The sequence below is a fragment of the Capsicum annuum genome, chromosome 5 (assembly GCF_002878395.1).
Source record: "Capsicum annuum cultivar UCD-10X-F1 chromosome 5, UCD10Xv1.1, whole genome shotgun sequence".
Lineage (NCBI taxonomy): Eukaryota > Viridiplantae > Streptophyta > Magnoliopsida > Solanales > Solanaceae > Capsicum > Capsicum annuum.
Window position 1 is genome coordinate 7,735,792 of NC_061115.1, and position 72,089 is coordinate 7,807,880.

Sequence of the window (72,089 nt, forward strand, 5' to 3'; positions counted from 1 at the left end):
AAAATAAAAATAGATATGGAAAAATTGGAAGAGAATTATTGCGTTTGATTTCTATAAGTGAATAGATTTTGATTGATTATTGCCTCTTTTACTTCTGCTAAGAAAAAAATTATTACTCTTAAATATAAATGAAAAGTTGGGTTGCTACTATTTTGGCCTATATCAATGGTCCTTACGTAATTATTTTACGATGAAGGGTTTTTTTCTAAATTTTCTATCCACGTAATACACATATACAAAGTATATGTGGTCACTATTGTTTCCACTTGTTTACTTACTTAGCCTTTTATTAGTTACCAAAACAAAAATATCTACCCTCTCTTGTTCTTAAAAAAGAAAAGAAAATACCTGTGAAAAATTTGGAAGAGAAAACGTGTGAAAATGGGGTTTTCATTAATTTTAGCTTCTTCAACTTCTGGTAAGTTATTTCTTCTTCATTTCTATTAGTGAATTCTTCTGACCTTCTCTTTTTCCTAACAAATATAAAAATAGTTGTGGAGAAATTGGAAGAGAATTGTTGTGTTTGATTTCTATTAGTGAATAAATTTTGATTGATTTTTACCTCCTTTACTTCTGCTAAGAAAAAATTATTACTCTTATATGTAAGTGAAAAGTTGGGTTACTACTATTTTGTCATATATCAATGGTCCTTACGTAATTACTCTTATAATGAAGGATTTTTTTCGGAGTTTGCTATCCACGTAATACACAGATACAAAGTATATGTGGTCACTATTGTTTCCACCTGTTTACTGACTTAGTCTTTTATTAGTTATCAAAGCAAAAAAACCTACTCTCTCTTGTTCTTAAAAGAGAAAAGAAAATACCTGTGAAAAAATTGAAAGAGAAGACCTGCGAAATTGGAGTTTTCATTGATTTTAGCTTCTTCAACTTTTGGTAGGTTATTTCTTCTTCATTTCTATTAGTGAATTCTTCTGACCTTCTCTTTTTCATAATAAAAGATAAAAATAACTGTGAAAAAATTTGAAGAGAATTGTTGCGTTTGATTTCTATCAGTGAATAGATTTTGATTGATTTTTGCCTCCTTTACTTCTGCTAAGAAAAAAATTATTACACTTTTATATAAGTGAAAAGTTGGGTTACTACTATTTTGTCCTATATCAATGGTCCTCACGTAATTACTCTTACAATGAAGGATTTTTTCCCTAAGTTTGCTATCCATGTAATACACATCTACAAAGTATATGTGGTCACTATTGTTTCCACCTATTTACTGACTTAACCTTTTATTAGTTACCAAAGCAAAAAATTTACTCTCTCTTGTTCTTAAAAATGAAAAGAAAGTACATGTGAAAAAATTGAAAGAAAAGACATGCGAAATTGGGTTTTCATTGATTTTAGCTTCTTCAACTTCTGATAAGTTATTTCTTTTTCATTTCTATTAGTGAATTATTTCGACCTTTTCTTTTTCCTAACAAATGATAAAAATAATTGTGAAAAAATTGAAAGAGAATTGTTGCGTTTGATTTCTATTAGTAAATAGATTTTGATTGATTTTTGCCTCCTTTACTTCTGCTAAGAAAAAAATTATTACTCTTATATATAAGTGAAAAGTTGGGTTACTACTATTTTGTCCTATATCAATGGTCCTTACGTAATTATTCTTACAATGAAGGATTTGTTCCTGTGTTTGTTGTCCACGTAATACACATATACAAAGTATATGTGGTCACTATTGTTTTCACCTATTTTCTGACTTAGCCTTTTATTAGTTACAAAAGCAAAATAATCTACTCTCTCTTGTTCTTAAAAATGAAAATAAAATACCTGTGAAAAATTTGGAAAAGAAGACCTACGAAATTAGGGTTTTCATTGATTTTAGCTTTTTCAACTTCTGGTAAGTTATTTCCTCTTCATTTCTATTAGTGAATTCTTCTGACCTTCTCTTTTTCCTAACATAAGATAACAATGGTTGTGGAAAAATTGGAAGAGAATTATTTTGTTTGATTTCTATTTGTGAATAAATTTTGATTGATTTTTGCCTTCTTTACTTCTGCTAAGGAAAAAATTATTACTCTTATATATAAGTGAAAAGTTGGGTAATTACTATTTTGTCCTTTATCAATGGTCCTTAAGTAATTACTCTTACAATGAATGATTTTTTCCTAAGTTTGTTATCCACATAATACACATATACAAAGTATATGTGGTCACTATTATTTCCACCATTTTACCGACTTAGCCTTTTATTAATTATCAAAGCAAAAAAAATCTACTTTCTCTTATTCTTAAAAAAGAAAAGAAAATACCTGTGAAAATTTTGAAAGAAAAGACCTGCGAAATTGGGATTTTCATTTATTTTAGCTTCTTCAACTTCTGATAAGTTATTTCTTTTTCATTTTTATTAGTGAATTCTTTTGACCTTCTTTTTTTCCTAACAAAAGATAAAAATAATTGTGGAAAAATTAGAAGAGAATTGTTGCATTTGATTTCTATTAATGAATAGATTTTGATTGATTTTTGTCTCCTTTACTTCTGCTAAGGAAAAAATTATTACTTTTATATATAAGTGAAAATCAATGGTCCTTGCGGAACTACTCTTACAATGAAGGATTTTTCCCTAAGTTTGCTCGCTACGTAATACACATATACAAAGTATATAAGATCACTATTGTTTCCACCTGTTTACTGACTTAGCCTTTGTTAGTTACCAAAGAAAAAAAATCTACTTTTTCTTGTTCTTAAAAAAGAAAAAATTGGGGATTTTGATTGATTTTTACTTTCTTTAACTTGTGATTAGTAAATTTATAGCTTAGCATGTGTGGACTGTTTGTTAGACCTGTGATACATAGTTCTGTTGCCAGATCTATGTTTAAGAGTATGATTTATTGTTTTTGCTTTTGCTCTGAATACTGGATTGAATTTCATATTATGTTGGTGGCTGTTGCAGTTGCAAAGTATTGGGGTGAACTCACAGTTCATCACATTCACAAATGTTACCATGGAATCGGATAAATATATATGTGTAAGAGAGACGGCCCCTCAGAATAATCTGGTGATTATTGATATGAACATTGCCAATGCAACCTTTGAGGCATCCAATTACGACCGACTTTGCGCTTATGAATCCTAATTCTAGAATTTTGGCTCTAAAAGGTATGAAATATTTGCTGCAAGTGTTATGGATGGTTTTTGTTTTGGTTCAAGAACGTTTGTGTGATAAAGAGAGATAGTAAAACAACTTTGAAACTAGATAGAAAAAAGAGATAGCAATGGTAGTTCAAACTGCACATATGAAGCTTTTAGCAAGATAAGTAATAATAATTATGACATGGATTAAGGAGTTTGGTTAGGTTTGACTTTACTATGTGTCGTGATCTCCTCCTTGTGGTTGACACACTATTTGATTGGAGTGAGAGAAACATTAGGAGCTAAATGGTCTCCATTCTTAATTTTACAAAGGAAGTTGGCTATTGAAGAAGTTATCAGATGTTGCATTTTAGTTCCATTTTCTCATGACACTTTTTTTTAATCGAGTGTTGTTAACCTGATGCTAATGGTTGATGCAAGTTTTAGCTTATCTAGGACGTGTAGTTTCTACTATCTTCATTATATTTTCACAATAGTGGAACTTATCAGTGTCGCTACTACATGTCACCTATTATATTGCTTGCTGAATTCTCCCTCCCACTGACATCCTAGTCACCCTTCTCAACTTTCTCTTTCTTTTTCACTCTTAATGATCTTTAGTTCTTAGCCATTGCTAAAACCAACAGATGACCCTTCTGCCATTCAAACTAAGTAAAAAGGGCAGCCCGGTGCACTAAAGCTCCCACTATGCACAGGGTTCGGAGAAGGGCCCGACCACAAGAATCTATTGTACGGAGCCTTACCGTTCAAACTAAGTGATTTTTTTTGTTAACCATGTGAATGTTACCATTAAGAAACAAACACCAGTACGCCTAAAGAGCGCCTCATCCCACAGCCTATTCGTGCTATGAGCAAGAGGCCTCTAACTGACAGCAACTACATACAATCAATGAGCAATAATTTGATCTAAGTGATAAGTAATCTACACAATAAAGGTTTTACTTCTACGTGCCTTCTTTGTAGCCCTTCGATTCTATATATACCCTCCCTCTTTATCTGTACAGCTACCTCTACTGCCTGTAGTATAGATCCTCTAAACAGTCTCCAATTTCTGGCTCTCCATATATGATAGATCATAGCACCCCAAGCTAGGTGAATCTTGTCATTACATAATTTGATGATTTAATTTGGTAATGCAATGACTGTGTTTGTGTTCTTGTACATTTTGTTAAGAAGCCTTAGGGAATGGATTAATAGTTCAAAGTCTATACCAATCAGCCAAAGAAGTGAAATTTCTCCAAATGAACCTTGTTGCTACTCAATTTTATAATTTGTAATGCAATGATGTTACTAACAAGTTCTTTAGTACATATGATACCGCGATTAATGTTTTGTCAAATACCATTTCAGTTGTGTGTTCCATATTTTTATATTGTGTGCAGTTGATGAGATTGTTTGTTGGAGAGCCGATGTGGACACCTTACAATCGACCACAAGAAGATCATCCTGTAGGGAAGGAGTACATCAAGAGTGTTACTGAAAGAGTAGGCAGAGTGCCTCTTGCAGCACGCTGAGACGCGTATTTCTTGTTAAATAGAGCTCCACAAGCCTGTATAAGGCAAAATTTTTAGAACGTAGGAATAGAGGTTGGTTCCTACTCCACGTGTACATTGTGATTATTCTTCTATTAATTTGTACCTTTTTTTATATTTTTTTGTAAAATTATCCCACAAAATTTGATAAAAAACTTTGTTATTGACAGGGTTAACTAGGCTGTGGAATCAGGTATAATAGTTCCTTTATTATTCTCTCTCTCAAAGTGTTTCTTAATTTTGGTTGGGTTTCTCTTTAATTTTCCTTCTTAATTTCACTTTGTTGCTGGTGATTAGAATTTGATAATCTTAACTTTCTCAAAGTTTGCCCATTTCATTCCAGACTCCACTTTGTGGGAATACACTAGGTATGTTGTTGTTGTTGTTGACTATTTGTGTCTCTTTGTTTTGGCAAGTTATTTGGTGCAAGCTTTGTTTGTTAAACTCTTTGTTGGCGATCAAAACCACAACAATGACAGACAAAGAGGATTATTTACCGGAAGTGGGTTACAGTGCCAAAGGTGTTAATCTTTCCTAGATTTTGACAAGAAAAATAATTTTGAACCAAGCTATGAACCTATGGGATTTGATGATATAACCTGCTTATTCCACAAGACACTTTTATTTGAGTAGTATTCTGAGGTTAACGAAGTACTAAAATGTTTCACTACTTATATTACACTCTCTTTCATTCTTGTTAAATATATTTGCAGGTTGGCCAAATTTCCTTTTGCAGTTACTTTTGAGTTTTGTGGAACAAAGGAGTTTGTGAATTTTGTGAAATATTGTTCTTCCTTGTTTGCACCACTGTTGTAATACCCATGCTTATTCCTAGCAAGAAATCATCTCAAGTATGTTAGTACATGCTTTGAAATATAAATCTATTTTTGTACCCATGGTATTTTTGAGATTTCTACTTTCTATCACGTGGGAAATTGAGTTAGCTTTCTAACGATACCAATTTTGTCTAAATCCGACACCAGACGAGGACGTTATGGATGTTTTACTCAGAACTGACCGAAATACCCAGGTGCGACATCCAAGTTGACAGACCGCCAAACAAGTGACTGTCCGCCACTTTGACCGTCACAACCAAGGTAGTAGGGCCACGTTCTAGATAAGGATTGACGGACGAGTGGACAAATCATCAAATTTTTGACAGACTGTCATCCAGGCCGTCAACTCTTATCCAGTGAACCCCATTTCTGGTCCACGTATGACGGTCAAAATGGCGGACCGTCAGTCGGGTCATCACACGCCACGTTCAGTTTATTTCCAGGCCGTTTTAACAGGGGTATTTTTGTCACTTACCACTCGCCTATATATACCCAGATAAGTCCGAATTCAGTCATTTTGCTCATTATTATTTCACAAATAAAAAAAAAACTAAGGTTTCTCTCTAAATTTAATCTCCAAGAACAAGACCCAATCTTCTTCCAAAAAATCAAAGGATTTCAAATCCTTCAAGTTCAAAAACATCAAGAACCTTGAGTCAGGTATGCATAGTGTTTATCTATGGATCCATTTCATTCATAGAGCTCAAGAACCATGTTTTAAATATTATTTTATGACTGTCTTGTTGTGATATGAGCATGTACATGTTGATGATTGTTGTTTAAGTTTCAAGATGATATCTAAAGGTGTTTTCATGAAGTATATATGTTTGTTAGTTGAAACCCATGATCTTTATGTGGCTTAATATGGTGAAATACATGAACACACTTAAGCTAAAAGAATGCATGCAAAGTGTTTGATAATATGCCTAGGATGATAGAATTCATGTCCCATGATTTAATAGTGCTTAAATGACAAGTCCATGCTCTATGCTTTACGATTTCCCGTGAATTCTATGTGAGTGATATGCGTTGTTGTTGTGATATGGATTGACCATAATATTGAAGCTATGCAAGTATATACATATTGTATGAATTTCCCTTCCATGTATAGATTGTTGAGTACTATGCTTAGTGTGAAATCCCCTACTCATTATATTGTAAATTATGGATTCTACTCTTACGATCAAGTCAGTCATGTGTGTCAGTTTCCTTCCATCGAGTCCTGGGGGTTCTTGTACCCGAAAAATATAGTTGTGTGCCTAGATCCATGTCATGTTATCACGATAATCTCAGTCAAGCCATGATCTATAGAACTCAGTCGGTCATGTGACTTAGGAAACCTCAGAAATCTCATGATCTCAGTTAATTCTCAGATAGTAGTATTATTCCGTCAGTCAACGGAAGTCATTTACTCAGTCCATGTACCGTTAGTTAAATCACATTCAGTCTCCTTAGATGGGAGTAGAAGTTAGCACCGAGTGAACCCAAGGATGGGAACTCACCTGACAGTTTAGGGTGTGATTCTTAGTAATCATCCTTGTGTTCCAGAACTACGTAGCCAGCGTAGGTTGAGACATATTAACCTGTCAGATTAGGGTTGATGAGGTAGCTTAATCTATTAGTTTAGGGTTTCCACCGTTCTCATTTTGGGTACCTGCCAGCTAAGGGTCACTCACAGCTGTCCTTACCAGTGGCGCGGTATTGACACCCTTCCAGTCGCGGTAGAGATTGGACCTCAACTTAGCTATATGCATTATTGGGGCATGTCGGTCAAACAACTACCTCCCACAATTTCAGTCCCAGTCTCAGCAAAAGAACTCAGGTAGTTCTTCATATTTCAATATTTCAGGACAGTCAGATACAGTTAATTTAGTTATAGTATGAAACTCAGCTAGTTCCATCAGATTCATGACTATCAGACATAGCCACTTATGTTACCATGATTCCAGTGTTATTCATGTTAGATATCAGTAAACCATTATTAGCGTACAAATCTAATTATCACGTATTCACGATTCCAGTTGCTATGTATGCATGTTTGCACTCTTATGTTCATATCAGTCAGTCAGTTAGCATCGTTCATGCATGTAAACCCTTTCACATTTAGCCTACCTCACTCGTATACTCAGTACTCCTAATTGTACTGACGCATTTGCGCTATGGTGCTTTCTTTCACGTTATAGCATAGGTTCACAGACACGAGCTCCAGATCAGCAGTAGCAGTAGCATTTCAGTCGCAGGGTTACAGTGAGTCCTCATCCATTCGAGGAAGATATTATTTTATTTCATTTATTATTTCAGTTTAGTTTTGCTGCGCAGAGTTAGTTGGAGACATGTTCCTTCAACTCCTTATTCAAACAGTATTCAGAGGCCTTCAGATTTAGTTCAGATTTGATTTAGATTTCAGTTGTTTTGGGTATCCGTTACCCCATACGGATGTTATGATTTGTCAGATATTTTATTCAGTTGAACCTTATGGCCTATTGTTCATGTTTTCTGCATTATTATGTCATATATTATAGTATACAGGTATAGATATCAGTCATGGGTTAGCTTGTGGTCTGTCGGGATCATGGGCACTGTATAGCGATTCGGTTCAGAAAACTGGGGCGTTATAAACTTGGTATCAGAGCCTAAGGTTCAATAGAGTCCTAGGAAGTCTGAAAGTCACATCTAGTAGAGTCTTTGCATGGGTATGTTGCACGCCACATTTATGTGCAAGAGTTTTTTAGGAACAGTTTTCCTTCTTTCGGTATTCATATCGTGCTAGTGAGCATAATCTTAAGTTAAACTCTCAGTCTAATTTGTTCTTCTCTTATTTCAGAATATGCCTCCAAAGAGAAGAAACCAGCCAGCTCCTCAGCCCGAAGATCTTTTGGGCGAACATGTTTCTCATGCGGAGTTTAGGGCCGCATTCACCACACTTGCTTAGTCTGTGGCTGCCCAAAATAAACGGCCACCAGTTATTCCGGCCAATCCAGTGGCCAACTCAGCTGCAGCTAAGATTCGGGACTTCACCCGAATAAACCCTCCATCTTTCTTTGGGTCTAAGTCTGATGAAGACCCTCAGGAATTCATTGACCAAGTCCAGAAGGTCATAGACATCATGGGAGTTACTTCTTGTCAGAGTTCCGAGTTAGCCGCCTACCAGTTACAGGATGTTGCTCACACTTGGTACAAATAGTGGAAGTCCGAGAGGTAAGAGGATGCAGGTCCTATAGAGTGGGAGGAATTTGTCATGACTTTCTTAGACAGATTATTTCCCCAAGAGCTGAGGGAGACAAAAGTTCTGGATTTTATCAACCTCAGGCAGGGAAATATGACGGTTAAGGAGTATTATCTCAGATTTACTCAGCTAGCCAGATATGCCCCTCATGTGGTTGCAGACAACAGGGCTAAGATGAGCAAGTTCATGTTAGGGGTGAATGATAGCGTGGTAAATGAGTGTAGGTCTGCGATGTTGAATAGTGATATGAATTTAGCCAGGCTCATGACTCATGCTCAACAAATAGAGGAGCAGAATATTAGGACTAGGAAGAGCCAGAATAAGAGAGCAAGGTCAGTCAGTTTCAGTTTTGCTCAACCAAAATCAGAAGGAAGAAACCGTTCGCAGTTTCGTCCTAAGCCAGCAATTCCAGCTTCTTCCTCCGCCAGTGCCCCAGTGCCAAAATTCAGAGATGGTAATAGAGATCGAGCACCAGGCACTAAGTCTCAGGGTAGTGTCAGCAGTGCCCGAACTAATCCCCTATGTCAGACTTGTGGTAAGAACCACAAGGGTACCTATAGAGCTGGTAGCGATGTTTGTTTCGGTTGTGGCAAGCCAGGCCACAGGATTAGAGAGTGTCCGCAGTCAGGTCTGCAGGGTCAGCAGAATTGCTCCACAGCCCATTTCGGTTGCCCAAATCAGCAGAGTGCCGCTTCCATTGCTACTAGTGGGCAACGCCCAAACAGACTCTATGCTCTTCAGACTCGACAGGATCAGGAAAATTCTCTTGATGTCGTTACTGGTACATTACAGATTTTCCATGTTCATGTTTATATTTTGTTATATCCAGGTGCATCCTTGTCTTTTGTTACTCCTTATATAGCAGGCGATTTCGGAATCAGTCCCAAAATTTTAGCAGAGCCATTTTCAGTCTATACCCCAGTGGGTAAAACCATCATAGCTTGGCGGGTATACAAGAACTGCCCGATTATGATATTTCAGAAAGCCATGTCAGCAGATTTAGTCGAGTTATAGATGACTGATTTTGATATCATTCTCGGCATGGATTGGCTTTATTCCTTCTATACCATAGTCGACTGCATAACCAGGGTAGTTCAGTTTCAGTTCCCGAGTGAGCCCGTCCTAGAATGAAAGAGTAGTTCTTCATCTTTTAGGGGCCAGCTTGTATCCTACCTTTGGGCAAGGAAAATGATTTCTAAGGTGTGTGTGTATCATCTCGTGCATGTTAAAGATTCTAGTTCTGAATCTCCTAGTTTTGAATTAATCCCAATTGTAAATGAGTATTCAGACGTGTTTCCCGAAGATCTTCCAAGCATTCCTCCCAAAAGGGAAATAGACTTCAGCATTGATCTTCTTCCAGATACTCAACCTATTTTTATCACGCAATACAGAATGACACCAACAGAACTAAAAAAACTGACAGATTAGTTGAAGGATCTCTTAGATAAGGGATTCATCAGTCCCAGTGTATCCTCATGGGGTGCACCAGTCTTATTCATGCGCAAGAAAGACGATTCTCTCAGGATGTCTATTGATTACCATCAGCTCAACAAAGTTACTGTCAAGAACAAGTATCCTCTTCCCAGAATAGATGACTTGTTTGACCAACTTCAGGGTGCCAGTTATTTCTCCAAGATAGACCTCAGATCAGGCTACCATCAGCTCAGAGTTAGAGAATGTGACATCCCAAAGACAGCTTTTCATACTCGGTATAGTCACTTCGAGTTTCTAGTTATGTCCTTTGGTCTTACCAAAGCCCCAGCCGCTTTTATGGACTTGATGAATCGGGTGTTCAAGCAGTACTTGGACATGTTCGTCATAGTCTTCATAGATGATATCCTGGTCTATTCCCGCACAGAGCGTGATTATTCAGACCATCTCAGGATTGTTCTTCAGACTCTCAGATATCACCAGCTATTTGCCAAATTCACTAAGTGCAAGTTTTGGCTAAGATCAGTAGCATTCCTTGGCCATGTTATTTCCGGTGATGACATTAGAGTAGATCCTCAGAAGACCGAAGTGGTAAGAAACTGGCCTTGCCCTATCTCTCCATCAGATGTCAGGAGTTTCTTGGGATTGGCTGGCTATTACAGATGGTTTGTTGAGGGATTTTCTTCTATTTCATCCCCTATATCCAGATTAACTCAGAAGAAGGTCAAGTTTCAGTGGTCAGATTCTTGCGAGAAGAGTTTTCAGGATTTGAAGACTCGACTCACCTCAGCTCTAGTTCTAGCTCTTCCAGATGGTTAAGATAGTTTCATAGTCTATTGTGATGCATCCAGAGTGGGTCTAGGTTGTGTCCTCATGCAGCATGGTAAGGTCATAGCCTACACCTCCAGACAGTTAAAGCCCCATGAGAAGGTATTATCCTACTCATGATCTTGAGTTAGCATCCGTGGTATTTGCCTTGAAGATTTGGAGGCATTATCAATATGGAGTTCATGTAGATGTCTTCACAGATCATAAGAGTCTCTAGTAGGTCTTTTCTCAGAAAGATCTCAATCTTCGTTAGAGAATGTGGTTAGAGCTTTTGAAAGATTATGACATTAGTGTCCTTTATCATCCGGACAAGGACAACGTTGTGGCCGATGCTCTCAGTAGACTCTTCATGGGTAGTGTTTCTCACGTTGAAGATAGCAAAAAGAAGATAGCTCAGGAAATCCATCAGCTCGCCAGACTAGGTGTTCGCTTAGTCGATTCTTCGGAGGGTGGTGTATGTATTCAGAGTAGTTCAAAGTCATTTCTATTTTTTGAGGTAAAATAAAAGCAAGACAGGGATCCTAGCCTTGCCAAGCTAAAAGAGTCAGTTCAGAATCAGAGAGTAGAGGTTTTCTCCCAAGGGGGAGATGGGGTTCTTCATTGTCAGGGTCGTCTGTGCGTTCCAGGTGTAGATGACTTAAAGCAGCAGATTCTTGCAGAAGCGCATGGTGCGTGATACTCTATTCATCCAGGGGCCACTAAGATGTACCGCGACCTACGGGAAATCTATTGGTGGAGTGGTATGAAGAGAGATGTTGCAGAGTTTATGGCTAAGTGCTCTACATATCAGCAAGTTAAGATAAAGCATCAGAAGCCTAGTGGACCTATGCAGGAGTTCACTATTCCTACTTGGAAGTGGGAAGAAGTAAACATGGACTTCGTGACGGGTTTGCCTCGAACTCATCATCAGCATGATTCAGTTTGGGTCATTGTAGACAGAATGACCAAGTCAGCTCATTTTCTTCCAGTCCATACCTCTTATTCAGTCGAGGATTATGCCAAACTCTACATCAGAGAGTTGGTCAGATTACACGGTGTTCCATTATCTATCATCTCAGACAGAGGTACCCAGTTCACCTCTCACTTCTGGAAAGCGTTCCAAAAGGATCTTGGTACCCAAGTTCATCTCAGTACAACTTTTTATCCTCGGACAGATGGTTAAGCAGAAAGGACCATTCAGACTCTTGAAGATATGCTAAGGGAGTATGCAATTGATTTCAAGGGAAGTTGGGATGACCACTTGCCTTTGATTGAGTTTGCATACAATAATAACTATCATTCCAGTACTAAAATGGCTCTATTCGAAGCTCTCTATGGTAGGAGGTGCAGATCTCCAATTGGGTGGTTCGAAGTTAGTGAAGCCTCAGTTATAGGGCCTGACTTAGTATTCGACTCCTTAGAGAAAGTCCAGTTGATCAGAGAAAGACTTTGGGCTGCTCAAAGCCGACAAAAGTCCTATGCAGATGTGCACAGAAAGGATCTCGAGTTCGAGATTGGTGACTATGTCTATCTAAAGATCTCTCTCATGAAGGGAGTGAAGAGGTTCGGCAAGAAAGAAAAACTCAGTCCCCGCTATGTTGGTCCATTCAGGATTCTCAGTCGTTTAGGCAAGGTAGCTTATGAGCTCGAATTGCCTTCAAATTTAACCTCAATTCATTCGGTCTTCCATGTATCCTTGCTCAAGAAGTGCGTAGGTGACCCAGCAGTTGTAGTCCCTATTCAAAGCGTTGATGTTCAGAACAGTATCTCTTATGATGAGATTTCAGTTGAAATCTTAGACTATCAGACTCGTCGATTGAGGAACAAAGAGGTCCCTCTAGTTAAGGTTCTTTGGCAAAATTAGTTCGTCGAGGGAGCTACTTGGGAAGTAGAAGCAGATATGCGTACCAAGTATCTTTACCTCTTCTCCGCCGATTCAGATTAAGCTCAAGGTAATAGTTCGCCTTAAGCTTTTTCAGTTTCATATTCATGTTCCCCTTTATAAACGTGGTATCTACTACCATTTTATACTCTGTCATGCATTCATGTATCAGTTTATTTATAAAATCATGCATCAGCTATGCATTCTCGTCTTGAGAAACTCAGTTTATCAGAACGCTCAGTCACACATACATGTATCAGTTAGCCATGCATCAGATATGCATGAGTTAGTATATTTAGCATGTCAGTCATGAAGTCATGTCTCAGTCACTCATGTTCAGTTCATGTTCATTTATCATTTTCCCTCTTAGTCAGTCTCATTCGAGGATGAATGTTCTCAAGGGGGAGATATTGTAATACCCGTGCTTATTCCTAGCTAGAAATCATATTAAGGATGCTAGTACTTGCTTTAAAATATAAATCTATTTTTGTACTCGTGATATTTTTGAGATTTCTAATTTCTATCACGTGGGAAATTGAGTTAGCTTTCTAACGATACCAATTTGTTTCAAATTCGACACCAGACGGAGAAGTTATGGATGTTTTACTCAGAACTGACTGAGATGCCCAGGTGCGACATCCAAGTTGACGGACCACCAAACAAGTGACGGACCGTCACTTTGACCGTCACAGCCAAGGCAGTAGGGCTACGTTCTGGATAAGGATTGACGGACGAGTGGACGGGCGCCAGATTTTTGACAGACTATCATCCAGGCCATCGACTCTTATCTAGTAAACCCTATTTCTGGTCTATGTATGACGGTCGAAATGACAGACCGTCAAGTTTCTGATGGACCGTCAGTCGGGTCGTCATACACCATGTTTAGTTTATTTCTAGGCCGTTTTAATAGGGATATTTTTGTCACTTACCACTCGCCTATATATACCCAAATGAGTTCGAATTCAGCTATTTTGCTCATTATTATTTCACAAACAAAAAAAAACTAGGGTTTCTCTCTAAATTTAATCTCCAAGAACAAGACCCAATCTTCTTCAAAAAAATCAAAGGATTTCAAATCCTTCAAGTTCAAAAACATCAAGAACCTTGAGTTAGGTATGCGTAGTGTTTATCTATGGATCCATTTCGTACATAGAGCTCAAGAACCATGTTTTAAATATTATTTTGTGATTGTCTTATTGTGATATGAGCATGTACATATTGATGATTGTTGTTTAAGTTTTAATATGATATCTAAAGGTGTTTTCATGAAGTATATGTGTTTGTTAGTTGAAACCCATGATCTTTATGTTGCTTAATATGGTGAAATACATGAACACACTTAAGCTAAAAGAATGCATGCAAAGTGTTTAATAATATGCCTAGGATGATAGAATTCATGTCCCATGATTTAATAGTGCTTAAATGTCAAGTCCATGCTCTATGCTTTAAGATTTCCCATGAATTCCATATGAGTGATATGCGTTGTTGTTGTGATATGGATTGACCATGCTATTGAAGCTATGCAAGTATATACATATTGTATGAATTTCCCTTCCATGTATAAGATGTTGAGAACTATGCTTAGTGTGAAATCCCCTACTCATGATATTGTAAATTATGGACTCTACTCTTACGATCAAGTCAGTCATGTGTGTCAGTTTTCTTCCATCGAGTCCTGGGGATACTTGTACCCAAAAAATATAGTTGTGTGCCTAGAGCCATGTCATGTTATCACGATAATCTCAGTCAAGCCATGATCTATAGAACTTAGTCGGTTATGTGACTCAGGAAACCTCAGAAATCTCATGATCTCAGTTAATTCTCAGATAGTAGTACTATTTCGTCAGTCAACGGAAGTCAGTTACTCAGTCTATGTACTGTCAGTTAAATCACGTTCAGTCTCTTTAGATGGGAGTAGAAGTTAGCACCGAGTGAACCCAAGAATAGAAACTTACCTTCCAGTTTAGGGTGTGATTCTTAGTAATCATCCTTATGTTCCAGAACTACGTAGCCAGCGTAGGTTGAGACATCTTAACCTGTCAAATTAGGGTTAATGAGGTGGCTTAATCTGTCAGTTTAGGATTCTCACCATTCTCATTTTGGGTACCTGCCAGCTAAGGGTCACTCACAGCTGTCCTTACCAGTGGCGCGGTATTGACACCCTTCCAGTCGGGGCATAGATTGGATCCCAACTTAGCTATATGCATTATTGGGGCATGTCGATCATAAAACTACCTCCCATAGTTTCAGTCTCAGTCTCAGCAAAAAAACTCAAATAGTTCTTCATATTTCAGTATTTCAGGGCTGTCAGATACAGTCAATTTAGTTACAACACGAAACTGAGGTAGTTCCATCAGATTCAGAACTGTCAGACACAGCCACCCATGTTATTATGATTCCAGTGTTATTCATATTAGATATCAGTAAACCATGTATTAGTGTACAGATCTAATTATCACGTATTCACGATTCCAGTTGCTATGTATGCATATTTGCACTCTTACGTTCATATCAGTCAGTCAGTTAGCATCGTTCATGTATGTAAACCCTTTTGCATTTAGCCTACCTCACTCGTATACTCAGTACTCCCAGTTGTACTGACGCATTTTTGTTATGGTGCTTTCTTTCACGTTACACCATAGGTTCACAAACACGAGCTCTAGATCAGCAGTAGCAGTAGCATTCCAATCGCAGATTTGCAGTAAGTCCTCATCCATTCGAGCAAGATATTATTTTATTTCATTTATTATTTCAGTTCAGTTTTGTTGGATGGAGTTAGTTGGAGACATATTCCTTCAACTCCTTATTCAGACAATATTCAGAGGCTTTCAAATTTAGTTCAGATTTGATTCAGATTTTAGTATTTTGGGTATTTGTTACCCTATACGGATGTTATGATTTGTCAGATATTTTATTCAGTTGAACCTTATGGCCCATTGTTCATGTTTTCCGCATTATTACGTCATCTATTGGAGTATACAGGTACAGATATCAATCATGGGTTAGCTTGTGGTCCCTCGGGATCATGGGCACCGTGTAGCGATCCGATTAGAAAATTGGGGTGTTACAACTGTGAAGATTTTTGGAGAAAAAAACTACCAACTTACCCTCTATCATCTACCCAACGGCTCAATATGCCAGTTATCTCCTTAATATACATTCTAATACATTTCCTTCTTTAGTTCATCATTATTCCATATTGAAAGAATATAAATTACTGAACTATCTTCTCTTTCAAACATATTCAGATATTTAGAGGACAAAACTGGCTTACATCAGGCATTCGAAGAATCAGAATGTTCTGGTAAAAACTTTTTCAAACTACTAAATTCATGTAGCAAATTATGGTACCAAAAGAATAAATGGATTTTTCATTATGAAATTGATAATTATCAAGTAATTTTCCATAATCATTAGCTAACATATAGAAGTTAAATCCATCAACAAAATTACGTCTGAATTGGCTTTCTTGATCAAGATAATTGTTTATGGTCTGTTGCAACTTGTAGTTCGGCTATTTCATGATACTGATCATAATCACAGGTCTTTTTCCAAATCCATTAGTGTCAATAACTCAGCTGTTGTTTTGTATGAGTTCCCATACTATCACTATCTCCCTAAAAAAACTTATCATCATTTTCCTACAGAAGTAACTATTCTACAAGCACAACTCAAATATTTGTGCCTAATTTTAAACTGCTTAAAATGTAGTTATCATTTCAGTACTTGGAAAAATAGCAACCTTTTATGTAATGAATGTCTTGAGCACAATGTATTTATTAAGAAGGCAATGTAACAAGCAGAAGTACGAGTATGGACTGTGTAACACTGGGTTTGTTGTTGTTGTTGTATCAATTCAATCACTGTTGTAATAGGTTAATCCTTGGTTTTATTCTTGTAATTGAAATATCCGATATTGCAGATATGGCTCCATAACCTCGGTTTTGGACTTCTTGTTTACACAGTTGAAAAGGTCTGTGATAATTCTCAAAAAAATCCTTCTTATAACAGGTAACTTGTCTCTATCATAGGCTTATCTGTAATCAGTTTATAAGAAAACTGCAAATTAGTGTATGTATTAAACATAGTGCATGCTCGTCGGATAAAAAACAAAGGAGAAATTATTATACGAGTAGCAAATTAGTATTTGTAGAGGACACACTGCATCATGGTCACTACATCGATAAGGCTGTGAAGAATAAAACTCTTAACGATCTCTGTGGACACTAAGCACCAAAAGTTCACTTTCAATGAATAAATTGGACAAATGGGATAAAAATGAAAACAAAATAGTAATAAAAGAGTTCATACTTTGTCGACTAAATTATGAAATAAGACTGAAAATTGTTGTTTCTCTATTTGCAATTCTTTATAACTTTATATCAATCTTTATGTAAAAAATACAGAGTTACTTTGTATGCTTAATAGGAATATAGTATTAACATTCTTTGAAACAAGTTGGCACACTTGTATAGAATCTACAATTCGCCATTAAGTAATATTAACACTTTGATCAGTTTACATCTTTTCCACTACACTTTTGATGTCATTGCTTTTCATTTTTAGTTAACACATTGTAATTGTTGCTGGTATTTTCATGAAATCCAGAGTTTATCATAACCTTCTAAGATATTAATGAATAAAAGAGTCCCAAGCCTTAACTTATAAAGAAATGAATCTACAAGATCATTTGGATTTCCTTTAAGAGGTTGCATGAGGTGTTTGTCTCTAACTCCATTGTAAAAACCTTGAAAGGATGTTTAGAAAAACATTCAACAGTCTTACCGTAGGAAAGCTCTATAATTTTTCTATAGTTAGGTCCAATCCATCAACAGGCTTTTCAACCTTTTGCACCTCCCCCAAATGGACAGGAGAAGAGATTAGACAGGAATTTACCACCTTCACTTGGGGAAATCTGGATAATAAATAAATAACTTAGCCTCTCCTCTTTGCTAAACCAAATATAAGGTAAAGAACCTATGACTAAGGAAGAAACTATTTGACTATGTTGCTTGGATTCAGCATCCACAATCGTGAACTTTTGGATCGCAAGGTATTTACTATTATTTTTTATTCTATCTGATATTGAGTTCCAGAATTATTGACCATTAGTTCTCCATCTGATATTGTCTTATTGACTTCTTCTTGTGATGAATAAGACCCCCCCCCCCCCTTTTCCTAATTTTTTGTGTTGTTTCATATATTACTTGAGAATTTTCAGGCTATGCTACTCTAAACACACAATTTTTTTAACAGAACTTGCTCAAGAAAAATAAAATAATAGATGAAAAAGTTGTTGAAACTGCCTTCACTGCAACTCAAGACGGCTTCCTTTCTCATGTGAGAAGGGCATTTGGTATTATGCCATTAATTGCGAAAAATGGGTACTGCTGTTTGGTTGCTATTATATGGAAAGGAACATTATATGTTGCTAACCTGGGGAATAACTGTAATAGGCGTATATTAAAGGTGATGTTGCAACACAACACCCAAAGAATAAGACGTTTAAGAAGTTCAATTCATAAAAGCCAGTCTTAGTTCTCCACCACTATCTTCAACAAAATGTTGTTTCTACAACCAATCAACAATGTACCACAGCTCTGGCACTATTTGTACCAACAAATGGTTATATGTAATATTTTCACAAGCTAACAACATAACAATGTAATCTTTGTTCCACATACTATGAAGCATAACTCTTTGTACCACATATTATGAAATGCACGGGCACGGGCACACTAGTATTAAATATAACATCTAATTGTATTATATTTTGGGAAAAGGACACTTTATAACATTTTTTTAAAAAGAAGTAGTCCAAGTTTGATATTTTTTTCAAAAAGTGGCCAGTCGGGTATACTATTTTCACTTTATAGTTGTTTCCTAATTTGGGTTATTTTGCCCATGTAGTTCAGATACAATCCATATACAATACTGCTACAGCTTTCAACTTGGGTCATTCGGCCTTTTTAAAAATATTTTAATTTTTTTTTTGCTATAAATTTTTTAACTAAAAAAATATTCTTTTTTTTTAATTGTTTAGAAATAATAATTAAATATAATTATATAAAAATGATATAATTTTTATATAGAATATGTATCTATATAAGATATATGTATAGAAATTGTATAGTTCTCTCAAATATGTATATGTATAAAATATATAGAAAGTGTATAAAACTTATATAATTATTGTATAAAATATGTAAAAAAAATGCATAATTATTGTATAAATTATGTATTGAAACTGTATAATTTTCGTATAGAATATTTATATGTATAATATATGTATAGAAACTGTATAGAAGGTGTGTGAGAAACGGTATAAAACAAGCCAACAAATTGAAATGGCAAGAAAGTGGAATTAAATTTCATGGCCATTTTCGTGAAAATAGTTTAAGTTGAAGTGTCGTTTCTATCATTTCCCCATTTATTATCGTCACCTAATGTCCACAACAACAAAAAAAAGGGTATGTCATCACATTAAATTGGTGGTTGCATGAAAAAAAAAAAGGCTTAAATCATCGATAGGATACTAAACTTGTTTCGAAATTCACTTAAACTCCCCAACTCAAGTTTATACCTATCACGCCCCTAATCCACCTGAAATTTGAACTATTTGAGTATTATCAATCAGCTAAAGGCATAAACTGTGTGCAACACACTTGTGATGATGTGGCAAAATAACGAATAAAATGATGACATTTGGCATTAATCCAAAAGTAGTTAAAAAATATTCCTTAAATATTTAAATTATAATTAAAAAATAATTATAACTTTTCTTTTTTAAACAAAAAAACAGCTCCCCCCTCCTCCCGCGGGTCTCTTCTTTATTTTGTACTCAAAGAACTCCGGCATAACTCCATTTTTTTCAGTAAAATTCTTCCTCTTCTACAATGACAAATGAGATGGAGAAGATAACTTAAAATGGATTGAGGAAATTCAAATAGCTTGTTGGTTTATGAAAATAGCATTTTGATTTTTGTTTTTGAATCAAATTTACAATTTATTGGTTTGTGGGAAAAAATGAATTTACATTTTTCCGGCAAGCTCCCATTTTTTCCAGTAAAGTCTCATTTTTTTTTTTTATATATATTTACACCTAAGTTTTTTGATAAACTTGATGGATTTACATTTTAATTAGAGTGACGATGTTTGTTTGGAGATGACCAGAAATGAATATGAAAGAATGTCGAAGAAGAATTAAGAACAAAATTGAACTAAGAACAAAAAAGTTTTAAATTGAATCCAAACATAAATTCAAAACTAAGAACAGAAGAAATTCAAAAAAAGAGAAAAAATAGAAAAAAAATGGAAGGAGAATTAAGTTTAAAAATAAAAAAGGGGAATGTAGAGGGGTGTGGGGTCGGATGGCTGAAGATGAAGGTTGAGTTTGTTTTTCTTTTCAAGAAAATAAATTTGTTTTACTTAGAATTTTTTGGGGCCCTCAATGTCACTTGTCATCTTGTTATGCGTGATTTGGCAAAAAAGCCATCTTTCACACGCTCATTTTGAGTGATTATCACGCGATATGTCATGTGGGCAAAAAATGTCTGTGTGGATCAAATTTTGAATGAGTTAGGGATTTGATAGGTACAAGCCTGAGTTAAAGGGTTTAAGTAAAACTTCGAGATAAGTTTAAGATCCTATCGATGACTTAAGCAAAAAAAAAAAAACTTTTATCATTAGTAGTAATAAATCTAATAATGTATTGCAACTCTCCCTTACAAAGAAATTCAACATAAAATACAATAAGATCTAAGTAACAATACAAACAAATATTATATTTAAACTAACAACACTATACAATACATAACAATCATCCAAATGAACTGTCAAATTGCCATTAAGATTTTTGATATCGATCCAAGAAAAGAAAAAGAAACAAAAAAGCCACTTGATACATTAAAAGGAAAAATTTTACGTCGGACTTCAGTATAAATACCGAATAAAGAAATCAATGCTGAATAAGTAAGATGAACATGAAATATGTATTGAAAAATGATTTAAAAAATAAGTAATTAAGTTAAGGATATAACATGAAAAAATGCTTATTTTTTTAATAAATTAAAAATAATAAATAAAATATATATTTTTTCTGAAACAAGATAAGTAAACGAAGGATATTATATTAAAATTATCTCAAAATTTTACTTATGTCACTCAACTCATGCATGTATCTATCAGAATCCTGATCCACCCATAATTTGAACCATTTGAGATAACATGCAAAACCTAGTTCAGACATTGCATTTATAAAAAAGAAAATCAAGCTCTTATAATTTTTTTTAGTTTTCCACCTGATATTCGGTACCCGCATTAAAGTCGTCGACTAATTCAGATCGCGCATTCCAGGACATATTCTAAAAATGTTGCTTTCAACAAAAAAATTTTTTATACCCAAAGCTCGAAGTCAAAACCTTTGGTTAAGAATGAATAGTGCTACCACCGCACCACAACCTAGTAGGTTCTTATAACTAACAACTCCATCATCAACCAAACCAAAATAAGGCCAAAAAAATGGCAAAGTCCATAGACTCAAAGCTCCATATAGTCATGTTCCCATGGCTAGCTTTTGGCCATATAATCCCATTTCTCAACCTCTCGAATTCACTAGCTAAAAAAGGTCACAAAATCACATTCTTATTACCCAAGAACACACAAATCCAACTTCCAAATCTTAATCAATATTCCAATCTCATCAACTTTCACAAACTCACAATCCCTCATGTACATGGACTTCCATATGGAGCTGAAACAACAGCTGATGTTCCAACATCTTTGGAAAGTTTACTAGCAATAGCTATGGATGAGTTGTATGATGAAATTAAATGTTTTCTTGAAAATCTAAGACCCCATTTTGTTTTCTTTGATTTTGCTTATTGGATTACTGATATAGCATTAGAAATTGGAGGTATCAAGACTTTGTGTTATAAAGTTGTTTGTCCCGCTACAACTGCTATTTCTTTGATTAGATCACCTGATAAGAGTACTTTTATGCAATCAACTGCAGCTGAAAAAGTTAAGCCACCACCAGGTTACCTTTCTGCAACCCCCTCCCCTCCCCTTTTTTAAGTTTCCAAATAGCTATAGTTTATAGAGTGAATGGCTTTTATGTTTTCTGTTTATTTGTTGGTTATGCTGTTATCTGTCCTGCGTCAGGGGTCTATCAAAAACTACCTCTCTATTTCATCTAAGGTAGTGGTACGGACTGTGTATGTTGTTGTTGTATATAGAGTGAACGGCAAAAACACACCTAATATATTCCTGTTTTTTGAGTTTGATACCTGAAGTATCATGTGTACGAGTTGCCACCGTTTATGTAGGAAAAGTGAACAACGTATAAGTGAAATATGTTGTGATAAATAGAAGGTGGTAGGTGAGTGTTCAGGTGGGAAACTCGCATACCTTGTTATTCAGGTATGAAACTCGAAAAAACCAGGATACTTTAGGTGCATTTTTGAATATTGACTCTAGTATATGTGCACTTTGTGAAGGATCAAAAACACACTTGGAAGTATCTTGATTTTTTGAGTTTTATGTCTAAACTATCAGTTGCACGAGTTTCCTACTCAAACTATCACCAAATGTTTACCGAAACACCTCTTAACTATAATTTGTTCCATTTTACTTCCTAAATATCACAATCGTTGAAGTGAGATAGGGGAACAACAGATAGTTAAGGTGTGTTTTGATAAACATTTGGTGATAGTTCGGGTAGGAAAAGTGAACACATGATAATTCAGATAGGGAACTCGAAAAATCAGAACCTCAAAGTGTGTTTTCCATCCTTCACTCTTTTTAGTCTGTCCTTTAAAAGAGACTACTTTTATTCTATGCTTAATGAGATGATTAATAGCCCTTCAAATATCTGAGGATTATTTTATCTAAATGTTTTAGAAGTCTTTTCTTTTTGTTAAATTTGTTGCCCTATATACCACAATACATCACATAAAAAGTAATGATAAAACATTACAGGAGTGAGTGATAGTACTTGCACTTGATAATACAGATCCATTACAAGCTGATGTTTCTTAATAAATGTAGTTCTCCATTTGTGTGCTTCGAGTCAGGGGCGGAGTAGTAAGAGTGAAGGAGTTCGAATAAATCCTCTTCGTTGAAAAATCATATTGTGCAAACAGGCAAAAATGAACCTTTATTGGGTATCTATAAATTGTTGAATCCCTTGTCATAGGAAGTTTTCTTAGTGTAATGGTAACGACCTAACAGGGATTCAAATGTTATTTTGGGTTGCAAGTTTGTATCTCAATTCTTAACTATGACGATTCTAGTAGTTTTTTTGAACCCCTCGTATAAATTCTTGAGCTGGGGGTCTATCGGAAACAACCTCTCTACTTCTTCGGAGGTAGTGGTTATGGACTGCATACATTTTACCCTCCCCAGACCCCACTATGTGGGAATACACTGGGTATGTTGTTGTTGTTGCTGTCGTATAAATTCTTGACTCCGCCACTGCTTCAGGCTTGTTAGAAACAAACAAAGAGGGAACTATCAAAATTGTTAACTTTACTTCTAATATTATGCATCATATTGTGCCATGCTTTGCTAGTTATTAATAAATCTGCATTTATGATCTCTAAAGATGTGGTCAATTGATGAATCTCCAGGTTACCCTTCTACTACTGTGGTGTTGCATGAACACGAAGCTAAGTTGTTATCCTTTCTATTTCAAGAATATGGCAAGGGGGTGACAATTTACGAGCGATTGAAGAAGGGAATGGCAATGTGCGATGCAATAGTTATGAAAACATGCCGCGAGATTGAAGGAACATTTGGCGACTACATAGAAACACAGTTTAAAAAGCCGGTCCTTTATACAGGACCTGTTCTTCCTGAGCCTGAAAAGGAGTCTTTAGAAGAACATGAACTATCGAATTGGCTAGAGAAATTCGAGCCAGGATCAGTAGTTTTCTGTGCATTTGGAAGCCAATTGATTCTTGAAAAAAAGCAGTTTCAGGAACTTGTTTTAGGCCTTGAATTGGCAAAGTTACCGTTTCTATTGGCTGTTAAGCCACCTGAAGGGACAAATTCAGTAGAAGAAGCCTTGCCGGAAGGGTTCAAAGAAAGGGTTCAAGAAAAGGGATTGATTCTTGATCGTTGGGTGCCACAATTGAAGATTTTAAGGCACAAATCAGTTGGTTGTTTTGTGAGTCACTGTGGGTATGGATCAATGTGGGAATCTTTAGCACTGTGCGATTGTCAACTAGTACTATTGCCAAGTACTAGTGAACAAACTTTAAATGCTAGGTTGATGGAACAAGAACTTAAGGTTGGTGTTGAAGTAGAGAAAGATGAAAATGGTTGGTTTTCAAAGGAGAATTTGTCCAAGGCTGTGAAATGTGTCATGGATAAAGATAGCCAAATTGGTTGTTTTGTGAAAGAGAATCATAGAAAATGGAAGGAAGTTCTTTCAAGTCCTGGCTTCAGGAGTAACTACATCGATAATTTTATTCAGAACTTGCATGAACTTCTTGAATAGAGCAGTGGTGGCTACCATTGAAGTCACGCGAGTTCAGATCGTGTATTTGTGTTAAGAAATCCATAATATGTATAAATAACGTATCATGAACCAGTTGTTGCCTTGTCCTAAAATTCGAATTCCATAAACTTAAAAACTTGCATTCACCTCAGATCTGATCTCTGCTAAATGTAAGGCAGATATTTGAACTCTTAGTAATACTCCATTTTCTGCATAGGTGTACAGCATTGCATTTGAATTATGGAAGTTAAGACTTCTATCCACACACACATATCGCTATGTATATCAATTTTTTTTATCGGTTTGATTTGGTATATCACAAAACCGTGGACACCCCTAAGCACAGATAGGTGGTCAGCCGTGGTGGTTGTCTTTTGGACCACTGTCGCATAACATTTATTTGATGTCATCACGTCAAGTGTGGCCATGAACAAAAATAACTCCCCTCGCCAAGTCTATAATGAAAGAACTTAAAAGTTGAAGTATAGTTCTCTTCCAGACTTCAGAAATCAAATAACAAAGAATAAAACATATCCCACAGAATGACCATTATCAGATGAATATGTTGGTAAACTACTGATAATGCTAAAAGAGATCATTTCACAGCTCAACTTTCTCCTAATTGTGTCAACAAATGCTGGAAGGAGGACCATTTAAACTACACACAATGTTACAAAAGGATCTTAAAATTTCATACTTCATGGTTAAACAACAATTATACAATGTGCTTGATTAAATACATAGGCAGCCGGTTACTAAGGCTCTTGTGACTAAAGCTGATCAAACACAAGACATCATCTTGGACGTTTAGCGCCAAGAGGAAAGGATACTCGCTGAGGAGTACCTTGAGGTACGTCTGTCTTTTCATGAGAAACACTTGGATTTTGGCTTGGGGTTGGGTTGGGATCAGCGCTTTCTTCGTCCTCCTCTGTTTCTTCTGGTTGGCTAGTTTGCCGCCTCTTCGTAATAGCTAGCTGATAGTTGGGGTTGATCAATGTATCCTGTTCAGGAGGGAGTGGTACCCCAGTTCCAGCGATTGATTTCGGCAATGGAATCTTGTTTCTGTTTCTAGCCAATTCCAGTAGGACCTGATAAGCAAGAGAATATTATAATTTCTGAAATGCACAAGAGTGAATTTGAGCAGGGAAGACAAGTGAGATTGCTGCAGTAGTATAAAGAGCACTTCCCTTCCAACCAAAAGATCGAAAGTTAAGTCACGAAGCACAGTCGGAAAGGAAATAACCTAGCCAATGGTTGTCAGCTACCATATCCGAAAGAGAAAAAACGCATACAAACGATGGGCAGTACTACCTAGATTTAGTTGGAGGTAGATGCTCAGTTGAACTCCATGAACTACCAAGTGCACGTTGGTTGATGATTAAATCAAATTTTCGATTCATCAAACAAGAGGTATCTACTTTGAGGCAGAAGGTGTCACATTGAGATGAAGCTAGTTATGTGTAATGGATCCATATTTACCGAAGAAAATATAGATGATTTCAAGTATTGCATTAAAAAAATAAAACAGAATAGGGAGGTTCCAGATTGCTAAAACTTTAGCTAAGAAGGCTCCCACTCATTATAATCTGCTAATCTTTTACTGGGTTGTCTAGCCCTATTACTGCAGCTTAATTTATATGCAGGCCCTGCTATAAATTTATATGAAAATAAAGATACAAGTTCTTCCATGCCCTGCTATCTGCGATTGCTTCTCTTTTATAGCTCAAGTCGTGTAGTCAATCAGGCTCCCACTCATCATAATCCGCTAATCTTTTACTGGGTTGTCTAGACTTATTGCTGCATCTTAATTTATATGCAGGCCCAAGCTAATCTTCATGCTCTTCCAAGCCCAACTCTTGAGTAGAGTTCACGATTATACTCCCGCCCTCAATAGAACCTTGCCTCAAGGTTCGAAGGAGGGAATTCGTACTCACAATTTTTCTCAGCTTCATTGTGCATGGTGAATACATCACCAGAATTAAATTCATGCCAAGGAAGTATCAAGGCACAATCTGCCACCATAGAAACATAATGCACTACTGAACCTTCAGTAATATAATTTCTTTCTTTGTAATTCTGTTGAACTTTTGCTCAATGCCCATGCTAATAACTTAAGAGTGCCTGAATCATTCTGGCAATAATCAAAACTTGCACCAATAATGGTCATTTCTTCTAGGAACGCAGCGACCACATTCCTTAGTTCTTCTCGTATCTCAAAAGCAACAGATGTAAGGCATATCTTCTTCTACTAATTTCATCATTGCATATACAGGGAAACAAATAATCTCCATAACTCTAACGGTACCTTCGCTCCAATTGTAATGGTAATGAAATAATGCTTTGTCTATCTAGTGTCTAAGCGATTTCGAAACAGTTTTGAGTATCCTAAGAGTACCCCTGTTCACATTTGTAGCAACTTGACTATAAACATAGCTAGTGATGCACCAAAATTAACCTGGCGAATTATACTATATCGCCCAAAGAAGACCCCAGCAAGTTATAAATGAACTTGTTAATACCTGAGATAGACCGTGCCACATTTACCAATCCAAGAAGAGAAACAATCTCATTGAGGATCATAATATAGTTTGTCAGATAAGAAATAGCATGTGCGGAGTCATCCAATTGTACAACTAAGTTGCCGAACATGATATTTGGAGGAACCTTCAACATTCCAGGGAATACTAAGTAAAGCAAGAGCAACATATCTGGATGAAGTAGATTGTTGTTAGACCAGTTCGAATCCATGGAGCACGAAGAGCCACTGGTAAGCAGTAGCCTTACATCCAGAACAGAAAATTGTTAAGAACTCCAATTCCCATAACCCATTCACACCCTAAAATTTTTCCTCCAGAACCTTTTCTCCATAAAGATGAAAATTTCTACACCACTATCCCAAAATTCAGCCTCCAATACCTCCTGTTCAACTTCTCAAAGCCATGGTAATAAACCACATATGATAGCACCAAACTATGACCTATTACTTCACTACCTTTTCATTGTTTTCAGTAATAATAAAAAATATAAAATTATGTCGAATGTCAACCAAAGTTCCGAAACATGTTACAAGGGAACAACATTTGACTCCAATCCAAAAATTTTACTTACATCAAATAATTCTTTAATTCAGAGAGACTCCATTTTACTTATCCTTCCTAGACAAGAGAACGGCTAAAGCTTATAAGTTTCACCACACACTTAAAAGGTCTCTAAGAAAGCTACGAATTCATTCTGAATAAAATGAATTACCAGCACATTAATGAAGGATCTAATAAGACTTAGTACCTCACGCGGCGGGGGTTGTGAGAAGCTGAAATTAACTTTCGACTGAATAGCAAGCTTGATATCATCAGAGTCAATGGAAGCCTTCCCTGCATGCTCTGAGTAGACTTGAGCATCCGTCAGTACATCAACAACATAGCGATACCACAGTTCCAAAAATTGATGCACAACTCGAGGCTCATAGTCTTCAACACCCATTGATTTAAGCAACGTTTTGACAATCTTTGCATCTCTTGGCAAGTCCTCTTCTCCACCTTCAGCCATTTCTTTCAAGGTTCAACCTACAAAGAGCCAAATTCACCATCAGCATCATTTCATACGTCAGTAGTGCCAATAAAGAGTTGCAGAAATAAGAGAGGAGATGTGACGCTGTATTGACCCTTCAGGTCATTTTCCATATTTATGCTTATCTTCACCGTTTGAGCTTCTCCATAGCTGCCCCAAGTCATTTATGACTTGCTGGGACTGAGGGTTCGGTTACCGGGCAGTTCGTTTGCTTTTTAGAGTCAATTCCCTGTTTAGAAGTCTTCGTTGGTTCCAAACGACCACCGATTAAAAACTTCAGCGAGCGAAACGATCTCGGATAAAAATTTTGACTGCGCCAGCATACCCGAAATATCAATTTTAGTCTAGGTAAACCTTTGGTTCGGGTCCCAATGCACCCAAGCTCATTTCGACCTATTAGTCGGAAAGTCATAAAATCGAAACTATATATGTGGGCCCCACTTTTTGCCTAAACGACCTTGTATGGAAGTTTTGATGATTCCAATGGATTTGAATTGTGGTTTACACTCAAATTTCACTACTGGATCATATATTTTGGGTCCCGGATGAGTTCCGAGGGTCAAAAACAAGTTTTTGACTTTGCTGTCACAGGGTACCGCGTCTGTTCGCCAAAGGGGTCTATAAATAGACCCAAGGTCGCGATTTTGGGGATTTTCTTTCACATTTGAGAACCTAAAACCCTAAATGGGTATAACTCAAAATTGAGTCTTGTGGATGTCTAGGGAGCTTGGTAAACATCTTTTATCATGATTATCATCCGGATTAAGGTAAGATTTCATTACTTTATTGGTGAATTTCATTGTTCTTGACCCAAAACCCCAATTTAGCTTAGGGCTTGATTTAGCCCCAAATTTCGTTCGTTTGCACCCATCAATTGAGGGTTATGCTTCCTTGGTGGTAGATGAGCATTGGATTGACCTCAAAAACGCGATTTTCGTATGTGGGACCCACTTGGGGTTTTCGGTGTCATTTTTAGACCCGAAGCACAATAGAGCAATATGGGTATCGTTAGACTCGTATTGATGAGTAGATTATATTTTTGATAGTGTGATTGCATTTTGGGGATTTTGAAGTGAAGACGCGCATGGTGGTGCTTGAAATGTGATTTTGCAGTTTAGCCTTGAGGTAGGCTTCTGTCTACTCTTCTTCATGGATGGTGTATGATATATATTGCGTATGAATGTGAATGTTAAGATTGATATTGGATAGAATGACTTAGTATTGATTATACATATAAGTTTGGGGATTAGATGGGGATTTTGACCCGTAGGTTGAATTACTTAATACCCTTGTAGAATCCTATTGCCTTCTCCCTAATTTGGGTAAATTTGTAGCATGGATATGATATAATGCAATGCACGGAATATGTTTTTAGCATTTGAAGCATGATTTGTATATTTAGCCGTATTGGGCTAGTGTGATAGTTTTGGAACCGTAAGTTTGATAGAGTTGACTTGAGTACCCTTGTTTCTAGTCGAAGTTACTATCTTAGGCGTTAATATGGCTTGCTTGACATCTAGAGAATGAACTAGATACCTTAGCCTAGTTTGGAGCATAGTATCCCTAATTATGGAAATTATGGATTAGAAGTGGGATCATTCGGCCCACTTAGGCCAAGATTTGTGTTAGCCCTTGCGGGCTTAGTTGCGGATAGTAGACCTAGTTGAGACTAATGAGCCTTATTTATGAGAATTACTTGGTGAATTAATAAATTGTGATGATTTTCGTCGGATTATAATTAGTGGCCCATAGAGATGCATTTTCCTCTTAATTATGATATTTTGCCTATAGAGATGCATTTTCCTCTTTATTATGATATTTGGCCCATAGAGATGCATTTTCCTTTTAATTATGATATTTTGCCCATAGAAATGCATTTTCCTCTTAATTATGATATTTTGCCCATAGAAATGCATTTTCCTCTTAATTATGATATTTTGCCCATAGAAATGCATTCTTCTCTTTATTATGATATTTGACCCATAGAGATGCATTTTCCTCTTAATTATGATATTTTGCCCATAGAGATGCATTTTCCTCTTAATTATGATATTTTGCCCATAGAGATGCATTTTCCTCTGAATTATGATATTTGGCCCATAGAGATGCATATTTACCTTAATTATGATATTTTGCCTATAGAGATGCATTTTCCTATTAGTTATGATATTTGGCCCATAGAAATGATTTTCCTCTTAGTTATCATTATTGAGCTTATAGAGACGATTTTCCTCTTGATCATGATGCATAATAACCTATAGATATGAGATGTCTAATAGAGGCGATATGCTTGTTGATATTATGCCTCCTAGATGTGAGATGCCTCCTATATGTGAGATGATTATAGATATGCTACGGTTTATAAATATGATTATTGATATGAGTTCCGGATATGTATATGGGCCTAAGGCCATATTATTGATATGATTATGATGTTGTGATTATTCCGGATAAATTAATAGGCCAAGGGCCGTGTTATGGTACTGATTAAATATCCAAGAAGTGTTTATCATTGTGAATGATGTGATTGCGATTTATGAATATGAATATGTATATGTTTGTATACACCTCTCCGGTATGGGACGGAGGAAGATGCGGTATGATACTTATTATTCCATTGATTGAATACTGGTGATGGCATGCATAGGTTTGGTACGTTCATGATTATTTATCATTATAAATGATGTGATTATAGCCGAAATATGAGCTTATGATTTTTCTTCTTGTTAGACAGTTAAGCTATGTGGAAACTAGTTGTCTATTAGCTAACTATTGCACTTGATGGCTAGGAAGCTAATGTATTAGTTAAGGAATCTTGCTTAGTTGGAACATGGTAGCTAATGATGGTCAGCTAATGATTGATGTCTTTTAATAAAAGATGGTTAGGCGACAAGTAGTAATGTGGTGTCTAGTATGATTAACAAAAATAGAATGAATAGTTGATAATAATGAATGGTAGATAAATGACGGTTTTGGTCTAATGATGAACCTAGACTAGATGTTAGATGTTGACTATTAAATGAATAGTGGTTAGTTGTTATCCCGTGAATAAGGATTATGTGAAGGATAATGTTTAGGCTAATAACTAGAGGTTATGTGATGACTAGCGAACTAGCGGTTTAATAATAATAAATCTTGGTTAGCTAATAACGAGCAATTGGGATGTATTGCTAAGATAGATATCTTTACGATTATGAGTATATCGGCTTGCATCTGTGCACCTATTATATGCCTATATTTATGTGTCGAGAGTTATGATGATACATTGATACCAGGAAAGGAAGGAGGATATTATGATGATATTGATACTCGGTTCGAGTCCGGAGGATACTATTGAGATGATATTGATACCGGGCAAGGCCGGAGGATATTATGATGATATTGATACTCGGTTCGAGTTCGGACGTTACTATTGAGATGATACTGATACCTGGCAAGGCCGGAGGATATTGTGATAATATTGATACCCGGTTCGAGTCCGGAGGATACTATTGAGATGATATTGAAACCCGGTGAGGCCGGAGGTTGATGACGATGATGATGGTCCTAATGAGGACAGTTATGATGCATTGTGATATTGATGGTATATTTTGCATTCATTCCTGCATGCGCATCGCCTATCACCAGTATGCACCTGTGTCTATCAGTCGGTATGGGACGGTTGCATAGATATGAGTGAAGAATATGTCTTGTTTTATTGTTTGTTGATTGAACCTTCCGAGTCTAGGGCGGTGGGGGTACGCATAGGCTCGGCTAGGTATTTGGTTGTCCGGAGTAGCCGGTTATTTACGATGTTATTGATATTGTTATTATCATGGTTATGATCATTATTATGGCTAGCTTATCACAGATTGGTCATGGATCCGGTATTGGGATTGAGGTATGTCTTCAACCTTTGCTATCTTATGATTACATTACGATGCACGATTATTCTATGTCTAGCCATATGGATTAGAAATCCTGAGTATGTTGGTATTGAATCCTGATAGTATTATAAGGAGGTCTTAAAATGAGAACATGACGATCTAGGTTATGTTTGAGATGACCTCCTGTTTATATGTATTATATATATATATAGCTATATGAAGTCATCGGATATCCCTTTCTTCGTTGTTCATATTGTATAGTCGTTCCTTCGCCTTGTATATTACAATATATCTTTCTTTTGCTCTTTATCTATTTATTGACCTGGGATATACGGTATAGCTTTGGCATAGATTGAATGTAGCTGGAATAAGATAGTTCACCTTGACACTTCCTTAGTCTTATTATGTTAGACTCTTGGACATGAATAGGATAGTTGTCCCTTGTTATTCTTATTGACTTATTACATGATCTATGGACTCTTGGTTGTAGTTTCCATTCTGTTTATATGTTGTATATATCTACTTTATCTTTGGAGCTCAGTTGACAGTTTCCTACTGAGTACCATTCGTTTGGTACTCATACTACACCTCTGCAGCCTGCAGATCATAGTACGAGTTATCGCCATTGATGTGCGCATCGTGTGGAGTAGCCCTGATTCGGAGACTTAGAGTGAGCTCTTGACGTTCGGAGTATTACTTATCTCTCTCGTATGTATTAGACTAGTCTCTAAGCTGTATTCAGAGGTAAGTTGAATAAGTAAATTTCTCCTTGATATATCACTTTTGTACTCTAATTATGTTTAGAAGCTCTTGTACTGATACCACCAGGTTTTGGGATTCATCTATGTATTGATCTTTATCTCATATATTCCGCATTCTTTTTCTTAGGTTATTAAGTACTCCGTTACTAGCCATTCCAGACTACAGGTTGGCTTGCCTACTGGTGGGTATGGTAGGCGCCATCATGACCTAAAAAGTTGGGTCGTGACAGATGCTTTACTAGATTGAAGTGGGTCAAAAGGATCTGCCTAATCGGTTCTTCACATAGTCACTAATGATATCTTTTATTGTTCAAAAAGCAAAATAACGAAAAGAAAAAACTGAATTATCTAGTGGTTAAGGTTAAGCTATCATCTTCCAAATAAACTAAAAGAGTATCTCTCCCTTGTTACCAGGAAATTAAAAACATAGTTAAAAAATATTCTGAAAAGCATTAGAGTGAACTAAAGCAGAGAGATATTCGTTAAACAGACAAGCTATTCTCCATATAAGCAAAAGAGTGATCCAGCATATTTAGAGGTATAAAGTATGAACACCATGAACAAGACAAAAAAAAAAAAATTAATTGGAAATATAAACTATACCCGAATTCCATCTATGTCTAATTGGAGGTCAAACAAACACTTGAACACAACTTAATACCAAAAAGTACATTAAACCTTGTAAGTTAGGTCCTCCTTTCACTTGAAGACGTGAGGTCATGGAACCCTAGTTCTTTTGTAATTATAAGATGGAGGAATATAGCAATGTTGGACACCCTTATATTTCAGAAATAAAATCACTGAGGGGAAGAGACAAGGAATGAAAAGCGGACACATGTTTTATTATTTTCTGCTTTCAGAAAAGGAAGCAGCGGAGTACGTATGCTTGGTGGAATAATTTATCAAAGACCTTGTGTCTGGGCTCCAACAAAATTTTGAACAAAGAATTCTAATTTCTAAATCAAACAATTTTTTCTTTCAACTCCTATTCATATTTTGACCAAAAGCACAAGTATTATAACAAGCATCCCGCACATAATATCTCACTCATTTCCCTTGCTAATTTTGAGAAGGCATTTCCCTTGCTAATTACACAGGAAAAGATCAATCTTTTCACCTTCTTACTACTCACTAATTTTAGGACCAAATAATAGCTTCCACTTTGCGAAGATATAGAAAATAAAACACCGCGATAAAGGTAACTATGACAAAAAATAAATAATCCAAGGGATTATATCAGCAAGCAAACGAACAAAGGTGCTACCTTCATTCAACGGCACCAATTCGATTATTGGAATGACAAAGTAAAATACTTTGTAATTTATGAGTTTCTCCCAATAGTGAGTTAATATTGTAAAACACACCTAAATCCTAGTTTTTCCGAGTATCACACCGGAACTGAGTTTCCTACCTAAACTATCGCCAACTATTTATCAAAACACACCTCAACTTTTCGAGTTTCGTACCTGAACTATCAAGTGTGTAAGTTTCTCTATCAAGTGTGTGAATTTACTACCTCAACTATCAACTGTTCATTTTTTCTACCAGAAATATCCTCAAATGGAACAATTGATTGTTGAAGAGTGTTTTGACAAATAGTCGATGATAATTCAGTTAGGACACTCACAAAAGTTTTTGAGTATTTTATGACAAGAGCAGCAATTAGTAATATAAATGAAGGTGTAAAATTTAACAATTAAAAAAAAGCTAGTGATATGAAAAACTGGATTTGAAGCTTCTGTATACCCTAGGCCAAACACAACACTCCAACAACACCTAGCTCCATCGACCATTCTTATGCAGAAAGTTACACTGTTTATATAACAACAACAACAACAACATACCCAGTGAAATTCTACAAAGTGACTGAGGAGGGTAAAGTGTATGCATCTTAAAACAATCTCGTCAAGGTAGAGAGACTGTTTTTGAAAGATCATCGCCTCAAGGGCAAAATATAAGGAAAAGTACAAAGAAGAAGGAATCTTTATAGTCTATACATGTTTAAAAGTTTTTCTTTTTTTTTAATAACCATGGTGTTACATCGGGCCAGCTTGCGCTCACCTCAACTAATTCCACAGGATACCTCCCACCTCCCACCTGCAACAGGTCAGTTAACTCTATCCACCTCGACTAATTCCACGAGATTCCTCGCACTTCCCACCAACATCAGGTACCAAGTAACCTATCCACCTCGACTAATTCCACAGTATACCTGCCACCTGCCACCTGCCACTAGCATCAGAGACTAGGTAACTCTATCCACCTTGACTAAATCCACGGGATACCTACCACCTATCCCCTCCCACCAGCAACAGGTACCAAATAACTGTGTGCACGCGATATTTGCTACCTCCCACCAGAAACAGATACTAAGTAACAACACTCTGTCCACCAAGGCTAGAACAGATAGAAAAAAATCATCTGGTGTTTGTCTCTGTTGGGAATTGAACCCGAGAACTTATGTTGCTCAACCCAACTTTATTGAGCCACTAGGTCACACATATATATCATAAATGTTAACTTCGACTTATTTGCGAGTTTATTTCTTCATATTTTACCCCTTTAATGAAAATCCTAGCTATGACACGTGCAACCCCCAAATTCATAATTACGTACTCTACCCATAAACAAATTAATTCGATATGAGATTAATTTTAGTGAATAAATAAAGGACATCGGAAAACTTACGTAGATTTTTTTCATCGGTGAAAAGATCGCCGGAGGGAGAAGGAGAGTCCACTGTGAAGCTTTGTGATAGAAAGAGAAAATAAATAAGCATAGGACATATACTAATCTCTCCAATTTTATATATTTTTTTAGAAAAAAAATGAAAACTTAAACATTAGCTTATGATTTTTATTTTTATTTTTTTAAAAAAGTAAGTATTTGATATTCCTAGTAAAATTTCATTGGATTTAATAGTTTTGGGGATATTCTTATTTATTTCATCCTATAGCATGTTGAGATCTAAATTAAAAAACAAATTCAAAAGTTGAAGTGTACGAATTTGAAATTTTAGCTCTTTGAAGTTATTGAAGGTTCTAAATTGGTAATTTGTCCAAATTAAATAAAAGTTCTTAGATTAATACAAAATTTATACAAATATTAGATACGATCAATGTGACCAGGAGGTCACGGGTTCAAGCCTTGGAAACAGCCTCTAGCAGAAATGCAAGGTAAGCTTGCGTACGATACACCCTTGTGGTGGGGCCCTTCCCCGAACACCGCACATGGCGATAGCTTTAGTGCACCAGACTGCCCTTTGATCAATTTGATAATCCATTAGATTCGACTAACTTGTCTCATAATTAATTCTACAAATTGTTGATTAGTACCACCATTTTTTATTATCTAATATAATTATGATGTTCGAGTCATTTTTTTTTGCATATCTATAGGTACCAAATAAAAAGCAACATTACTAGTAAATTCTTGCCGTTGCTATACATTACTAGTTATATACAACAATTGTTATTAATAAAAAGCAAACGGGCCAAAAATACAGTTACGTCTTTTGCTAAAAGGCATTCTTGCCGTTGGTCATCTTGCATATGTTCCACCCTTGGTTCAGGATTGTAGTACATTTGTGCTAGTACATTACATGAGGTACACAAAAGATAAAAAGAAAGTTCAATGTATTAAAATCAACTCTATATAACAATGTATCATGATATAAGTCATCGTAGAGCATCACTGATATTAAATAGTCATGCATGACATCAATAATGTCATTTAAAGTCCACAGCCCCCCAAGGTGGCGCCTGTCGATTTTCGCCCACATCTGCCATCGAGCCTGAGCCCACCCACCGAACCGTAGAGGATTTTTACAAACTTTCGACAACCTTCAAGTAGGTTGACTTATCTTTCTTCTAGACTATGCTTAGTTATGGTATTATTGTAGTATTGTGCTAGCCGGATGTCGAGGGTATATATGCAATATTTGTTATAATAGTTACCTTTTACCTAGTATATTGATTGGGGCAAAGCATGAACTTTTGACAAGGGAATTCAAAAAGGTAGGAACATGAAGTGAAATATCCACACCTAGCTCCTAAATGAATCAGTAAGCCAAATTACTTCAGCAATAATTGAGGTTTATTGCTCACGCCATGCGCAAGCTCTGGAAAAAGACCCCACCACAAGAATGTAGTACTGTACACAAAAGAAGATCAAAACAAATACAAACGAGTTTTGATTTTGTCTCTCGATTGTTCAATACGGTATCAGAGCCAAGCCCAACCTCTCCATTGACGGCTTCCCGGTCGCCAATGTACAAATACATTGCCTTAAACGAGCAATAAGCATTATAGAGTATTGCAATAATCAGCAACACAGCCTTCAAAGTACTAAAACCAGTTGAAAAAGGAGTCACAGCACCAGCTAACTTCTAATTGCAGAAGAAGTAGCATTCAACTCAGTAAATACTAATCCGCAACAAATGTTTACACCAATCTAATGAATACATGACACATATTTCACATACGCTCGTATGATCAAACTATAGTTAATTAATTAATACACACACTATCATAAGCCATTGGCAGCAGGCTTAGTTTTTTTCCAATTCAACTCCATCAGTAAACTCCTGGCGTAAAATTTTTCCTTCAAACCAGATGACTTGCAAACTTGAGCACACCGAAAGTAAATAGAAACATTTCATCTAGAAGTCTGAAATCTTCCCATCAAGGAACAGTCAAGAGTCACATCTCTTCAATTCGAGACAAAAACACTCATGCTTAGCATTGAGACAAAGTGATGCATATGAAAGACGCAGCAACTTTACAATGTATTGCAGAAATGAGATCAACAACATATCCAACCTAATCCCAGTAGGACTGGAAAGGGTAGACTGTAGGCAGACCTTATCCCTAAGATAGAGAGGTTGTTTACGATATTAAAGAAACGAGATCCAATTCATATATTCATTTCGTATAAAGCTAAGTGTGAATTGCCACACAATTGAGGATGGCAATAACATAATAAGAATTTGCTAAGCTCAAAACACTCTTTATGAATTGAACAAAATAATATATCATTCCCCAATTTAAATGAGCACTAACATTTGCTAGCAATGAGTTCATATGTGAATATATCATCCAAGGTCGATAAAGACCTCCCAGCACCCAAGACTGGAACTATATTTAAAATAGGCTCGGCATCTACTTTAATTCTCTGACTCATCTGAGCAAATTCATTAAACACATCAGAGAAGATTTGCGACAATGTTCCATGAGTGATATTAATGCTACTTGCAAAGTAAAGCCTGAAATTCTGCAAAAAGGAGAGAATGTGTTAAAGAGGACTAACATACTTTATATGGGAAAAAGAATAGCAAAACAAGAAAAAGGGCTCTACAAAAGTGCAGACTACAAAAGAAAAATCTCCAGTTTTAGTGGCTCAAACTTTGCCTTTCTCTGTAATCGGGCCTTTAAAACAGTTCTGTTCCAAAGGATTGAAAGGATAAGAGTTTTTTTTTTTCCCGTTTTTTTTTTTTCTGCCGCTTTCTTATCCTTTCAGCACCTTCAACTTAATTGCTCATAGAAATAACTATAATATGCTCAAGGCAGAGTCTCTTTGAAAAAAATCCATGTAGGCATCCTACAGAGAACTTCCCCATTTTTTATTTTTTTTTTGAAAAAGGTAACATATTTGTATATTTATATATAAGACTACACATAAAACTTCCCCATATTTTAACTAACATGTCTTTACACAAGAGCAACTTGCTATTTAAGTTTATTCATCTCTTGCTTTTCAACCCCCTAACCCTGAAAAAAGAAAGATATACTCCGCCACAGACACTCCAATTTCACCTATGTAGTAACGATTCTATCCAAATTGCATAATAAGGTCAAGAAATGATTCCTTCATAGTCTTCTTTTCTTTTTTTCCCTGGCAAGTATTTGTTTAAAAATAAGGCCCAACAGTATTTTTTCTGGTCATTTCTTGAAAGAAAAACACTAATATTTTTAGTTATTTAATCAAGGAGACCTTGCACAGATTTATGAGTAACTCTAGGATACCACTTCCAGAAAATTTGTGAAATAAAAGAGTAGGGCCAGGGTAGAGAAACTAACCATTACGTCGGCCCAAGAGAGATTATTCTCCAAAAGGACTTTATCGAGACGATAAATGCAAAATCTTGCGATAATTATGACTTGTTCCTCATCAACAAGACCTTTGGACTTAACATCGTCAGGACATGCAACACTTGTGAGGGAGCAAATTTTTGCTGCGAGCTCTTCTGTAACTGAAAGAATTGCTGTGCATATTTTGCCATAAACAGCACATTTCTGAAGACAAATGTCATGCCAAGTTTCATACTCAAAGCCCCAACAACCTTGTCCTGTGGATTGATATTGCTTGTCAAGATCACTTGGACCCGAAAGATACTCTCCCGTGTAAAACATTGGCTTTACTTCGACCAGAGCTCTACATAGAGGAACAGTACTCAATTAATTTTTTAACGACAAAGACAGATAAATAATAGGCCCATTTTATTTTCACGTCATACTGACTGAAGATAGACAACATTTGGCATTACAAGAAACACAAATACAAAGGGAATTAAAATGGACAATAGCAGATAACCGATTACTCTACAGCTAACTATTCACATCACAGTTCTTAGAAGCGCAAATACTAGAGTGTCACTTATACTGGGGCCAATGGAGCACCCACACACATTACCTTTTCGGTAGATCAGGAACAAGAACATACAGAAAAACTGGATCTAAGACCATGGTCTTCTTATGGCCCTCAGCATGGTCCAACTTCATTTGCTTAAGATGTGTGTCTGCCTTCTTTTGGACAATAATTCTTTCTGATTTTTCTATAGATTCTGAACAATATATCAAACAGAGTATGGTTGATGTAGATATGGAACAGTTAAAGCTTCTAGCAACTGCTTCACTGTTTTCCAGTGCCTGTTCAAGTTCCGCAACAGGACCTCCTTTGCAGAGCACCATTGTTGCTGGGTCAAGCCCCAGCTGTCCTGCCATGTGTAGTATGTCATTGTGCAAAGTTGCCTGCGACATAATGATGTGGAAAATAAATCAGAAGCAAATTTTCAAGATGATGATTCTCCTGATATTAATAGAAACTAGAAATATCAAGTTAATTATATGCTTCATATTCAAGTAACAATGCAAGACAGATGAAAAATGATATTGAGCTGGTCCCAGAACAATATGAATTAAGAAGACCAGTACCTGACTGTATGGACCAATACAACTAGGAGCCCAGCAAGAAATACTTTGTACATGCAAGACCTTTTTAGTAGGATCATTTGCTACTAAAACTTCAATATATGCCCTCCCTAAACCAACTTGCAATAGAGGGAGCTCAATGGTGGACCGTGATGGTACACCATAACGACACTTCTTTTGAGTAATATATCTGACGTAGGTTTCATTTGCCACTGCAAACTCGTCCATATCAGCAATATAAAGATGGATATACAGTACATTTTCCCAAGAGGAACCATTTTCCACGAGCAGAGTTTCAATTTTCGTTAGAACAACCTCCAGATCCTCCTGCAGATCTGGCAATACAAGGCTAAAAGCATTGTAAACAAAAAGAGATCCAAAAGAGACAAGAGGAACTAGATCAGAGACACAATTTCACAATAATCAATGTGATTCCACTTAAAACATTAACCTTCTACAGTAACTATAATGATTTACCTGATGAATTTTTACAGGAGTCTTGGAGCCAACAAGAAATAGAAAAGACATTATCCTTCATTGTTTTAGAAACCTTGAGCTCTTGTTTAGTAACACTTGGCCGCTTAGAGCTTCCAGCAACAAATTCACTAGCCGCTTCACCTTCTTGTTGGACATCTCCTTGCACTTCAAATACTGTATCCACATTACCCTGACAGACATTGCTGTCTTCGTCAATGCCATTTGAATATATTGACTCCACCTTAGTTTCCAGATGGAACGCCAGGGGATGGAGGATGCCAACAGGGGCTATGGAATCCGAAGAATGCAAGACGATTTGAAATTTATCCAGCACAATTCGAGCATTCTGGGAGAGTTGAAACATTATACGAGTGATTAAAAAGAAGAGGAATGTAACTTTTAAGCACTAAGTTCAATATCTCATCACTTTCGCTTCAGTTGACTTTGAAGGTCAAACGCAGCTTTCAAAAGCATCTGGGAGGAGTTGAAAAATTAGGCATGATAAAAAAAGGAGAGGCAAGTAATTTTAAAGCACAAATTTCATTCTCTGTTTCACACCTATTTGCTTCATTTGACTTTTGAAGGTCACAAGGAGCTTTACTAAATCCATTTGGAGGACTATACTCTAATTTTGCCCACCAAAAATTTAAAAAATAGTGAATCTCAACGAGAAAATACAAAAATAAATGCATAAAGATGTAAGAAAATGCAACACAGACAAAAATCATTGATCAGATGGATAAATATTCTCCAAAGGTACTTGGTAATACTTTATCACGGAATAGCTAACTTCCTTTTTGAGACCATATGGTGCAAAAATATATCTCTACGCAGAACCATCCGAAAGGAGAGAGAGATGGAATACTTGCCTTAAATAGAGGGCAATCAAGGGTTAATGTTTCATATTCTCCACCTTCACCACATACATTTATTCCATATAACCTGCCGAAAATAGAAATAAAAATGCGAAAAAAGTGAAGTAAAATAAAGTCAAAATTTTTGTTAACCATATCGTACTCTTTTAGCTCGTGGAGATGGGGCTCCAGGTATGCTATCTCTTTTCCCAAGTGTTTTGAGGGGTTCAGTCCAATAGCAGCAACCTGAAAAGATTCAGAAGTATAGCAACTAAACAAAGGGGAAAACATCACTTCTCGTCCTAAGTAAATAACATTTTGATGGCATTGTCGAACTTAAATTTACAAGTGCTTTCCTCCAAATCTCAAGTCGTCTATTGATTTCATTAAGAGTGAACAAAAAAATCATGAAACCTACAAGTATAATATTTACATGAGAAATCTTATATAGAAAGACCTGAGAGATTTGTACCTTTGCTGCTATTGCAATAATTCCATTTCTGATCTGCCATGGGAGTGCAGGGACAAAAAGAGAAGAAGAAAACTTCAGATTTAAATTGTAAAAGCAATTATTATTTTCGCCGTCTCTATTTACAACACAAATTTACCATTTCCTGCAGAAGAAATGATTGATCCTGCTTCCATAGGTACGCCAATGAAACGAGCCCTAACCTTGAACATACACTTTCCACTCGTAATCTCTGGTAGTCAGATGCAATTGCACCAGAAGATACTGCTGTAACAGAGGGTATCTGTCTTTTTACTTCATTCAGCAATTTAAACATATCTTCAACTTCATCACCAGGAGTCATACTGTAGCTTAGGTCATGATGCCTGTGAATTCCAACTAGAAAAGTTATAAATAAAACATTGTGTTGTAGGTACGAAGCTACTTCTACATCTCTGTTATAACATAAATATAACATCTTACAGAGATTATTCAGGTAGAAGTACTTGGGAAACATCATTTTCCCATTCCATTTGCTTTCTTACATAAAATAATGCAAACCAAAATTAAGACAACTTCACATCTCTGTTCTACAACAAGAAATTTACTTCACCTATCCAATTCTTTAAAGTAAACGCAATAATAGATTTTTCAAACTTAGGCAACTGACTGCACAAAAGAAATCCTGCAAAAAGGCTTGCCTTGTGGATCCTTGAATTCGCCTCCGAAATAATGGGAGTCCCATGCATTTAGCATAGCTAACAACTATCTGGTGCCCAACCTGCAGATACAGTGAGCGAACATTCTAATTGGAAACATGGTATTAAGGAGAGGAGGAGAATATCATAGATCTTTCTTCTTATTAATAGAACTTATAATCACAATACTTGTAATTAAGAAAATAAATTCCCACTAATAGATAGGAGACATCAATAAGCTAGATAGAATCAATTACCAATAACTAAATGTGAAATTGGCTCACGCCTGGCTTTACGAATCCTCAGCATTTCAGGTTCTATCATTCCAATACTATTAATTTGTCTTTCACGCAAAATTGTGAATTCTCTAAGTCAGCCTCATACTTATTCCTACAGAAACATACAATTCTAACCAGGATAAAAGGAATCCTGAAAAACACAAGGCATGTTGTAAGTGTTTCGCTGACTAACCCAACAATTATTATCGTCTACAAAGATAATGTACTTATATTGCATTTTGCTTTTAGCTAGGTCGCCTTGATTCTAAGAGATTTTAGGTCTTTTGAAACAATTCATTTCTCGGTATATACTCGTCCCCATTAGAATCTTCAATCATCAAATGGTCACACTTACAAACCGATGCATCTAGGGGCCTATATAGGACATGGACAACTGACAACTCATTACAATAATGTCCAGGAACCCCCTCACCCCACCCCTTTCCCTGCGGCACAAACTCAACTTACAAAAAGCAGCTTACAACTAACCAAAAAGATCACATTTTCATTTTTATAAACTTCAATAGGATTGAATTTTGTAAGTTGCTTCCTACTTACGAATACCCCTTAATTTATGTGGGAGTTGTTTTTTTTAAAAAAAAAATCAAAATTTGTGAGAAGGCTGTTCCCCTAAAGCATTAGTGTCATTTTCATACATATAAAATGACCTTCTCCACTTCAATAAAAACGATCCAACTATGACAAATCCTCTGAATATTATGCATATAGAGAAAGCCATATGTTGGACTTATAAACAAAGGTGGAGCCACAATTTGAAGCTTATTTGAAACTTATTGGTTCAGGAGTCTAATACTTTGAAGTTACTAGGTTCTAAATTAGTAATAATTTGTCCATATGCAATGAAAATTTTAATATAAGTACAATGTTTGGACCAAAGTTAAGAGCAAGAGCTAGATCCACTCCTGCTTACAAAGGTATCATCTTTTGGATAACTACGCAACAAATAGATGCTCTCAGCCCGTGGTGGAACCAGAATTTTCAATAAAGGAATTCAAAATATAAAGAGTTAAACATACGAAGAAGCCATGAGGTTCAACATCAACAGTATACTCCCTCTATTCCAAAAATAGTTGCCACGTTTCTCTTCTCAAGAGTCAGTTTGACTAATTTTCAAAGTTAAATTATACTAGATTAATTCAACATTGTAAAGTTAAAATTTGGATATTCAAAAACTATACGAAAAGTACTACAAATTACAATTTTTCTAATATCAATATGATACATCTTAAAATGAAACTCAGAAATGTATTTTGGTATGGAGGGAGTATAAATTAAAATAACAACAACAACAACAACATACCTAGTATATTCCCACAAGGTGGGGTCCGGGGAAGGTAGAATCTAGAATGTACGCCGTCCATACCACTACCTCAGAAGGTGAGGTAGAGAAGTTGTTTCCGATAGATCCCAGCTCGAGACCAAACATAAATTAAATTTTAACAACATACATTACCCAATGTATTCCCACAAAGTGGAGTCTAGGGAGGGTAAAGTGTATGCGCAGTCCATACCACTACCTCAGATGAAGTAGAAAAGTTGTTTCCGATAGACCTCCAGCTTAGTACAAATAACAGTATAACAAAAAAAAAAAATGGGATAACACATGTTAAATAACAAAAGAAACAAGACACCCACAGAGTGATACTATAAACTATCTATTTGAAATCAAAGACATCACCAAAACACCACGAACAACAAACTAAATGCACAAATACAAACAAAGCACTCCTCCTTACTATTACCGACGTACTCTCACCCACTAACACTCTACCTAATAGGCGTCCTCCCCATCTCAAAATTAAATTTTAAAAAATAATAATAATTTTGATTTAATTATTTGACAGGAAAAGAAGCTCACAGTTTGATACATGTAGCTATCAAGCTCATCAGTTGCATCATCAGCTGGAATCAAATTAGCCAACGCAACAATCTGAAATTTTTACCACAAAATGAACAAAAATAAATAATTAAATATTCAGCTGAAAGGCAGGAATAACTCGCTCTCTTTACGAACCTGGTGACCATATTGAATGCATTTCATCATGGCATAGCAACTGTCTTTGCCGCCACTAACTAAAGCGACAACTTTCATATTGTTTACGCGCGCCGCCGCCGGTGACCGGCAACTGTTAATGTCTCCGACGAGATGGCGCCGGCGAAGTAGGGTTTTTTGAAAAAACGGGGAGTTTACGCTGCTTAGTAATTTGAGTGGATTCTTTTTTTTGGGTTTAGTGACCAATGTCAATAACTACCCATGTTTTTGTTTCCTTTTTTTAATAATTTTATTTCTAATTAATTTTCGCCTTTAGTAAAAATAGATACTTTATAAGTATAAATAACATAAATATCAATTTTTTTTTTTGGAAGTAATTACACACTTTCCCATTTTTTAAATTATTTTACTCTCTCCATATAATATACATAACATAGCTGACATATACATAGAATTTTGTGTATATGTTGAAATTTTTGTAATATGTTTAGAGAGTTGGGATTTTTTGTAATATTGAAAACATAAATTGTGTATTTATATAATTTTCTCATTTTATAATGCTATTACTTATCTTTAAGAAAATTAAGAGATAATTAGATGTTTGTTTTGATTTTTATGATTAGTCTTAAATATGAAGTAATAATTTAGAGTCCTCAATATCGGTCAGATCCGTTGGATCGGCCCGATCCAATCTGTAATTTGATGAAATTGGACTTCAATTTTTGCAGCCCAGTTAAAAACAAGGTCTTTTAACCCGACCCGGATAAGTCCATGGCCTGGGGACTTGAACAATATGGATTGGGCTAGCCCGTGGGCCAGGCCGTAAGTTAAAATGTCAAATACATGAAACTATTTAGATTGCTTATTAGTATTTTTATTTGGTTTGAAGGACATCATGTTAAAAGTTATTTAATTTCACCATTAGAGGTATTTTTGGGGTTGTTTAAGACTTGATTAACAAGTATTAATATTATGTAATATTGTCTGATAATATTTATGTTTATTAACATTCTAAAATTAAATTATAAAATATTATTTTTTTAAAAGTGAGTTGACTCGTGAGGCCCGTAATCCACAAAGTAATGTTGTAGGCTTATATTTTTTTTGGCCCATCTTTTGTGGTCCAGCCCGACCTGATCCGTTAAATTCAAAGTCCGTGTGAACTAACTAGGATGGGCTAGCCCGGTCCATATTGGCAGCTCTAAGTAATATTAATGTAATATTAAAAAATTAATTATAAATAATGACAAGTAGCAAGAGGATTTTTGGGTTTTGTGACGACTATGTTTTTTTGGGGGTCAATCAACTAACCCTTGATTTTCCTTTCATTTTCTTTTTTACTTTTCTTTCCTTTTTAACAAGGCCAATCAAAAAAAAAAAAAAAAAAACCAGAGGTTTGGCTTCGAATTACCAGGCATCTTTTAAGTCTCAATAATTATAAGATATGTCAAAAGAAAAGCTCTAAATTGCGTATATCTAAGATCTAAGATACAAACACAAGTCAGGTCATGTGTATCTTAAAATAAATCAACTTTAAAAATCACATTTTATTTTTATGAGATAATTTATTGTCACACAATATCTAAACTTATTAAGTAGTGTTACATAAATTGAGACGGGGTATTGGTTATTGGTTATGCTATAACCATTTCTTTTAATAGCCCGTTTGGAGCCTGTTCTTATTATATTGTATAATGTTGCAACTTTAACTATGTAATTGTCTAGCTTGTATTGTGGAATCTACAAATCAACAACAATAATAACAAATTCAAATCTCACAAGTGAAGTGTGACGAAGGTGATGTTTACGCAATCTTACTTCTACTACAGAGTCACTCTATGAAGGTAGAGAGGTCATGGCCGATAGACCCTCGGCTCAAGAATTATGCTACAAAACAATGGAAAAAATCCACTTCTTAATTTCGCTTGGTTAGATAGTCATGATAAATCAAAGAGCAAACATTTTCAGTTTGACTTGCCATTATATTTAGTATATTTCCACCAAGTATGGTCTAGAGATGATAAGTGTCCCATACCACTACCTCATAATTCACCGGCATAATACATAAATATGACCTTAAACTTGACAATAAGTTATAACTTTGACCTTAAACTTTGATATTGCACAAATAGGACCTTTAACTATTCAAAATTGCACAAATATGACCTCCGATCCTACATGGCAAAAAGCGTGTTCAACACGCAAAACTGAGCGTGTCCATCTTAAAATCTAAAGGCATAATACATAAATATGATCCTAAACTTGACATCAAATTATAACTTTGACCTTAAACTTTGACAGTGCACAAATATGACCTTTAGCTATTTCAAACTGCACAAACATAACCTTAAATGACTTTTCACTATTATTTTTTCATTATTTTTGGTTCAAAAATGAAAATGGAATCTAATTGCTTTTGTCATTACAAAAAAAGAACAATATTGAAGATTTATTAATTAGGTGGGTCAGCCTCATATGAAAAAATCGCGCGGGTATGTATATATATTATAAAGCAAAGGGCGAATTTATGTTATATAATATATCTAAATATAATTTATTTAAATATTAAATTAAAGATGAAACTATATTAATAATAAAAAAAATTATAGTTTTAACAAAACGTTATTAAATTAACGTTATTAGGGATAATAGTAGTAGTATATTAAATTAACGTTATTAAAATGTTAGTACTAAATTAACGTTGTCAAAACGTTATTAAATTAACGCAGGGGCGGACCTACATGGTTGCCATGAAATTCACCCGAACCCCCTCAGTAAAAAACTCACGTTATATATATAAGGTAGAAATTCATATTTATGTACATATATTAATGTTGAATCACATGAACTAGACACTTAGATAGCCCAGTGGTGTTATTTTCTCTTCTTGGACGCTTCCTTCAACCTACTGCACGGGTTCAATCCCTGCTAGTGATTTTTTTTTTAAATAAAAAAAACCTAGGTGTCGCTGCTATAGAAATAAATAAATAAAAATAATAATAATAAAAACGATGTCGTTTTAACACAAAAAGCAAAACTTTGACAGTGCACAAATATGACCTTTAACTATTCAAAGCTACATAAATATGACCTCCCTCCAAGTCAACCATTTTAACGACGTGGCACCGTATGATTGGATGAACTTTCTACTTAGGCACGAGTAAAACTCACACATGGAGTGGTAAAATCGGAGGTCATATTTGTTTAGGTTTTGAATAGTTAAAGATCATATTTGTGCACTATCAAAGTTTAAGATAAAAACTATAATTTGATGTCAAGTTTACGATCATATTTATGTATTATGTCAAATTCACCCCTACTACACTACATGAAGGTAGAGAGGCCATGGCCGATAGACTCTTGGCTCAAGAACTATGCTACAAAAAATGAAAAAAAATCCACCTACCGAATTCGCTTGGTTAGATAGTCATGATAAATTAAAGCGAGCATTTGTTAGTTCGACTTGTCATTAAGCATATCATCAACAACAACATACCCGGTATACTCCGTTTGCGGAGGGTATGTATACACAATCCATACCACTACCTCAGAGGTGAAATACAAAAATATGCTTTATTGTTTTGCCCTGGTCGCCTGAGAGTACAAGTTAATGGTCTGTGACTGTTCCAAGTACCATCAGCCAAATTTATCCATCTGGACATTACCATCAGACTAGAAAGGCAGATAGAAATATAGAAGCCATATCATACAGAGTCGATACAGAACTACGATGATTCACATGCCACTAAACGACGGTCTATTCCACAAAAGAATAATCAAAAGGAAGCAAAAAAGCGGATCACACGGACTGTGAGACGCGATACTAAACCTCTTCAAGGAAAAACTGTATTTGCAACCACCAAAAATCGGCACTAGAACAAATAAATATAAGAATATGGACTTCGTACAGCTAAAGAGGGAACAAGCGCGGAGAGAAGTTCCAAACTACCGGAATCTAGTTTTTTTTTCATTAATCATCTATCACCAATCGGCATACTTGCAAAGACCTTGATAGTTAGAAGCTTCCACACTTGGCATGTCCTTATACTTCTTCATGAGAGCATGCTCTATGCAGACCAAACAAACATTTCCTCCCCGGCTATCTCATAAAAACAACTTGGTGAAACACACGGATAAGCTTGTCCCACTTAGACTGTTTCCGTGCAAATTAACTCATTGCGACTCAATAGCCAGCTTGAAACGTGACTTGCTATAGGCACACCTGGCTGGAGACAGAACAGAGCTTTTAAGAACAGCTGAGGTCAGGCTGTTTGACAAACAGAGAAACAACATATTCACATCATGTCTACCTTGGCCATTTCCAACTACAACTCACATATCAAATAAGAAAAAGTGGTAATATAAGTATCTACAAGCAGAAAGAAGCCAAAGTCATAAAAATTTCTACTGTCACATAAAACTAACTAGAGATGTACAAGAGATGAGTGCGACATGAACAAGATGTGCACTTTGTGTTGACCGAAATACCAAGAAAACATGGACAAGCCACCAAAAATCTCTCTTCTCAAAGTGGATCCACATTAACTTGGGTGACGATCAATTATTTTTCATGAATTTTCAGTAATCGACAGATTTGATATTGATACTCGGCGAGGGGTGGTATGTATTCTTCTTCTATATTCAAGTAATTTAGCAAAAGCATCTATTTTTCTAATATAAGAGCATGCTTTACTATTATATGCAACCCCACAAATGTGCATCTTACAGCTATGGTTTTGTATCTGTCGAGAAGTTCCTCTCCAGGTTGTTTCAGAGAGAAGTTGAATCTGGTCAAGTACTACACTTTCTTCCAGAAGTAATACTATGTACCAACAGTGGACAAAATGTTTTACAGCGCCAAACACGGAGACATAGCATGAGAAGAAATAATGGTTGGCAGAACTATAGATGTATGTAGATGCAGGCTTAGGTTATTCTAAGTAACTGCATTCTCCATACCATTCTATCTCACAGACAAGGACTCAGAAGGGAGCCTCGAGTGATTCATCCCAGACATCAGCACTTCCATTGGAGGCATCCTCTGCATCTTCCTCCATTGAAAGCCTAATATATTCCCTGTGTGCGAAGCGATCCCATTCAGTCAGATTTGGGTTTTCGCGCTCCTGGAAACAAAACAACTCATGTCAACCATTAGTAAAAACAGCCAAGCATCACTAGAACTAGATTATTAACGATGTGTTAAGTCTTTCAATTACCTGACGAATTAGGAACGGATCTCGGGTTTCAAAGGCCATGAACTTATTGAGGTTAAAAAGTATGTTAAAAACACTACTGGAGAGCTTGCTTCCCTTCAAATCACGTAATGTAAAATAGCTTTCATTCTGCAACAAAGAAACTCTAATCATATCTGTTTGGTACTTCAAAAAAAGAACAAGATGATACAAACTAAAGTTTTTTCCACAGAAAGTACACCTACTCAAACAACCTAACAAGGTCAAGCTAGTCACAAGATACATCTAAAGGCAACAATAGCAACTACTACACCTCAATCTTAGAACAGTTAGAGTCGGCTATATGAAACCTTAAAATCCATTTTGCTCCATCTGGAGCTCATTATATATTTCAATTCTCAATACTTTATCTTTTAAAACCAATTAAGGTAGTACAAGAGATTTTGAGATTGTCAACATTTAGAACATACAAATTCTCTAAACAAACTAAAAAACATATAGCAAACACCCAGAAAAAAAAGCGAATATATCAACAAGACAAAGCCTTAATCTTAACAAACATTAATGACAACACATAAGTAAATACAATTGAAAGAACCTCTCGCCACACCCAAAGGGAAAACTATAGAAAAATCTCTCTCTCAGAAATTAACTTGGGTATGAAAAATGGTCGGTCATAGCAATAATTACAATATGGAAAGAACACAAGACAACAAAGGATAGAAAATGTGAAAATTTCCAACATTACCTCTGGACTAATCATGTCAACTATTTGACACAAAATATCCTCAAAAAGCACTGGCTCTTGGGCCATGCATTCCATTCTATGCAACTGCTCCTCATAAAAGAATTGCATCTCGTTCCTAGTTATAACCCCATTTCCGTCCATATCTATGCATTTGAACCTGATCAAGAAAGAAAATGAGAAACAAAACAGAAGCAGTGTTGACTATGTATGTATGCGTTACACAGCAAATATAATTCACAAAAACTATTTTTCTGAAGTGAATAGACACACTGAAACAACTCTACTCAACCTAACACACATCTTGGCAGATATGAAAGAGCTTTTGCCTGAGGTAGCAACAAGTACCTACGGAAATAGAAAATACCCAAGATTCAGCAGCACACAACCAACAATTCGACTAAGCGCATTCAAACAAGCCATATTGTTTCCCCAACACTCGACAGTGAACAAACAAGAGAGAGTGTACCAATGCTTCTAGTGTAAACCACATATAAGAAGTCCTACTAGGAAATCAAATCTTCTGCTTAAAAAGTTTTTGGTGATACTTTCCTGATCATTGATATACATAAAACCAAAGAATTAAGTACTCCCCCTTGGTGTATCCCAAAAAACGGCACCTTTCTATGTTCAGAATCAATTTTAACGAAACACTTCCAATTTATCGTTGATGACATTACTTGCTGGGATCTTATTAGTAGGCAATTTTGCAAGGGAACTCCTATGAATCTTTATGATATCTAAGTTATTCAAACATACTATGGCCAGGAACTAATCCTTCCATTTCAATTTCCATGTCTAACTTTCCTTTAGTCTTTTACAGAAAGAATGCCTCTTCCCTTTTTTGGGAACTTTTGAATTCTAGTTTTCCACGTGGCATGCTTAAAACCACAAGATTAAAGGGCAATTTGGTACATTCTACATATCGTTAATCTACGACCACCAAATTCAAAAGTCTTCTTTACTTTCTTAAACTCATCTCAAGTCTAAACCAGATGCATATTCAGGCATTTCCACTACCTAACACCTTCAGGCATTTCCAAGAACCAAATGACGGCCAATTGTATATTCCAAAGATTTATCTTTTTAAGAACCATTCCACCAACATCTCTTCTCTCCTCCCTCTTTCACACTCAATAATTTAGTGAACACAATACAAAAGTGAATCTAAAATCAACTTCAGTCAACAATATTTGTAGAGAAGGGTGACAAACAAATTGCTGAAGAAACAAGTGCAAAGATTGCATGAAAATTGAAAGTCAATTCTGACACTGACCAGTATTCAAGACTAGGCTCTGATGATTTATCCTCCTCTGACAATATAAAGTAGACAAAATCTTCGTAACCCATCTTCCCTTCAACTTTACTAGTGAACTTCCTTGGAACCTGATAGCAAATTAAATTTTGAATTGCTGAGCAAGCATTCTTAAGAATACAACAATTATTAACTCAAAACAGACAAGATAAAACTGCAAATGACAAACAGTACATGAAACACTCAGACCTGAGAAAATATTCTATCAACAATCCTGTACGTAAGGGCGTGATTGCCATATCGAATGAGGTTCTCTTTATCGATGAGAAAATCATGATCGGTGTCGAGCTCCCAAAACTTGCAATAAATCACGTAAAAGTGTTCATAGGAGAAGTACCTGTAGCAAACATAAAGTGCTCAAGAACTTACACAGAGAAAAATCCCAAGCTAGATTAAGTGTATCAAACTCTAGAAGATATATATCTGCCTCATCTGGTGCAAAAATACAATATTTACAGAAATCTGCAAACACATAGCTAATGTCGTATTTTAGTGCCCATTTTTCAAATTCGTGTGTTCTTTTTTTAATAAACGAGAAATTTCCAAGTGTTAAGGGTGCATGTTTCAAAACTTTGGGGATAATGAGCCCGCACCTCTGCCTTCCACGCTTAAATGCCAGACTTTACGTCTATGGCACAAGTCGAACCCGTGAAGTGCACTTGACCCACAAATTATGAACTACACTCTTACCACTAGACCTTTTGCAATTTTAGTGGCATATAATGCTTTTTTCCACATCTGTTTTTGGCATGTCCTATGAAGTATGATTTCCTACAATCAGCATCTCAGAAACATGCTTGTAATTAAACTAAATGGAAAACACATTTGAATAATTACAAAGTGAAACAATATTGAATGAATAACTTCGCATGATGTAAAGAACTGAATCTCTTAAACTTCCCAAAAATAAATTTTGCATTTGGTTCGTGTCCATATTACAAAAACAAGGATACATACCTTAGGACCTTGTTAATGTCATCTTCTTCATCCGCATGTTGCATTGCAGCAATTAGGTCAGAACGTCTAAGCTCCTTGAGGGTAAGACGGCCATTACCCGCTCGATTCACATAATAAAATATTCTGTATATTACAGTTTCAGCTGGCAAATGCAAAAAAAAATTAACTGTTAAGAAAATAGGTTGCTCCCAAAGAGAAAGTGAAGAAAGACTTACCCAAAAAATTTAAAAATAAAAGACAGAAAAGGGAAGGAAGAACAGCTTAGCTAAATTTAATTGGAAAATGATTCCTTTGGTGGGAGCAACTAACGAAAATCCCAAGGACTTCAATAAAAAGATTTAACTGCGGGTATTTAGAATACTTATATACAAGAGAAATTATCGTATAGAGCTTCAGAACAGGTCTTTGACAAGAAACAGCTTTTCCAATACAAGCAAGTCAAATGTGTTGTTATTGTTACCCATCTCAAAAATCCATTATGATGTAGGCAACAGATGATATAAAAGATATAGAGAACAGAAACAGTACCGAAAACAAATAGAGATGCTTAGAAACAAGAGAACTACAAATGGATCTGTCAAAAGCATTTTTATCTGTGCTGGAGGCTGATAGCCGCAACCGATCCCTCGTTCTCCAATATCTTATGGATAGAATTCCAGGGTACAAATCTCAGTTGAGGCCGAAAAAAACACTAGTTGATTTCTTCCTACTTACCCCAGCCTCAGTACACAAAGTTACCTGAATCTTATGCGAGTGAGAGCCAGTTGTTGCCAGTGAAGTGGTCAAGATGCATGTAAGATGGATCATACACCAACTTTATAAAATTTTATAAATACAAAACGAAGGGAACTCTTATATCTTTCATCACCTTCTTTTCGCACTCAATTCAAGTACCACTGATCCAGTTCTCGATCCCAAAAAGTCAGCCTCAAGAATTAATTAAGCACCAGCCCATTACTATTGAATTAAAATAATAGTCCTCTCGAAAAAATAAATTGATCAGAATCTTTGTTGAGAACTTCTAAAAGTAGTTATAAACATTTCGAAGATGTTAACGTTTTGAAAGCCAAAATGTCCAACTGGAGATTACGAGTGACGTGAATCATATTGAATCAATGCAGCATGTGCAACTGAGAAGTTACCATAACGCTCTTGAAATTCAGGTGTGCTCTGTAAGAACTCCAACCCTGGATGTGTTGCCAAAAGCTCCCGAAGAATGGGTTTGAAGTCATCCTGCAATCCAGTTGATAGAATTTCAATGGAAAGAAGAGGACAAAACAACAACTGTGCCTCAATTCCAAATAAGTTGGGGCCGGCTAAATGAATCCTCATAATTTATTTTCAAAAGCAGAGGATAATTTAGTAATCCAGAAAACCTTAGTGCACCTTAAAAGATTGAGAGAACAGAATCATAAAATCAAACCAACTCATTTGATCTTTACTTTTGAAGATAGATCTAATTCCATTCACAAAGTTAAATGGAATTGTTTGGTATCTTTACTTTTTTGATGTAAACAATTATGTATCGAAGATGTACATGAAATCACAAATCTCATTGGAAGTTCGAAACTTTTTTGGTCATGACTGTAATCGCTATTTGATGGTGACCAGCACTTCCTTCATGCTGAAAAATACTACTTACCAATTCTTGAAAAAAAAACACCTCATTTGATTTTCTGAATTATGACAAAAGAGATACAGTTTGAATAAATCAGAAAGCAAATTAAACTTCAGCAGGAACTAGAGAAAGCACCTGTGAGAGGTATCTAAGGTCTGGCTGCTTCAAGATTGTGTACATTTGAGTTGCTATATCTTTTGTCAACATGTTGCTGTTGATCCAATAATCAACGAAGGCATCCCTGCAGCCATTTGCAGCAAATTGTATTTCAACACACTCCTCACACGCTTCAGAAACACTTCACATCAATTAGCAAATACCTCAGGCACATTGCATGTAACTCTCCTACATTTGGTTTCATTTCATGGCTTTTCTTATTGCCTCTTAAATGTTCATTTTGAATATAACACACCACAAAGGCGATTAGGGTGGGCCTGTGGGCATAGTTTGGGAAAAATAGAAATCCCAACCAAAATCCATTTTTTCTTGAATTTCTGTTTGCATATATTAGGATTATGGATTTTGGATTGCATTTCAAATTTGGGAGTTCGGAATTTTTCGGTATCCGAAAATTCAATTTTTTATGACTTATATTTAGCGCTACCCTTTTTTCAATAACTGTGATGTCCTGGTCAGCTTGAGCACACCTCAACTAATTTTACAGGTTACCTTATACTTTCCATGGGAGATAGAGGTACGCCGAAAAAGTATTGGGGAGAGGTGATTAGGCACAAATACAGCTTACTAAGATATGACCTTAGTCAGGAGGGAGGAAGGCCGCAAATTAAGGTAAAAGGTCTCGTTTTCAGTGGGAATATGCTAGTTGGTATGTTGGAACACCGTGTGTATCATAGTATAATTCATATTCATGTAGTTTCTTGTTTTTTTAAATATTCATTACCACATGATGTTATTGTTCTTTTTCTGTACGTTTTGATTGTTTTCCATATTAGTTGTCATGCTTTCTTCATTACCGTAATTCGTTGTCCATAACTATTTTGATTTGATGTCCTTCAATCGAGGGTGTTCCAGAAACAGTTTCTCTACCTTAACGAGGTACACAGAAATAATCTATACCTTAACGAGGTACACAGAAATAATCTGTCTCTACTTCCTCTAGGTAGGGTAAGGTCTCCGTACACCCTACCTTCCCCAGACCCCACTTGTGGAATTATACTGATGTCTGGTATGTTGTTTTTTGCTAGCTTATGGTCTCAAAATCGAGAACCAAACTTAACCAAACAAGTTAATCCACAATCAAAAATTAAAAACCTATTTTTCCGCTAACCTAGCCTCCCCCATCTCTCAAGAGAAACTAGTGTAGTTCAGGAATGTTTACATGTTGTCCATTGAAAATGCTTTATGACATGATATTAGGCCCCGACACACTCTCCACGTACAAACCTTGCGGAGGAAATCTTAGGTTTTGAGGCATTGGATACTTCACCATTATTAACATTTATCGAGCGAACATTCTCGCTTCCGCTTTGTCCAGATGATTCTCTGTGAGGGGGAACGGTACCCTACCAAGGTATTTTAACATCTACAACTTTGGTTGATCACTTAGCCCCATTCATCTTCGATACTTTAATCCAATCCGGACTTATTTGGGTGGATTTGTATTGTAATTTCTTGGATCCTAAAACCAAAAATCCAAACTAAAGTTTTCATATCCAATCCAAACTAAGCTACAGGAATGTCCATCCCAAAGGTGATAGATATATAGGAAAAATAACGGACACCAAAAAAGAAGCTATGTCAAAGGGTTGTGAGGCTGAATGAGGTACTATGAACAAATCTATACCTCAGCACAGACGTTGTTGGACGGAAGCCGTTCAACTGTTTGAGTGCAAAGCCATATAAACAAAAAATAAGCTACCTAACTTGGATTATTGAAAGAAGGAAGAACAATAAAGACACTCACTTCTCATCTCCTATGGGCTATGACATATATACTATAGTCTAAAAGCTACCACAATCTCTCCGTGAGATCAGTACATGCCTTTCAGTTCAAATACATTGAGAAGGTCTAAATGAAGGAAAACGTCTCTGAAAAGAAGTGCACACTTTATAGAAATTAAATAATCACACACACATGAAATATGCAATTCTGACTTCAAAAGTAATCAACGACAATTATGCGAGTAAACAAGATAGAAATATGATGTGGACATATTCAACAATAAAAAAGCAACTTATCAATCAAATACATTGTGTACCTAGACTTATCAAAAAGACAAAAAATATGCCTATCAAAAGAAAATCAAAGAGAAGGATGTTGCACTCCCAACACATCTTTTCAGGTTCCGGAGGTTATGAACACTTCATCACAAGGTGTACATAGACCTCCTCAGGAAGTATACAGAAAGTAAATGAATCATCTTGATACTCAGAAAGTCAGAAACATGTACCTGGTTATGACGCCAGTGTTGTCAACATCGATCTTCTTAAAAAGGACTGCGGAAAAGAACGATGGTAGCTTGCATATTTCCTTTGTAATTGGTTTAAATTCTGACAACCCAATGAAAAATAAAGTATTGTTAAGTTAAAACTCAAATGCACAAGTAAACAACAACTGGCTCTATAATCAGGTATATATGATCTAACTTGGACTTCATTCCAAAAACATAACCCCAACTCTTGCAAATTATAATGAAAATTGAGAATTTCAGCACTAGACAATTTGCGTCTAAGCTGTAGCAGTTCCGAGAATTCAAAAAAAAATGCAGCAATAATTCCAATTTACAATGTAGTTTTTCCACATAAAAGTCAAGAATAAAATCTCATCACAGATCAAGCCACCCCTACCCCTACCCCCACTCCCCACCCCTTTTATTACTACAATATAAAAGAGTTAAAGTGAATATACTCGAGAACAAGAAGTCTCAAATTGGAAGGAAGCCAACATATCCATAAATCATCTCAAAAGCCTTCCTAGAAATCAATTCATAAAGTACTACTTACCATTCATTTGAAGTCCATCCGTGTGACCATAAAAAAACTGGTTTATTCTAAACAAGCAGCGTTCCTTCAATTCATTTGGAGGGGGGCGGCCATTTTGAAAGTAGAACTGCCATTATAAGCATTTTCAAGAAAACATCACGAATATAATCTCAGCGGTTTGCAAATAAAAGAACCACTCCGAATTAGGTTTTCCATACCTGTGGTATCAGTTCTTTTACTGGCTCATTCAATAACTTCAGAGGAGAACCCAATGAAGAGGGCCCAGGCTTGTGCTTTGAGATTCGAGGTGAACCAGAGGAACTTCTTGGAGAAAGTGGAGGTGTACTTCCAGCAGGAAACATGGACGGCAAAGAATTAGTTGCAGCGACATTTGTGCCAGAAGATGTGGTAGACACATTCAATGGACTGCCACCTTTGGCATTCTTAAGCAAAGATTTCACCTGCATGTGGAGAACATAAATATTTTCCGCTACCAATACAATGAAATCAGCAATAGCAAAATGAGAAAAGGAATAAAATGCAGCACACACGGTTTTGGACTAGTACAGGGTTATATAAAAGCACTATGCAAATCATTATGATGAGATAAGCAAGTCACCAATAAAGTACCTCTCTATACCTTTAGATTTATAATACTTCACCGTCTAAATACAAAGTAACTTATGTTGGAAAAAAAGTAAAATTTTCTACAGCCCTAAAAGGTGGGAAACCTTTGACGATAGCTATATCAGCTATCTGTTTAACTGTGTACATTTTCAACCTACAAATCTATTAAATACATAAGAAATGCAGTGTTTCTTCCAAATAATTATTAAATTGAGTAACTTCACAAATATAAATGACTTTAAGCATATTAAATAATCTTGCTTCCAGAAAATTGATCTCTACAACAACAACAACAAAAACATACACGGTATTAGGGGTGTACATAGGTTGGGTTGTTCGGTTTTTATTAAAAAAAAAAAAACCAATCATGTCGGTTTATTAAAACTATAAACCAAATCAAACCAACATAAAATTGGTTTTTTCGGTTTAGGTTTTAGTTGGTTTTTTCGATTTTTTTTTATAATCTTTAGTTTTTACAATTATATTGTGATCGAAGACTAGATCAAATATGTTTTCACTCATGTGCTAATGAAAAATCATAATTATGAAAAAATGAGGAGCGGAAAACTCTCTAGAAACTAAAAAGTGAGATGAAGAGTGAAAAGTTTAGGTTTTCAGTTTATATTGGGTTTTTGATCATTTAATTAGCAATTAATGGACAAATATTACAACTTAAAGGCCCAAATCTAAATATATATCTACATCTACTTTCAAATTATTGAAAATTACTAAAACTAGTTGAAAAAATATTTAAAAAGTAGATTATAATTAATATTTTATGTATAAAAAAGTTGACTACTATATATATATATATATATATATATTATGTCAGTTTGATTCGGGTTCGGTTTGATTTTTTTTTGTTAACACCAAACTAAATCAAGAATGGTCGGTTCAACTAAAACTAGTTGAAAAAGTATTTAAAAAGTAGATTATAATTAATATTTTATGTATCAGAAAGTTCGACTATTATATATATACATATATTTCGGTTTGACTTTTTTTTTGTTGACATCAAACCAAGCCAAACCAAGAATGGTTCTTTATTTTTTTTTTTTGCTAACGCCAAACCAATCAAACCAAACCATAAGTCGATTTTTTTTGCTCGGTTTGGTTTGGTTCGTCGGTTCGATTTGACTTGATGGTTTGGCCTGTACACCCCTACACGGTATAATCCCAGAACGTGGGGTCTGGGGAGGGTAGAATGTACGCAGACCGTACCACTACCTTAGAGGTACAAACTGTTTCCAATAGACCCTCGGCTAAAGGGAGAAATAGTCCAAAATAATTAATCTCTAACCACAAGAAATTTATATCTCATAAAATTTCAGCTATTAGACTCTTTAAGCAAAGGAACTTCAACCGGGGCTTCAGGACGTCTCCCTGAACAACTTTACAGTTTGAAAGACCTTCATCCATTTTTTGTTAATTCAGATGATTAGTCAATACGCTGGAAACTACCTTACAATGAGCAAATACGAATTCTTTTATGATGAAGCGAATTGGAACATTCAGAATAGTTCCCCAGACCACAACGGAAAGGACACAGCAACCCAGTGCCCACTATGATGAGCTGTCCATGCATCGATTGTTTGGCTCGAATAAAGACAGGAACTATTTCCATTATTGAGGACTTCACCGCAGAAAAAATCCTCAAACATCCATGAAGCTACCAGAGGACAAAAGCCATCCGATTTGTTAACAGAATCTTCTATCAACAAGAGAAAGCTAATTTCAACCCCATCCACATACAAAATTAGCTAATTTCAACCCCATCCACATACATACTTTCGCCCCTTTCACTCTCCCAACACTTTCTACATCCTAGCAAAAAGCTTCTAACACAACATTCTCAAAATCATTATATACCTTGTAGATAATCCTCGTGCAAGTGATGCAAATGAATAAAGGTGGTAAAAATCTTCAATATTATATGCTATTGCTTACGACTAGGTTTTTTTGTATGCTTTGACAACAATGTACTACTTTCTTCCCTCATGAGAATATGAGCTACAATTTAAGTTTCTACTATTAGAGTATTTCAAACAAAAATTTTAACGAACTCTTTTTGATCAGGAAAATTTGAATGAACACTATCAACGAGTCTTAAGTAAGCAATTTGACTTTTCAAGAACATAATTTTATCCAAAGGTCTACTTGCATAACAAGTCAGGCAATAAAAGTCTACACGTTTTTCATGATAATCCTTCCATACTTGTAGGTAGATGATTAACATATCAAAATTCTACAGTTCACCGAATAAATCAATCAATCAACGGCATCTCAATCCCAAACTATTATTCAGTGTTGACAATTAAAAAAAGGGGCAGCCCAGTGCATCAAAGCTTCCGCTATGCGTAGGATCTGGAGAAGTGCCGGACCACAAGGGTCTATTGTACGCAACCTTAACTTGCATTTCTGCAAGAGGCGGTTTCCACAGCTTGAACCTGTTGCCTCTAGTCACATGGCAGCAACTTTACCAATTACTCCAAGGCTCCACTTCTCGGGGTCAACAATAAGAAACCCTATATATGTTCTGTTGTATATGAGCCCAATTCAATCCAACACTCAATAATGTCTTTTAAAATAGGTTAGAGTTCTCCAAAACTAGAAGTTCGCCAAAGCTGTTGAGTTTTGCATTTAGTTACTGCAGTAATTTCTAGTCTAATAAATTGTTCAGTTTTAAGATGAATTTAAATTTTAAATATTTGTTAGTTTGTTTAGTTTGTTGAGATAGTTTAGGATTTTGAATAGGATTTTGAATTTCAAATAATGCAGATTATGTGCTTCATGTTAGCTATTTAAAGCCTTCCTAAGCTTAAGAAAAGTATTGAAAGTCATTGAAAGCTTATTGAAAGCTTGAAAGTCATTTCAATCCAAAGAGAGTCATTTTAACTCCTTTTTGCTGCCCCATCTATTTTTTAAAAAAAAAACAACAGTGGTATCAAAGCTTCATTGATCTTACGGGATCTTTGAATTCTTCCAAAGCGCTACCATATCATTTTTAACCCGTAAGGGCCACCTTTTTAACCCGTCAGGGCTACCATTTCAACCGTGCTTATTTTCAAAGCGTTGGGCTATTTTCAACCAAAAAAAAAAATGTCAACCAGCAGTCTCTCTTTGAATGCCCCAAAAATTTTCATGGACAAAAATAATCAAATTTATTCTATGAAAAAATCATATCTTGAAACCTACGCTGTATGTGATGAAAGAAAAATTCTTACAATATTTTATGAAGCCTATGAAAGCTCTTTCAAACAAGACAAGATTGTTGATGTTGTTCTTTAAGCACAAAACCAAAAGAAGAAAAAGATCAAGAAAAATTCAGATCAATTGCAAGAGCACAAATTGAGGAGGAGCAACTTTTTAAATTGCAGTAACTAAATCAAAGGAGGAGTGTTGAGTTTTGCATTTAGTTACTGCAGTGATTTTTAGTCTAATAAATTGTTCAGTTTTAAGATGAATTTAAGTTTTAAATATTTGTTAGTTTGTTTAGTTTGTTGAGATCGTTTAGGATTTTGAATTTCAAATAATGCAAATTATGTGCTTCATGTTGGCTATTTAAAGCCCTCCAAAGCTTAAGAAAAGTATTGAAAGACATTGAAAGCTTATTGAAAGCTTGAAAGTCATTTCAATCCAAAGAGAGTCATTTTAACCCCTTTTCGCTACCCCATCTTTTTAAAAAAAAAATAAAAAAAATCAATGTTGTACCTGCACAGGCATATAGACCTTCCCTTGTATGCTAAAACAAATTTAGACAAACATAGGACCTAATATAAGTGTACCAACAAAACGAAACTTAATCATAACTTATTGCTTAGATATGTCATGCATTGTTCTTAGATAAATCTGCTTGTCTTGAAAAGAAACACTCTGTTCCCAACAGCTTCATTGGCCAGACTGAAAATTCTTAATGGCTGAAGATTTCATGATTTGATCACTTCCAATTATCTTTATAACTGATACCAAAACAAACTGTCCAATCCCTTTTTTGAAGTAAAGGTAACGTCAAATGTAGGAGTCCCATCTCAGAGAGTAATTCTCTGAGTTTATACATGAATAGAATTCATAGAATGTAAGCAATGTTCTAAAAGAAGTGGCACTCTTCTTCGGCAACAATTGGTGAGCCAGGTCAAATACACTAAATATTAAAAGATGTTGCCCACAGAATTCAGCATATAACTGAACTATGAAAGCAGAAAGTCTGGAAACAACCCGAGAAAGCCGATGTGTTCAATCACCTTAATATTCACAGCATAAGAGAACCCTCTAGTGTAAAACAGTAAAAATGGCTCCAAGAAAAAAAAATACGTCGCAAGGCTGCATAACATAATAAAGTAATGATTGGTTGGTTCATATGCATTCTAATGCAAAGTTTACCATGTTGTGAAGACTTATATGTTTTCGATTAACATGGTGTCTGGACCACTTTGCACACCCGTCAACTATTCTACCAGATACATGATACCTTCCACTAGCACAACTACCGAGTAAATCTACCCCAAGGTTTAATCACCCAGAGTAATCACCCTCAACTAGGATAAAAATACATCCTCCCACTGTTTCAATTTGTTTGACTGACTTTGACTTTATTTTAAATAAATACGTATAATGTACCAACATGTCCTTTAATCTTGTGGTATTAAACATGCCATGTGGAAAGATGAAATTAAAGAGTTAACAAAAGGGGAAGAGGCATTCCTTTTGAAACAAACTAAAAAGGGAAATAAGACAAACAAATTGAAACGAAGTACATTGTTATGTGAGATTGCAATAGCAAACTCAATAATTAGTTTTAAGGGTAATTTTAAACATTTCACACACTCTTATCCTAGTATTGCATATACCTCTATTCTTACACCAAGATTAATTTTTTTCTTATACAGCATACCTCCAAACGAGCAATAACCTATGAAACAATAAGTACTCCCACACAATACAGGTATACACATTTTGAAACAAATCTACCTGCCCAAACCGAGGTTTACACATTCTGAAACACTACCTGCCCACAACCAGATCCAAAATGAAATTTCGACAGCTGAATCCCACTACCGCAAACTTTACTAGTTACGCCAAGGCAGCCGAACCACAAGGGTCTATCGTACGCAGCCATACCCTGACTTTCTGAAAGAGGCTGTTTCCATGAATACTGGTATATTCTCTTCTGGTCAAGGAGTCTGGCATAATAAGTTGACTGGGGATTTCTAGAATATGTTTGGTATTATTGAGGCTTTTGTATTTTGTCCGAATAATATAAATATACCATTATTACCCTATAAAGATGAGCGAAACGAATTATTGTCTTTCCCAAGAGGTAGATTCATAGGTGTCTATTTCACTGAAGAACACAGCTCGAACATGTAACCTCCTAGTCACACTGCAGCAACTTTACCATTTACACCAAGGCTCCTCTACCAGAGTTTTACACCAAGATTAATTTTTTTCCTTATACGTAACACCACCAAACGACCGATAACTTATGAAACAGTAAGTACTCCCGCACAGTACGGGACATTTTGAAATAAATTCACCTGCCCACAAACGAATCCAAATTGAAATTTCAACAGATAAATCCCAAACTTAAATAGTTATGCCAAGGCAACGGGTCTATCATATGCAGTCATACCCTGCATTTCAGCAAGAAGTTGTTCTCACAGCTCGAAACATAAGCTCCTGATTACATGGAAGCAACTTAACTAGTTATGCCAAGGCTAACTTATCAGAGTCTTACACCAAGATTAGTTTTTTCCTTATACATCACGCAACCAAACGACTGATAACGTATGAAACAGTAAGTACTCCCACATAGTACAGGTTAACACACCTCGAAATAAATCTACCTAGCCACAACCGAATCCAAATTAAAATTTCGTCAGCTAAATCCCACTACAGCAACGAAGAAAATGCGAACTCAATAATTAGTTTTAAGGGTATTTTTAGACATTTCATGCACTCCTCTCCTAGTATTTCAAACACCTCATTCTTACATCAATATTGTTTTTTTTTTCCTTATACACCACACCACCAAAGGAGCAGTTATGAAACACTAAGTACTGGAAGCCAAGCATTATATTAGTAGTGCAGGGTTTTACACCAAAAAAGGGGCAGCACGTTGCACTAAGCTCCCGTTATGGGTATGCACCCTCACCCTGCATTTCTGCAGGAGGCTACTCCACGATTTGAACCCGTAACCTCCTCCCGGTCACATGGCACCAACTTTAATAGTTACGTCAAGGCTCCCTACCAGAGTTTTACACCAAGATCAAATTTTTTTCCTTATATAACACACCACCAAACGAGCCGTAACCAATAAAACAGTATCTACCTCGCCAGAAGCAAATCCAAAAATTCAATTTTATACAGCTAAATCCTACTACCGCAACAAAAAAACATCAAATTAACGCGAAATTAGAAATAAAAAATTACCAAAGCCGCAGTATCAGGAAGCGAAAGCCATTGATCAAATAGCTTCTCAGCAACATACGGATTACTTTTAATAGCCAACGGTGACACCTCAGGTAACTGCAATAACTCAGCATCCAAACTCGTTACATCACCATTAAAATCCACATCCATTTCTCTATACAACACCTAAACAAACCACCACAGTTTCCCTAAAATCGAAATCAAATCGAATCGAAACCGAATCTTCGAGATCTTCAAACACATAAACGAACCACAATTGCTCTTCTCATCGCACGCAATTTCCCCAATTTTGATGAAATTAGGGTTCCGACAACAATGCGAAATGGATCTTTGCGTGAAAGGGAAACCCTAATTTGGATTGAAAAATTCAATTTGGGGGAATTTACAGAGGGGAAAAAGGAAACCCTTGAAGCTAAGTATTTTTTTTTTATGCGGAGGGAAAAAAGGGAGATGGAGAAGAAGAGAAAGTGTATAAAAATGTGAATGTGTAAGAGATATTATATGATATGGTAAACTATACAAAAAGGAAGAGAAAAAAGGTTGAATATTTAAGGGTGTTTTGGGACGGAAAATGTTTTCTCGAAAAATAAACGATTTCGTAAAGAAATATTATGGCGAAAGTATTTAGATATAGTTTGGGTAAATACTACTTTGACAACGGACTCGACATCCCAACAGGAGAATCGCATTTGTACCAAGACTCGAGGCCAGATTCCTAATTCGAAATACGACTCTCGGTCCTGACCTAATATTCAACCTCGACCGGAGACTCGACTTGCAATATCGACTCCCAACCTCGAATTGGGACTCGTCTCTTAATCCAACCCTGACTTCTGATTCGAGTCAAACCTGATGTAGACTCCAGACTTAATTTTTTATCTCGACTCTCGCCTCGACATTGGTCCATACTCGACTCTGATCCTAGTTCGATCAAAAGTGGGGCAGTCAAATTGGGGTCAGTCTCGGGAGTCGAGGTCATGCGTGGGAACCCGAGACTTGGGTCGCGTTGAGAATTAGGACCCCAGACTCGAGTTAGGAGAATTGGGTGGTGATATTTAAACATAGTTTTGAAAAATGTTTTCTTTGCTTCAGGAAGGAAAGTTAACAACAACAAATACATATCCCGTATATTTTCACCAAGTGGCGTCTGGTTAGGGTAAGTGTACACAGTCCATACCACCACCTCAAATGTGAGATAGAGAAGTTGTTTCCGACAAGAAGGAAAATTATTTTTCTTAAATTTGAGAAAAATAAGTCTAGTTGGAAAACAATTACGCCAATCAAACATGAGAAAATAGGAAAATATTATTCGACAAATGTTTAAGTCAATCAAACATGGAAAAAATGGAAAACGTTTAAGTCAATTAAACATGAAAAAATTGAAAAAATTAAGATAGTCAAACATGAGAAAATTGAAAAACATTATTCAAAAAATGTTTTCTTCATACCAAACACACCCTAAAGGTGACTTCTAAAATCCAATTGTCTACCGATCACTTGATTATTTGGGTGCGAAAGAAAATAACATACCCAGTACAATCTCATTACATGTTGTCTACAGAGGGTGTTGTGTATGTAGACCTTATTCTTACCTTGTGGAGGTAGAGAGGTTGTTTCTGAAAGATCCAAGGCTCAAGTAACCATAACAAAGTAATGCGAAAAATAACATATTGACGCAAAATAAGAAATAACAAATGACAATAAGATCATTATATGGCATTCAAAAAAAGGCACAGTTTAACATTAAAATAATATGATAACTGAAGTAAAAAACACGTATTAACAAAAAATCAAAGGGCAAGAAACTACGATATTAGTGCTAATGCCACTGGAACACATAAAATCCTGCCTTGTAACCTTCTAGTTTAATCCTCGAACTCCAAGACCCCCTTTCTAGGTCATGTCTGCGGTAAGCTAAAGGTATGTCATGTCTTTTCTAGTAATTTTTTTTCAATACTTCTTCGATCTACCTTTACCTCTCTTTAATTATGTTAGTGTCAACCTCTCAACCTCCTTACTAGGGCATCTATGTATTTCCTCTGCATGACTAAACTATTTCAGTCTCGCGTTCCTCATTTTTTCATCTATGAAAGTTACTCTCACATTGTCCCGAATATCTTCATTTCTAATCTCGTGTGTCCTAGAATTCCCATACATGTGCCGCATCTTCATTATCTCAATTTTCATCTTTTGAACGTGAAAATTCTTAACTAGAGAACATTCTGCTCCATATAACATAGTCAACCTAATCACCATTATGTATAACTTGCATTTAAGTTTTGGTGATACCTTCTTATCGCGCTTTGGAGGCAAGTCTCGATTCCATCCACCCTTGTCAATATGGTGTGTGACATCATCATCAATCTCACAATTTTCGTATATTAAACGCCCAAGATACTTGAAACTTCTTTTCTTAGGGATGACATGTGTGTTGTCTCACTTCAGCATCTAGCATAACATCATTAAGCTGGCACTTCAAGTGTTCAATCTTGATCCGCTTAATCTAAATCCTTTGGAATCCAAAGCTTGTCTCTACACCTCCAATCTGGCGTACACTTTGTTGCGAATCACGTTAATCAAAACTATGTCATCCACAAAGAACACACACCATGCAACCTTGGATATGACATTTCTATACACCCATCACCAACGTAAATAAGAATGGATTAAAGATTGATCCCTGGTGCAACTCCGACTATGAATTGCTACGAGTCTCATCTCACTCTCCCTGCATGAGTCTTATCTCCATCGTACATACCTTTTGTTTCTTTATTAAATGTTATCTAAACAGGGGCGGCTCTACCATTTAAAGAAATAGTCGACCGCCCTAGGCCCCCAACTTTGAGGGCCTCATTTTTTAGCAATAATAATTTGCAGATTGTTATGAAATAACTAAAGAATAAAGAAAAAGAGTTGAGAGAATAGAGAGTAATTGTTATTTCTCTTGATGGATGAATTACAATGAGGGAAAATCCCTTTAATTTATAGGGGAAAACTAACCTTGGGATTTGTAACTTTTTCATAAATAGACATACACAATATATGGTAAAGTAGGTATTCACTATATATGATAAAGTAGACATTCACTATATATGACACATTTGTAACACTCCCCCTTGAATGTCTAATTGATAGATAATACGCATATATGTTGCCTCATTAAAAACCTTACAAGGAAAATCCAGTGGGATAAAACCTCGTAAGGGAAAAAGAGTACAACGCGTATTACCTCCCTCTAATGAGAACATCCTTGAACCTTTACATTTCGATCTTGTACACCATCTTCTTGAAAGTTGCAATTGAAGGATACTTAGTGAATAAATCAGCCACATTGTCACTTGAATGAATCTGTTGCATGTTAATATCACCATTCTTTTGGAGTTCATGTATGTAGAAAAGCTTTGACGAAATGTGCTTCGTTCTATCTCCTTTTATGGATCCTCCCTTAAGTTGTGCTATACATGCTGCATTATCTTCATATAAGATTGTAGGTATATTATTACATTTCAAACAATATTTTTCTCGAATGAGATGTATCGTGCCTCAACCATACACATTCTCGGCTTGCTTCATGAATAACTATTATCTCAGCATGGTTTCATGAAGTAGCTACGATAGACTGCTATGTATATCTCCAAGATATTGCAGTACCACCACATATGAATACATAGTCTATTTGAGACCGAGCTTTATGTAGGTCAGATAAGTACCCAGCATCAACATTACCAATAAGATCGGGACTGCAAACTTACTAACAAATTAACTGAAAAAGGCTATATCAGGCCTTATAGTATTTGCAAGATACATTAGTGCATCAATTGCACTAAGATATGGTACTTCATAACTAATCCAATTCGATATATTTTGAATTTCAACAAATAATCTATTTCTTTGAAAACTCTCCAAGAGTTCCAATGATGTTCAAGCAATAAGCTTATACAATATAAGGATTATAAATAAGTTTCCCAGAAACTTTTATATGCTTCAAGCATTTTGAATCCTTAAAAGTTTTGCACATAAGTTTTGTCAAGTGACAATATTCAACATTTCATGAGTGACATCTTCAAATACCTGGACTGCAAATCAAATAGGTTTTATACTTACCGAGATGCATCCTTTCATGTCACTTGATAAATGTTTCTACGTCAGCATGCTTAAATTAACGTAGAATTAAGATCCTCGTAATCTTTCACAATATTGCGCCAATATTGTGTCAAAGATATTGATGATATATCATTTAGTATCGGTTCACAATGCAACATAACATTTTGAGATCTCATTACTTTATTATTTTCAGTTACATGAACCTCTTATAAGGTTTCATGAAGTGTTATGTCGTTGGCTCTTCAATAGCTCATTGTCTTCTTATTATGATTATTTGCTCCTTATTTTTCAAGGACTATTTCATTTGAAACCGATTAGTCTACCAAGCTTCATGCATGCATAGACTTCGTCCTTTAGGAACACAAAATAAGAGCACTTGCGCTTAATATGAGATGCTTTCGGCATTTGACTTGAATTATCTTTTGGATGAGGATCTGGTGATAATTCCTAACATATTGCATAGTGCTTATAATCTCCCCCTTATGTTAGGAAAACTAACATACATCCTCTGCTTCTTTGAGGAATCCATCTTTGTGCATTATGACATATTCATTAATATATACCGCACATCAAAATTATTAGATGGAATAATTGGTTTCCGACCTTGAACCAATTGAGAGGGAAGAAATAATCACAATTTATTGGTCTAATGCATACAAGTGTTATTGCAATATATCATATTTCAGACCAATACATGAAGTTTTGTTCTCATTAACAATGGTTTAGATATTTATCGACGGCATTCAATGCTAAACCATCATCATCAAGATGAATTATCTTAATTACATAATCTGAAAGTCATGCTTAACTCAATTTTATTGAGCAAGCAACTTTATAAATGTCAAACTGCAGGTTGACAATAAATGTACATGTGATCATCTTATTGAAACATCATTTTAACATATCACATGATAGATGAACGGACCCTTATTCACCTTTTAGAATTTTCCAGATTTAAGGAATTCAATCCTAACATTAGTTGGTCCAACCAACTTATCATGAGAACAAGCGACATAAACAATTCTCGAAGAATCTTCTAATTCTTCAATACATGCCTAATATTCAATATGCACATCTTTGAGATATCACAATCGTTCATATCAATTTATGAACTTTTATTCTAATAAACTCTAAGTTTACCATGACATGTACTTTTTTCTTTAGTAAATTTCAGATTTACTATTACATGAATAAATTTCAGTTTTACTACTTTAGAAGTACATTTTGAAATAACTCTTCTCAGTTATTCTGCCTCTTTCGGAGGTGAGTTGTGGTATCACAATCAAGTCTCAATTATTCTTCCTCATTCGGAGGTGAGTTATGATACCATCACAATCAATTCTCAATTATTCTTCCTCATTCGGAGGTGAGTTGTGATACCATCACAATCAAGTGCACGTTTATTAGTCTTTTTCTCACTGGATGTTTTTGGTGATACAAGTTTGACTAACTTAGCAACCCCGTGTTTGTAGTACATACAAAACATCATCACTTTAAATATACACAACATATACTTTTAGATTAACACCTGCACAAAATAATTACATACAAGGTATTTCATAGTAAATTTTACATTACACTACAAAACATAACACGATGAGAGATAAACAATTCCAGTTATAATCTCTTTATGATTTACACAGTTAAAAGGCTTCACAAACACACTGCATGCACCATATATTTCCACACACGACAACAATATAGTGCAGATAACTGTAATTAAATAAATTTAGAGACTCCTCTGTGATTTAGAATATACAATATACTATTTATTGTAATTGTAATTAAGGATCCACACACTATATATTTTGGGAGGCACATATTGTATATTTAAAGAATGCACATATGACAACAATATACTGTATTTTAAATATAATATTAAAGTAAAAATAAATGATACCTTGAATACTGAAAAATATAAATATGAACAGTACTACACAATTATATATTTGTTTCTAGTTCACGTGAACAAGTACTAAAACATACATGTGATATATGAAATATATAACTATCTAATAGATAGAGATAAAAATATGATATTTGTCGGACAAAAATATATGCATAATATATTATTAAAACATGGCCAGAGAATATCATATCAAGTTTACTTTCGGTGAACCTCCCATTAATTTGATGGTTGTGTAATACAACACTAACCTGTATGTTAATGATCAAATTGGGGTCAACATAAATCAAACAGTATTATATTGAGCAACGTTACCTCCATCAATCTCACTAAGATATATCTATTGTTGTAGTAGTATAAACTTATCTAAAAAATTAGAGACTCGTGCTGATAACGAGTTGTGAAATAACTAAAGAACAAAGAAGAAGAGTAAAGAGAATAGAGAGTAATTGTTATTTCTCTTGATGGATGAATTACAATGAGGGAAAATTATTTATAGGGGAAAACTAACCTTGGGGTTTGTAACTTTTCCATAAATAGACATACACAATATATGGTAAAGTAAGTATTCACTATATATAATAAAATAGACATTCACTATATATGGTACATTTATAGCACAATTTTTTTTAATAAAAAATATTACGCAGTATTTGTAGAAAAATAATTTTTTTATATAAAAAGGGAAGGTATATTAGAAGTTTGATATAGAGAGAGTATTATATCTCAAAAAGATTCAATGCATTGATTATATTAAAAATCAAAATTATATTTTTGGGAAAAAGTCAATCATATAATTTTAAAGATGGACTTAATTAAAAAAGTTAATTTTTTTCCTCAAAAACTCAAGGCATCCGTTTGATTGTGGCCTTAGACCACTAATGTATTTGAGCCGCCTCTGCATCTAAACATCTCTAACCAAGCATCTCCAAAAACCTCCCTCGAAACTTTATTGTAACAAAAATATATTTCCTTATAAAGTAAGTGAAAGTGCAGAATGAATAAAGAATGAGATGGGAATGGGTGAAGATGATAGGGATATGAATGGGAGGCAATAACCTTGAAGTATCTTAGGACTTCTCTTTTTACTCACACTAACAAAATCATTTTCCTATTTTTAATGAATTTGTATATCTAGAAAAATAAAAAAAATTGTAATTAATCAAACATGTTATTTAAAAAAAAAGGAGCAAATAGTTTATCATATTAAACACACAATATATGTCTTGATCTCGTCTAACTGTTATTTAACATGAATTGTTATTTGATTTATCTTTCTCTTCTCTTCCTAACTAGTGAATTTATCTGTGCTTTGCGCGGTCATAAAAGATCTAATGAAATTTTTGATTTTAGCTTTTTCGATATTTGAATATTAACAGTAATCACAAAATATAGTTTGTGAGAGCTTTAAGTATTTTTTATTTTTTCTTTAATAATTAAGTTAAACTTAACGAAAAATATCTAATCTCGACCTATATGTATTTTGTAAAATTTAAGTATTCAACACCTAGTTAAACTATATATTGATTCGATATAATAGATATAGTTATACAGTAAAAACATAATTGACTTCTAATTAGAAAAATCTTTATTCTATCTATATATAAATATATGGATTCGATATAATTATTGATATAATTATATAGTCAACACATATAATTGACTTCTAATTTGATAAACCTTTATTCGTTCTATATATATGAATTCAATCTAATTGATATAGTTATATAGTCAACACATACAATTGACTGCTTATT

At 35.4% G+C, this 72,089-nt stretch overlaps 4 protein-coding genes and 1 long non-coding RNA gene across 11 annotated transcripts; 2 read left to right on the forward strand and 3 right to left on the reverse strand.

The window, feature by feature from the left end:
• The first annotated feature begins 302 nt into the window (after positions 1-302).
• LOC107872317 lies at positions 303-5,633 on the forward strand. 6 transcript variants are annotated; one of them, XR_001674777.2, is made up of 4 exons: positions 303-418; positions 2,912-3,117; positions 4,494-4,697; positions 4,814-5,633. It is a non-coding gene; the product is annotated as an uncharacterized LOC107872317 (long non-coding RNA). The 6 variants fall into 6 exon arrangements; XR_001674774.2 differs by lacking the exon at positions 303-418 and adding an exon at positions 765-897; XR_001674775.2 differs by lacking the exon at positions 303-418 and adding an exon at positions 1,722-1,858.
• A 15,619-nt stretch (positions 5,634-21,252) lies between these two features.
• LOC107870274 (UDP-glycosyltransferase 79B6) lies at positions 21,253-24,539 on the forward strand. The gene is made up of 2 exons (XM_016716742.2): positions 21,253-21,862; positions 23,454-24,539. The coding sequence occupies exons 1-2, from the start codon at positions 21,346-21,348 to the stop codon at positions 24,323-24,325; spliced, it is 1,389 nt and encodes a 462-aa protein (XP_016572228.1). The 5' UTR covers positions 21,253-21,345; the 3' UTR covers positions 24,326-24,539.
• Positions 24,540-24,905: 366 nt separating this feature from the next.
• Positions 24,906-35,425, reverse strand: LOC107870275 (transcription initiation factor TFIID subunit 9). Its single transcript, XM_016716743.2, has 3 exons — positions 35,208-35,425; positions 27,611-27,888; positions 24,906-25,413 (listed from the first exon to the last, which is right to left on the reverse strand). Exons 2-3 carry the CDS (start codon positions 27,869-27,871, stop codon positions 25,120-25,122), a joined length of 555 nt encoding a protein of 184 aa, XP_016572229.1. The 5' UTR covers positions 27,872-27,888; positions 35,208-35,425; the 3' UTR covers positions 24,906-25,119.
• A 1,988-nt stretch (positions 35,426-37,413) lies between these two features.
• On the reverse strand, positions 37,414-44,757 carry LOC107870276 (diphthine--ammonia ligase). 2 transcript variants are annotated; one of them, XM_047412468.1, is made up of 13 exons: positions 44,518-44,559; positions 44,362-44,433; positions 42,462-42,633; positions 42,208-42,287; positions 41,667-41,892; positions 41,531-41,563; positions 41,222-41,304; positions 41,074-41,146; positions 40,205-40,550; positions 39,731-40,062; positions 39,210-39,547; positions 38,597-38,951; positions 37,414-37,790 (listed from the first exon to the last, which is right to left on the reverse strand). In XM_047412468.1, the coding sequence occupies exons 4-13, from the start codon at positions 42,249-42,251 to the stop codon at positions 37,575-37,577; spliced, it is 2,046 nt and encodes a 681-aa protein (XP_047268424.1). In that variant the 5' UTR covers positions 42,252-42,287; positions 42,462-42,633; positions 44,362-44,433; positions 44,518-44,559; the 3' UTR covers positions 37,414-37,574. The 2 variants fall into 2 exon arrangements, with proteins under 2 accessions (XP_047268424.1, XP_016572231.1); XM_016716745.2 differs by lacking the exon at positions 42,462-42,633 and having other exon boundaries at positions 44,518-44,757.
• Positions 44,758-48,166: 3,409 nt separating this feature from the next.
• Positions 48,167-64,937, reverse strand: LOC107870277 (serine/threonine protein phosphatase 2A regulatory subunit B''beta). The gene is made up of 13 exons (XM_016716747.2): positions 64,323-64,937; positions 57,485-57,727; positions 57,288-57,393; positions 56,735-56,834; positions 54,459-54,564; positions 53,848-53,938; positions 52,706-52,847; positions 51,938-52,085; positions 51,710-51,819; positions 50,437-50,593; positions 49,713-49,838; positions 49,456-49,619; positions 48,167-48,722 (listed from the first exon to the last, which is right to left on the reverse strand). Exons 1-12 carry the CDS (start codon positions 64,470-64,472, stop codon positions 49,479-49,481), a joined length of 1,620 nt encoding a protein of 539 aa, XP_016572233.1. The 5' UTR covers positions 64,473-64,937; the 3' UTR covers positions 48,167-48,722; positions 49,456-49,478.
• Positions 64,938-72,089: the final 7,152 nt, after the last annotated feature.

What these genes read in the sequence shown, in the direction of transcription:
- LOC107870274 (XM_016716742.2), top strand. Translation starts at nt 21,346, where the DNA reads ATGGCAAAGTCCATAGACTCAAAGCTCCATATAGTCATGTTCCCATGG. An exon ending in AAAAGTTAAGCCACCACCAG is followed by an intron (nt 21,863 to 23,453) that starts GTTACCTTTCTG and finishes ATGAATCTCCAG; the next exon opens with GTTACCCTTCTACTACTGTG.
- LOC107870275 (XM_016716743.2), bottom strand. Translation starts at nt 27,871, where the DNA reads ATGGCTGAAGGTGGAGAAGAGGACTTGCCAAGAGATGCAAAGATTGTC. An exon ending in CACAACCCCCGCCGCGTGAG is followed by an intron (nt 25,414 to 27,610) that starts GTACTAAGTCTT and finishes CTTGCTTATCAG; the next exon opens with GTCCTACTGGAATTGGCTAG.
- LOC107870276 (XM_016716745.2), bottom strand. Translation starts at nt 44,595, where the DNA reads ATGAAAGTTGTCGCTTTAGTTAGTGGCGGCAAAGACAGTTGCTATGCC. An exon ending in TTGATTGCCCTCTATTTAAG is followed by an intron (nt 40,551 to 41,073) that starts GCAAGTATTCCA and finishes CAACTCTCCCAG; the next exon opens with AATGCTCGAATTGTGCTGGA. An exon ending in TCTCTTGGGCCGACGTAATG is followed by an intron (nt 37,791 to 38,596) that starts GTTAGTTTCTCT and finishes TCCTTTTTGCAG; the next exon opens with AATTTCAGGCTTTACTTTGC.
- LOC107870277 (XM_016716747.2), bottom strand. Translation starts at nt 64,472, where the DNA reads ATGGATGTGGATTTTAATGGTGATGTAACGAGTTTGGATGCTGAGTTA. An exon ending in TAAAAGAACTGATACCACAG is followed by an intron (nt 57,394 to 57,484) that starts GTATGGAAAACC and finishes TTATAATGGCAG; the next exon opens with TTCTACTTTCAAAATGGCCG. An exon ending in ATCCGTTCCTAATTCGTCAG is followed by an intron (nt 49,620 to 49,712) that starts GTAATTGAAAGA and finishes TTTTGTTTCCAG; the next exon opens with GAGCGCGAAAACCCAAATCT.